The sequence below is a fragment of the Bombina bombina genome, chromosome 6 (assembly GCF_027579735.1).
Source record: "Bombina bombina isolate aBomBom1 chromosome 6, aBomBom1.pri, whole genome shotgun sequence".
NCBI lineage: Eukaryota > Metazoa > Chordata > Amphibia > Anura > Bombinatoridae > Bombina > Bombina bombina.
In genome coordinates this window covers 1,149,734,880-1,149,806,968 of record NC_069504.1, presented here as the reverse complement: position 1 = coordinate 1,149,806,968, position 72,089 = coordinate 1,149,734,880, and positions in this window count along the sequence as shown.

Below are 72,089 nucleotides of genomic sequence, written 5' to 3'. Positions count from 1 at the left end.
CACATCCATTAAGTGTAATTTCCCAGTGTTTCTCATCAGTAAAGTTTTGGGAAATGAAAGCAGTTGAGATGATGTCACTGGGCCTTTTGAGTTTACAAGCTGATGGCTTCATTTGTCACAATGGAACGATCACATTTCTGACATGACAATTGGCAACATTAAGAAAACTATTAAGCAATCACCTTTCAAAGCTATCAGAAGTTACTCCAGCAAAAATATATAAAGGATTTTTTTTATGGGGGAGCTGAACAAAACTAACTCTAACGTGACAACAAACATCCTCATACTTAACCCCTTCACTTCCAGAGAAGCACATCATAGACCTCTGAAACAGTGAATGGGTTTAATGTCATTCGGGGGCCATTCTAGTGTAAAGATGACATACTGAAATTTGTTACAGCAATTCATTTTAGCTCAAGCGATCCTTCAAGCCTATGTGTCTAATCAGTGCAGAGGTTAAGCACATAGTTAAAGTAAATCACAGAGAAATAGAAAACTGCTGGTCCTGAGTCAATCAACAGCAGCAATCGTGGAACTGTGTTCTGTGACTACTGAAGCGCATTGGGTGCAGGACTGACTAAGTGGTATTTCAACTATGCATTTAACCTCTTTGTGGGGGTTAACAACAACTACATGCTCTAACAAATTAGTCATTTTTGCTCTATAATGGCCCTGCAAGATTTGTATTTTAACATCCTCATTCATGCATACTGACCCGGATTACAAGTTTAGCAGTAAACCCGTTGCGTAAACACTGCGCACTATTTCCATAGCGTCGCCATTACAAGTCATCATTAAACGTTCTTTTGTTGTGCGGTATGGTGCGTTAAGCCGCATACCGCACAAAATCCAAGTTCCGACTTGGCGTGCTTGTGCACATATTTCCTCATAGAGATTAATGGAGACAAAATGTAGAAAAAAAAACACCTGGGATTGTGAAATAGCTACCGCATTTTCTCATTCCCCATTGAAGTCTATAGAGAAAAGTAAGTTTTACAAAAACCTAACACCCTAACATAAACCCCTAGTCTAATAACGCCTAAACCACCGTCCCCCCACATCGCCAACACTAAATAAACTGATTAACCCCTAAACCGCCATCCTCCCACATCGCCAACACTAAATAAACTGATTAACCCCTAAACCGCCATCCTCCCACATCGCCAACACTAAATAAACTGATTAACCCCTAAACCGCCATCCTCCCAAATCGCCAACACTAAATAAACTGATTAACCCCTAAACCGCCATCTCCTCACATTACCAACACCAAATAAACTAATTAACCTCTAAACTACCGTCCCCCACATCGCCAACACCAAATAAACTGATGAACCCCTAAACCGCCATCCTCCCACATCGCCAACACTAAATAAACTGATTAACCTCTAAACCGCCATCTCCTCAAATCCCCAACACTAAATAAACTGATTAACCCCTAAACCGCCATCCTCCCACATCGCCAAAACTAAATAAACTGATTAACCCCTAAACCGCCATCCTTCCACATTGCCAACACTAAATAAACTGATTAACCCCTAAACCACCGTCCTCCCACTAAATAAACTGATTAACCCCTAAACTGCCATCCTTCCACTAAATAAACTGATTAACCCCTAAACCGCCATCCTCCCACTAAATAAACTGATTAACCCCTAAACCGCCATCCTCCCACATCGCCAACACTAAATAAACTGATTAACCCCTAAACCGCCATCCTCCCACATCGCCAACACTAAATAAACTGATTAACCCCTAAACCGCCATCCTCCCACATCGCCAACACTCAATAAACTGATTAACCCCTAAACCGCCATCCTCCCACATCGCCAACACTAAATAAACTGATTAACCCGTAAACCACCATCCTCCCACATTGCCAACACTAAATAAACTGATTAACCCCTAAACCCCCGTCCCCCCACATCGCCAACACTAAATAAACTGATTAACCTCTAAACTGCCATCCCCCCACATCTCCAACACAAAATAAACTAATTAACCTCTAAACTACCGTCCCCCCACATCGCCAACACTAAATAAACTGATTAACCCCTAAACCACCATCTCCTCACATTGCCAACACCAAATAAAGTAATTAACCCCTAAACCGCCATCCCCCCACATCGCCAACACTAAATAAACTAATTAATCCCTAAACCGCCATCTCCTCAAATCGCCAACACTAAATAAACTGATTAACCCCTAAACCGCCACCCCCCCCATCGCCAACACTAAATAAACTAATTAACCCCTAAACCGCCATCTCCTCAAATCCCCAACACTAAATAGACTGATTAACCCATAAATCACCATCTCCTCACATCGCCAACACTAAATAAAACTGATTAACCCCTAAACCGCCATCTCCTCAAATTGCCAACACTAAATAAACTGATTAACCCCTAAACTGCCAACCCCCACATCTCCAACACTAAATAAACTAATTAACCTCTAAACCGCCATCTCCTCACATCGCCAACACTAAATAAACTGATTAACCTCTAATTTGCCGTCCCCCCATATCGCCAATACTAAATAAACTAATTAACCCCTAAACCACCATCCTCCCACATCACCAACACTAAATAAACTGATTAACCCCTAAACCGCTGTCCTACCACATCACCAAAACAAAATGAACTGATTAAACTCTAAACCGCCATCCCCCCACATCGCTAACACTAAATAAACTGATTAACCCCTAAACTGTCGTCCTCCCACATCGCCAACACAAAATAAAGCTATTAACTTATAAACTGCCAATCCCCCACATTGTTACTGCTAAAATAAACCTATTAACCCCTAAAATGCCATCCCCCCCATCGTGACTACCTAAATTAAACTATTAACCCCTAAACCTAACATCCCCTAACTTTAAATTAAAGTTACAATATACTAACTACCTTAAAATATATAAAACCTAAGCTTAAACTACAAAAAAACCTAACATTACAGAAAATAATAGAAATCTAAAATTAAACAAAATAAAAAAACCTAACATTACAGAAAATAATAGAAATCTAAAATTAAACAAAATAAAAAAAACTAACATTACAGAAAAAAATCAACCAAACATTACAAAAAAGCTAAGATTACAAAAAATAACAAACAAAATGATCCAAAATAAAAAAAGTTATTCCTAATCTTATACCCCCTTAAAAAAAGCCACCCAAAAATAAAAAAACCTAATCTAACAAACTACAAATAGCCCTTAAAAGGGCCTTTTGTATGGCATTGCCCTAAGTTTAACAACTCTTTTGCCCTGAAAAAAGTCCCCCCTAACATTAAACCCCCCCACTCACCCAAAATAAAAAAAACCCTAATCAACCCCTTGCCCTCTAAAATAAAAAAGCCCTAATCTAAACCACCGCCGCCCCCCCCCAAAAAAAAAACTAACACTAACCCCAAAATATGTACTCCCCATTACTGAGGTCCGGCGATCCATCTTCTTCCAGGCAGAATTTTTTTTTTTAATCAAGGTGGATCCATCTTCATCAATTGCAGGACCATCTTCTTACTTCAATCATCAGTATGCGGCGGATGATCGCATGAAGAGGACCTCCACATCGCTGATGACCGCCGCCGCCGAGGATCACCGCTCCGGATCCGTGCATCAGAAGACCGCTCCGCACCTCCGGCAAGAAGATAGATGGACTCGCAATGGATGAAGATGGATCCGCCTGGATGAAGACTTTTCGCCGCCTGGAAGAAGATGGATAGCCGGACTTCAGTAATGGTGAGTACCTATTTTGGGGTTAGTGATAGTTTAGTTTTCTGGGGTGGTTTTTATTGTTTCTTAGATTAGGGCTTTTTTATTTTTATGGGCAGTAAAAGAACTGATGCAAAAGAGTTGTTAAACTTAGGGCAATGCCCTACAAAAGGCCCTTTTAAGGGCTATTGGTAATTTATTTATAGAATAAGGTTTTCTTATTTTGAGGTGTTTTTTTAAGGGGTATTGGATTAGGAATAATTTATTTTATTTTGGATAATTTCGTTTGTTATTTTGTGTAATTTTAGATTTTCATTATTTTCTGCAATGTGAGTTTTTTTGTAGTTTAAGCTTAGATTTTATTTTTTTCACAGGTAAGTTTTTATTTTAAAGGGACAGTCTACACCAGAATTGTTGTTGTTTAAAAAGATAGATAATCCCTTTATTACCCATTCCCCAGTTTTGCAGAACAATCACAGTTATAATAATAAACTTTTTACCTATATCATTACCTTGTATCTAAGCTATGCAGACTGCCCCTCACGTGTGTGAGCTCAATGTTATCTATATGACACACTAACGCCCTCTAGTGGGGAAAAACTGTCAAAATGCATTCACATAAGAGGCGGCCTTCAAGGTCTAAGAAATTAGTATATGAGCCTACCTAGGTTTAGCTTTCAACTAAGAATACCAAGAGAACAAAGCAAAATTGGTGCTAAAAGTAAATTGGAAAGTTGTTTAAAAACAGAATTTATGCTTACCTGATAAATTACTTTCTCCAACGGTGTGTCCGGTCCACGGCGTCATCCATAACTTGTGGGAATATTCTCTTCCCCAACAGGAAATGGCAAAGAGCACAGCAAAAGCTGTCCATATAGCCCCTCCCAGGCTCCGCCCCCCCAGTCATTCGACCGACGGTTAGGAGAAAAAAAGGAGAAACTATAGGGTGCCGTGGTGACTGTAGTGTATAGAGAAAGAAATTTTTCAAACCTGATTAAAAAACCAGGGCGGGCCGTGGACCGGACACACCGTTGGAGAAAGTAATTTATCAGGTAAGTATAAATTCTGTTTTCTCCAACATTGGTGTGTCCGGTCCACGGCGTCATCCATAACTTGTGGAAACCAATACCAAAGCTTTAGGACACGGATGAAGGGAGGGAGCAAATCAGGTTACCTAAACAGAAGGCACCACGGCTTGCAAAACCTTTCTCCCAAAAATAGCCTCCGAAGAAGCATAAGTATCAAATTTGTAGAATTTGGCAAAAGTGTGCAGAGAAGACCAAGTTGCTGCCTTACATATCTGATCAACAGAAGCCTCGTTCTTGAAGGCCCATGTGGAAGCCACAGCCCTAGTAGAGTGAGCTGTGATTCGTTCAGGAGGCTGCCGTCCGGCAGTCTCATAAGCCAATCGGATGATGCTTTTCAGCCAGAAAGAAAGAGAGGTAGCAGTAGCTTTTTGTCCTCTCCTCTTACCAGAATAAACGACAAACAAAGAAGAAGTTTGTCTGAAATCCTTTGTTGCTTCTAAATAGAACTTTAAAGCACGGACTACATCTAAATTGTGTAACAAACGTTCCTTCTTTGAAACTGGATTCGGACACAAAGAAGGAACAACTATTTCCTGGTTAATATTCTTGTTTGAAACAACTTTTGGAAGAAAACCAGGCTTGGTACGCAAAACAACCTTATCTGAATGGAACACCAGATAGGGTGGATCACACTGCAAAGCAGATAATTCAGAAACTCTTCTAGCAGAAGAAATAGCAACCAAAAACAGAACTTTCCAAGATAGTAACTTGATATCTATGGAATGTAAGGGTTCAAACGGAACCCCTTGAAGAACTGAAAGAACTAAATTTAGACTCCAGGGAGGAGTCAATGGTCTGTAAACAGGCTTGATTCTGACCAAAGCCTGTACAAAAGCTTGTACATCTGGCACAGCTGCCAGTCGTTTGTGTAACAAGACAGATAAAGCAGAAATCTGTCCTTTTAGAGAACTCGCTGACAATCCCTTATCCAAACCTTCTTGGAGAAAGGAGAGGATCTTAGGAATTTTAATCTTACTCCAGGAGAATCCCTTGGATTCACACCAACAGATATATCTTTTCCATATTTTATGGTAAATCTTTCTAGTCACAGGTTTTCTGGCTTGGACCAGAGTATCTATCACTGAATCTGAAAACCCACGCTTGGATAAAATCAAACGTTCAATTTCCAAGCAGTCAGCTGCAGAGAAACTAGATTTGGATGTTCGAATGGACCTTGTACTAGAAGATCCTGTCTCAAAGGTAGCTTCCATGGTGGAGCCGATGACATATTCACCAGGTCTGCATACCAAGTCCTGCGCGGCCACGCAGGAGCTATCAGAATCACCGAGGCCTTCTCCTGTTTGATCCTGGCTACAAGCCTTGGAAGGAGAGGGAACGGTGGAAACGCATAAGCTAGGTTGAACGACCAAGGCGCCACTATTGCATCCACTAGAGTCGCCTTGGGATCCCTGGATCTGGACCCGTAGCAAGGAACCTTGAAGTTCTGACGAGACGCCATCAGATCCATGTCTGGAATGCCCCATAATTGAGTCAACTGGGCAAACACCTCCGGGTGGAGTTCCCACTCCCCCGGATGGAAAGTTTGACGACACAGATAATCCGCCTCCAAGTTGTCTACTCCTGGGATGTGGATTGCAGATAGGTGGCAGGAGTGATCCTCCGCCCATTTGATGATTTTGGATACCTCTCTCATCGCCAAGGAACTCCTTGTTCCCCCCTGATGGTTGATGTAAGCTACAGTCGTCATGTTGTCTGACTGGAATCTTATGAATCCGGCCTTCGCTAGTTGAGGCCAAGCCCGGAGAGCATTGAATATCGCTCTCAGTTCCAGGATGTTGATCGGGAGAAGAGACTCTTCCCGAGACCATAAACCCTGAGCTTTCAGGGAATCCCAGACCGCGCCCCAGCCTAATAGACTGGCGTCGGTCGTGACAATGACCCACTCTGGTCTGCGGAAACTCATTCCCTGAGACGGGTGATCCTGGGACAACCACCAACGGAGTGAGTCTCTGGTCATCTGGTCTACTTGAATCTTTGGAGACAAGTCTGTATAGTCCCCATTCCACTGCTTGAGCATGCACAGTTGTAATGGTCTTAGATGAATTCGAGCAAAAGGAACTATGTCCATTGCTGCAACCATCAACCCTACTACTTCCGTGCACTGAGCTATGGAAGGCTGCAGAATAGAGTGAAGAACTTGACAAGCGTTTAGAAGCTTTGACTTTCTGACTTCTGTCAGGAAGATCTTCATTTCTAAAGAATCTGTTATTGTTCCCAAAAAGGGAACTCTTGTCGACGGAGACAGGGAACTCTTTTCTACGTTCACCTTCCACCCGTGAGATCTGAGAAAGGCTAGAACAATGTCTGTATGAGCCTTTGCTTTGGAAAGAGACAACACTTGGATTAGAATGTCGTCCAGATAAGGTGCCACTGCAATACCCCTTGGTCTTAGAACCGCTAGAAGGGACCCGAGCACCTTTGTGAAAATTCTTGGAGCAGTGGCTAGCCCGAATGGGAGAGCCACGAACTGATAATGTTTGTCCAGAAAGGCGAACCTTAGGAACTGATGATGATCTTTGTGGATAGGAATATGTAGATACGCATCCTTTAAATCCACGGTAGTCATAAATTGACCCTCCTGGATTGTAGGTAAAATTGTTCGAATGGTTTCCATTTTGAACGATGGAACTCTGAGAAATTTGTTTAGAATTTTTAAATCCAGAATTGGTCTGAAAGTTCCCTCTTTTTTGGGAACTACAAACAGATTTGAGTAAAACCCCTGACCTTGTTCCACAGTTGGAACTGGGTGTATCACTCCCATCTTTAACAGGTCTTCTACACAATGTAAGAATGCCTGTCTCTTTATTTGGTTTGAAGATAAGTGAGACATGTGGAACCTTCCCCTTGGGGGTAGTTCCTTGAATTCTAGAAGATAACCCTGAGAGACTATTTCTAGTGCCCAGGGATCCTGAACATCTCTTGCCCAAGCCTGAGCAAAGAGAGAGAGTCTGCCCCCTACTAGATCCGGTCCCGGATCGGGGGCTACCCCTTCATGCTGTTTTGGTAGCAGCAGCAGGCTTCTTGGCCTGTTTACCCTTGTTCCAGCCTTGCATTGGTTTCCAAGCTGGTTTAGTCTGGGAAGCATTACCCTCTTGTCTAGAGGCTGCAGAGTTGGAAGCCGGTCCGTTCCTGAAATTGCGAAAGGAACGAAAATTGGACTTATTCTTAGCCTTGAAAGGTCTATCTTGTGGGAGGGCATGGCCCTTTCCCCCAGTGATGTCTGAAATAATCTCTTTCAATTCTGGCCCAAAAAGGCTCTTACCTTTGAAAGGGATATTAAGCAATTTTGTCTTGGAAGATACATCCGCCGACCAAGACTTTAGCCAGAGCGCTCTGCGCGCCACAATTGCAAACCCTGAATTTTTTGCCGCTAACCTCGCTAACTGTAAAGCGGCGTCTAAAATAAAGGAATTAGCTAACTTAAGTGCGTGAATTCTGTCCATGACTTCCTCATACGGAGTCTCCCTACTGAGCGACTTTTCCAGTTCCTCGAACCAGAACCACGCCGCTGTAGTGACAGGAATAATGCACGAAATAGGTTGAAGGAGGTAACCTTGCTGTACAAAAATCTTTTCAAGCAAACCCTCCAATTTTTTATCCATAGGATCTTTGAAAGCACAATTGTCCTCAATGGGAATGGTCGTGCGCTTGACTAGTGTAGAAACCTCCCCCTCGACCTTAGGGACTGTTTGCCATAAGTCCTTCCTGGGGTCGACCATAGGGAACAATTTCTTAAATATAGGAGGAAGGACAAAAGGTATGCCTGGCTTCTCCCACTCCTTATTCACTATGTCCGCCACCCGTTTAGGTATCGGAAAGGCATCAGGGTGCACCGGGACCTCTAGGAACTTGTCCATCTTGCACAATTTTTCTGGGATGACCAGATTGTCACAATCATCCAGAGTAGATAGCACCTCCTTAAGTAATGCGCGGAGATGCTCTAATTTAAATTTAAATGTCACAACATCAGGTTCTGCCTGCTGAGAAATTCTTCCTGTATCAGAAATTTCTCCATCTGACAAACCCTCCCTCACTGCCACTTCAGACTGGTGTGAGGGTATGACAGAAAAATTATCATCAGCGCCCTCCTGCTCTACAGTGTTTAAAACTCAGCAATCGCGCTTTCTCTGAAATGCTGGCATTTTGGATAAAATATTAGCTATGGAGTTATCCATTACTGCCGTCAATTGTTGCATAGTAACAAGCATTGGCGCGCTAGAAGTACTAGGGGTCGCCTGCGCGGGCATAACTGGTATAGACACAGAAGGAGATGATGTAGAACTATCTCTACTTCCTTCATCTGAGGAATCATCCTGGGCAACCTTACTATTTGTGACAGTACTGTCCTTACTATGGCCTAGATTTAGAGTTCGGCGGTAGCCGTCAAAACCAGCGTTAGAGGCTCCTAACGCTGGTTTTGGCCGCCCGCTGGTATTTGGAGTCAGTGATTAAAGGGTCTAACGCTCACTTTACAGCCGCGACTTTTCCATACCGCAGATCCCCCTACGCCATTTGCGTAGCCTATCTTTTCAATGGGATCTTTCTAACGCTGGTATTTAGAGTCGTTTCTGCAGTGAGCGTTAGAGCTCTAACGACAAGATTCCAGCCGCCTGAAAAAAGCAGGAGTTAAGAGCTTTCTGGCTAACGCCGGTTTATAAAGCTCTTAACTACTGTGCCCTAAAGTACACTAACACCCATAAACTACCTATGTACCCCTAAACCGAGGTCCCCCCACATCGCCGCCACTCGATTAAAATTTTTAACCCCTAATCTGCCGACCGCCACCTACGTTATACTTATGTACCCCTAATCTGCTGCCCCTAACCCCGCCGACCCCTATATTATATTTATTAACCCCTAACTTGCCCCACACAACGTCGCCGCAAGCTACTTAAAATAATTAACCCCTAATCTTCCGACCGCAAATCGCCGCCACCTACGTTATCCCTATGTACCCCTAATCTGCTGCCCTAACATCGCCGACCCCTATGTTATATTTATTAACCCCTAATCTGCCCCCCACAACGTCGCCGACACCTACCTACACTTATTAACCCCTAATCTGCCGACCGGACCTGAGCGCTACTATAATAAAGTTATTAACCCCTAATCCGCCTCACTAACCCTATCATAAATAGTATTAACCCCTAATCTGCCCTCCCTAACATCGCCGACACCTACCTTCAATTATTAACCCCTAATCTGCCGACCGGAGCTCACCGCTATTCTAATAAATGTATTAACCCCTAAAGCTAAGTCTAACCCTAACACTAACACCCCCCTAAGTTAAATATAATATTTATCTAACGAAATAAATTAACTCTTATTAAATAAATGATTCCTATTTAAAGCTAAATACTTACCTGTAAAATAAATCCTAATATAGCTACAATATAAATTACATTTATATTATAGCTATTTTAGGATTAATATTTATTTTACAGGTAACTTTGTATTTATTTTAACCAGGTACAATAGCTATTAAATAGTTAAGAACTATTTAATAGTTACCTAGTTAAAATAATTACAAATTTACCTGTAAAATAAATCCTAACCTAAGTTATAATTAAACCTAACACTACCCTATCAATAAAATAATTAAATAAACTACCTACAATTACCTACAATTAACCTAACACTACACTATCAATAAATTAATTAAACACAATTGCTACAAATAAATACAATTAAATAAACTATCTAAAGTACAAAAAATAAAAAAGAACTAAGTTACAGAAAATAAAAAAATATTTACAAACATAAGAAAAATATCAGCCAATCAGATTGAGCTCGCATTGTATTGGCTGATCGGAACAGCCAATAGAATGCGAGCTCAATCTGATTGGCTGATTGGATCAGCCAATCGGATTGAACTTGATTCTGATTGGCTGATTCCATCAGCCAATCAGAAAATTCCTACCTTAATTCCGATTGGCTGATAGAATCCTATCAGCCAATCGGAATTCGAGGGACGCCATCTTGGATGACGTCCCTTAAAGGAACCGTCATTCGTCGTCTAGTCGTCGGAAGAAGAGGATGGATCCGCGCTGGAGGTCTTCAAGATGGAGCCGGTCGTCATCGGATGGAAGAACATAGAAGATGCCGCTTGGAGAAGATGTTTGCCGGTCCGGATGTCCTCTTCTTGCCGGATAGGAGGAAGACTTTGGAGCACCGGATTATGGATCGCCAACCCCCGCTTGGGTTGGATGAAGATCTTGGAGCCAGGACGGATCGGTGAACCTGGCATGGTGAAGACAAGGTAGGAAGATCATCAGGGGCTTAGTGTTAGGTTTATTTAAGGGGGGTTTGGGTTAGATTAGGGGTATGTGGGTGGTGGGTTGTAATGTTGGGGGGGGGGTATTGTATGTTTTTTTTTACAGGCAAAAGAGCTGAAATTCTTGGGGCATGCCCCGCAAAGGGCCCTGTTCAGGGCTGGTAAGGTAAAAGAGCTTGTAATTTTTGTATTTTAGAATAGGGTAGGGAATTTTTTATTTTGGGGGTCTTTGTTATTTTATTAGGGGGCTTAGAGTAGGTGTAATTAGTTTAAAATTGTTGTAATATTTTTCTTATGTTTGTAAATATTTTTTTATTTTCTGTAACTTAGTTCTTTTTTATTTTTTGTACTTTAGATAGTTTATTTAATTGTATTTATTGATAGGGTAGTGTTAGGTTTAATTATAACTTAGGTTAGGATTTATTTTACAGGTAAATTTGTAATTATTTTAACTAGGTAACTATTAAATAGTTCTTAACTATTTAATAGCTATTGTACCTGGTTAAAATAAATACAAAGTTACCTGTAAAATAAATATTAATCCTAAAATAGCTATAATATAAATGTAATTTATATTGTAGCTATATTAGGATTTATTTTACAGGTAAGTATTTAGCTTTAAATAGGAATCATTTATTTAATAAGAGTTAATTTATTTCGTTAGATAAATATTATATTTAACTTAGGGGGGTGTTAGTGTTAGGGTTAGACTTAGCTTTAGGGGTTAATACATTTATTAGAATAGCGGTGAGCTCCGGTCGGCAGATTAGGGGTTAATAATTGAAGGTAGGTGTCGGCGATGTTAGGGAGGGCAGATTAGGGGTTAATACTATTTATGATAGGGTTAGTGAGGCGGATTAGGGGTTAATAACTTTATTATAGTAGCGCTCAGGTCCGGTCGGCAGATTAGGGGTTAATAAGTGTAGGTAGGTGTCGGCGACGTTGTGGGGGGCAGATTAGGGGTTAATAAATATAACATAGGGGTCGGCGATGTTAGGGCAGCAGATTAGGGGTACATAGGGATAACGTAGGTGGCGGCGGTTTACGGAGCGGCAGATTAGGGGTTAAAAGTGTAATGCAGGGGTCAGCGATAGCGGGGGCGGCAGATTAGGGGTTAATAAGTGTAAGGCTAGGGGTGTTTAGACTCGGGGTACATGTTAGAGTGTTAGGTGCAGACGTAGGAAGTGTTTCCCCATAGGAAACAATGGGGCTGCGTTAGGAGCTGAACGCTGCTTTTTTGCAGGTGTTAGGTTTTTTTTCAGCTCAAACAGCCCCATTGTTTCCTATGGGAGAATCGTGCACGAGCACGTTTTTGAGGCCGGCCGCGTCCGTAAGCAACTCTGGTATCGAGAGTTGTATTTGCGGTAAAAATGCTCTACGCTCCTTTTTTGGAGCCTAACGCAGCATTTGTTTGAACTCTCGATACCAGAGTTAAATTTATGGTGCGGCCAGAAAAAAACCCGCGGAGCGTTAACAGCCCTTTTACCGCCAAACTCCAAATCTAGCCGTATGTTTGGACGCTATGGCACAATTATCACATATATTTGAAGGGGGAACCACATTGGCTTCCATACATACAGAACATGATCTATCTGAAGGTACAGACATGTTAAACAGGCTTAAACTGGTTAATAAAGCACAAAAACCGTTTTAAAACAAAACCGTTACTGTCTCTTTAAATGTTAAACAGGGCACACTTTATTACTGAATATGTGAAAAACTATGAAGGAATTATCCAATCTTTACCAAATTTTCACCACAGTGTCTTAATGCATTCAAAGTATTGCACCCTCAAGCTGTTAACCCTTAAAATGTGGAAACCGGAGCCGTTTGCAATTTTAACCCCACTACAGTCCCAGCCACAGCCTTTGTTGCGACTTCACCAATCCCAGGGGGGTATACGATACCAATTCAAGCCTTCTAGGAACGTTTTCAGTGGATACCAGACCCTCACACATGCAGCTGCATGCACTGTACTCAAAAGTAACTGCGCAATAATGGCGCGAAAATGAGGCTCTGCCTACTATAGTGAAAGGCCCTTCCTGACTGGGTGTCTAAACTAGTGCCTGGCGATAAAAACGTTCCCCAAACAATAAAAGTGTGAAAATTACTTCAGACTTTCAAAAATAACCTAAATAAACAATTGATTTAGCCCTTAAGAGTGTCCACCAGTTAATAGCCCATAATAAGCCCTTTATTCTTTCTAAGTCTAAGAAAATGGCTTACCGATCCCCATGAGGGAAAAATGACAGCATTCCAGCATTACACAGTCTTGTTAGAAAAATGGCTAGTCATACCTTGAGCAGAAAAGTCTGCAAACTGTTCCCCCCAACTGAAGTTCTCTCAACTCAACAGTCCTGCGTGGGAACAGCAATTGATTTTAGTTACTGCTGCTAAAATCATACTCCTCTTTTAAACAGAACTCTTCATCTCTTTCTGTTTCAGAGTAAATAGTACATACCAGCACTATTTTAAAATAACAAACTCTTGATAGAAGAATAAAAAACTACAACTAAACACCACATACTCTTCACCATCTCCGTGGAGATGCTACTTGTTCAGAGTGGCAAAGAGAATGACTGGGGGGGCGGAGCCTGGGAGGGGCTATATGGACAGCTTTTGCTGTGCTCTTTGCCATTTCCTGTTGGGGAAGAGTATATTCCCACAAGTTATGGATGACGCTGTGGACCGGACACACCAATGTTGGAGAAATGACATACTCTATCTGAATCATGAAAGGACTTGACTGTCCCTTTAAGGTAGTTAGTATATTGTAACTTTAATTTAAAGTTAGAGGGTGTTAGATTTAGGGGTTAATAGTTTAATTTATGTAGTTGCGATGTGGGTGGACGGCGGTTTAGGGGTTAATAGGTTTATTTGAGTAGTCGCAATATGGGGGGATGGCAGTTTAGGAGTTAATAGGTTTATTTTAGTAGTCACAGTGTGGGGGGATGGTGGTTTAGGGGTTAACAGCCTTATTTATTAGTTGTGATGATGGGGGATGGCAATTTCAGGGTTATTATAGTAGTTTTTGGGTGTTAGTGCACTTTGTAACATATTTTTATGGGTTTTGTAAAACTGTTTTGTTTCGCAAAATCCATAATTACAGGTCTTTGAATGTGTAATGGATTATTGCGGTATAGGCCATAACGATTGCAGTAAAGCCATACCGCGCGACTTGTAATACCAAATAGCTGACCATTCCGCACTTAAAGGTAATTTTTTAAGTGGTAAAGCCATACCGCACAACTTGTAATCCGGGCCATTATGAGCACAAGTACATTTTACACCAAAATATTTACAAAATGTGCCATTTCATGACACAGCGTACATATTAATAATCCACCTTATAACGAAATCCCACCATGACTACTGCAACACGTTGGCCTTCCCAACTACTGTCAATCCAATTTATTACCCACCATGAATGTCTCTGTCTAATTCATTTTTGTTTCACATCACTTCGCATCTGCTGTATCCGTCTCATATCTACCAACTTTTACCGGAGACCATCTGAGACGGGTAGGCTGATGGCTTAGCCAGGAGATCCAGGGCGGATTTGCGTTAAATTTGGATTATGCAAAGAGGGGAGGGCCAGTTTCGGGTGTGGGGATAAGCAATCCGTGACAAATGTGTCTTTTTTGGGGGGACAGTGGGTTGAGCTCCCAAACCCTGATAATCCAGTAAAAGTTAGGATGGCTCTGCTGTCCCTACACTGGGACCCCATAGGGTCAAGGTTTTAAATTTTATACTTAAGGATAACATACAAGGTCTTCAATAACAGTGCACCACCCTATATCTCGGTCTAAAAATCTGCTCCCAAATGTCCCTTTGTTCTGCCCAAGCCTGCATGTCGCCACCTCTCTCATTACTTTCCTCTCACTCCCTTTGTTCTGCCCAAGCCTGCATGTCGCCACCTCTCTCATTACTTTGCTCTCACTCCCTTTGTTCTGCCCAAGCCTGCATGTCGCCACCTCTCTCATTACTTTGCTCTCACTCCCTTTGTTCTGCCCAAGCCTGCATGTCGCCACCTCTCTCATTACTTTGCTCTCACTCCCTTTGTTCTGCCCAAGCCTGCATGTCGCCACCTCTCTCATTACTTTCCTCTCGCTGCATTGAGGAATTCTTTGTCTCTGCAATGCCATAGACTGTCAGAGTTTCAAGTGTTCCATAAAACCCATCTGTTCACAGATGCTACAACCTGCACATAATTCAGATGCTTACATTAAGCTCCCTCACTGTTTGCTTGAAACAGGGCATAAAGGGACAGTTAACATGGAATAAATGACAATATGTGCTGTGTTTATTCTAGTGACTATAAATTCTTTTAGATGCAAGATTTAAAGATAGAGCCTGTGTTTTTTCTTATATTTCTCAAAACATAAGAGCAGGCGGTACAGGACATGATAAGGCTGTCACATTCAGTTTGTCTGACCGGCATGAATGTCATGGCAGCTTGAGGAAACCAGGCAGACGCCTATAACAGGAAGGTAATGGCACAAGCCGTCTAAATGGCTCTACCTCCAGCCTCTGAAAAAGTGCGAGATAGGGGGTGACTTGTAGCATTTGTCTTTAAACCTCACAGCTACAATTTATAAGAATCTTTAATGCTCACACAATGCATATAATGTTTCATTTATCCCACGTCTTCTGTGACTTTATGAATACACATTATGGTTTGAAGTTCAGCACCACCAATCAGAAGATGCACGATTTATGGGGTATATTCACATTTTATCAATGAACTTCACTTAATGTGATACAAGAAGCAGCTTTCAAATTTGGAGCCACCTCAATCTATTTAACAAAAAATATTGTGGCTGTTTCTCTATTGACTTCATCCAGGGAACCGGAGTCAGGAACAGATCATAATGACAAACAACTTCAGCTACAAAGACAGGATTCTTGGACACAGCCTAATCCCTCCTTGTTTAACGATGATGAAGATCTGTTCAAAAATCTTAAAAAGCCAGTGAAACGCCCAATACAAGTGCAGCTATGCAGATGCAACAAGCTGCAATACGTTGTTGTCACAGAGGTGCCCCAGAGAAATGTGGGTATATGCCAGGGCTCCAGGTGTCATATATACGTTATTAACAGTTCAATACTAAAGCTACAATACGTTGTTGTCACAGAGGTGCCCCAGAGAAATGAGGGTATATGCCAGGGCTCCAGGTGTCATATATACGTTATTAACAGTTCAATACTAAAGCTGCAATACGTTGTTGTCACAGAGGTGCCCCAGAGAAATGAGGGTATATGCCAGGGCTCCAGGTGTCATATATACGTTATTAACAGTTCAATACTAAAGCTGCAATACGTTGTTGTCACAGAGGTGCCCCAGAGAAATGAGGGTATATGCCAGGGCTCCAGGTGTCATATATACGTTATTACCAGTTCAATACTAAAGCTACAATACGTTGTTGTCACAGAGGTGCCCAAGAGAAATGAGGGTATATGCCAGGGCTCCAGGTGTCATATATACGTTATTACCAGTTCAATACTAAAGCTGCAATACGTTGTTGTCACAGAGGTGCCCCAGAGAAATGAGGGTATATGCCAGGGCTCCAGGTGTCATATATACGTTATTAACAGTTCAATACTAAAGCTGCAATACGTTGTTGTCACAGAGGTGCCCCAGAGAAATGAGGGTATATGCCAGGGCTCCAGGTGTCATATATACGTTATTACCAGTTCAATACTAAAGCTACAATACGTTGTTGTCACAGAGGTGCCCCAGAGAAATGAGGGTATATGCCAGGGCTCCAGGTGTCATATATACGTTATTACCAGTTCAATACTAAAGCTACAATATGTTGTTGTCACAGAGGTGCCCCAGAGAAATGAGGGTATATGCCAGGGCTCCAGGTGTCATATATACGTTATTAACAGTTCAATACTAAAGCTACAATACGTTGTTGTCACAGAGGTGCCCCAGAGAAATGAGGGTATATGCCAGGGCTCCAGGTGTCATATATACGTTATTACCAGTTCAATACTAAAGCTACAATACGTTGTTGTCACAGAGGTGCCCCAGAGAAATGAGGGTATATGCCAGGGCTCCAGGTGTCATATATACGTTATTAACAGTTCAATACTAAAGCTACAATACGTTGTTGTCACAGAGGTGCCCCAGAGAAATGAGGGTATATGCCAGGGCTCCAGGTGTCATATATACGTTATTACCAGTTCAATACTAAAGCTACAATACGTTGTTGTCACAGAGGTGCCCCAGAGAAATGAGGGTATATGCCAGGGCTCCAGGTGTCATATATACGTTATTAACAGTTCAATACTAAAGCTGCAATACGTTGTTGTCACAGAGGTGCCCCAGAGAAATGAGGGTATATGCCAGGGCTCCAGGTGTCATATATACGTTATTACCAGTTCAATACTAAAGCTACAATACGTTGTTGTCACAGAGGTGCCCCAGAGAAATGAGGGTATATGCCAGGGCTCCAGGTGTCATATATACGTTATTAACAGTTCAATACTAAAGCTACAATACGTTGTTGTCACAGAGGTGCCCCAGAGAAATGAGGGTATATGCCAGGGCTCCAGGTGTCATATATACGTTATTAACAGTTCAATACTAAAGCTACAATACGTTGTTGTCACAGAGGTGCCCCAGAGAAATGAGGGTATATGCCAGGGCTCCAGGTGTCATATATACGTTATTACCAGGTTCAATACTAAAGCTACAATACGTTGTTGTCACAGAGGTGCCCCAGAGAAATGAGGGTATATGCCAGGGCTCCAGGTGTCATATATACGTTATTACCAGTTCAATACTAAAGCTACAATACGTTGTTGTCACAGAGGTGCCCCAGAGAAATGAGGGTATATGCCAGGGCTCCAGGTGTCATTTATACGTTATTACCAGTTCAATACTAAAGCTACAATACGTTGTTGTCAAAGAGGTGCCCCAGAGAAATGAGGGTATATGCCAGGGCTCCAGGTGTCATATATACGTTATTACCAGTTCAATACTAAAGCTACAATACGTTGTTGTCACAGAGGTGCCCCAGAGAAATGAGGGTATATGCCAGGGCTCCAGGTGTCATATATACGTTATTACCAGTTCAATACTAAAGCTACAATACGTTGTTGTCACAGAGGTGCCCAAGAGAAATGAGGGTATATGCCAGGGCTCCAGGTGTCATATATACGTTATTACCAGTTCAATACTAAAGCTACAATACGTTGTTGTCACAGAGGTGCCCCAGAGAAATGAGGGTATATGCCAGGGCTCCAGGTGTCATATATACGTTATTACCAGGTTCAATACTAAAGCTACAATACGTTGTTGTCACAGAGGTGCCCCAGAGAAATGAGGGTATATGCCAGGGCTCCAGGTGTCATATATACGTTATTACCAGTTCAATACTAAAGCTACAATACGTTGTTGTCACAGAGGTGCCCCAGAGAAATGAGGGTATATGCCAGGGCTCCAGGTGTCATATATACGTTATTAACAGTTCAATACTAAAGCTACAATACGTTGTTGTCACAGAGGTGCCCCAGAGAAATGAGGGTATATGCCAGGGCTCCAGGTGTCATATATACGTTATTACCAGTTCAATACTAAAGCTACAATACGTTGTTGTCACAGAGGTGCCCCAGAGAAATGAGGGTATATGCCAGGGCTCCAGGTGTCATATATACGTTATTACCAGTTCAATACTAAAGCTACAATACGTTGTTGTCACAGAGGTGCCCCAGAGAAATGAGGGTATATGCCAGGGCTCCAGGTGTCATATATATGTTATTACCAGTTCAATACTAAAGCTACAATACGTTGTTGTCACAGAGGTGCCCCAGAGAAATGAGGGTATATGCCAGGGCTCCAGGTGTCATATATACGTTATTACCAGGTTCAATACTAAAGCTACAATACGTTGTTGTCACAGAGGTGCCCCAGAGAAATGAGGGTATATGCCAGGGCTCCAGGTGTCATATATACGTTATTACCAGTTCAATACTAAAGCTACAATACGTTGTTGTCACAGAGGTGCCCCAGAGAAATGAGGGTATATGCCCGGGCTCCAGGTGTCATATATACGTTATTACCAGTTCAATACTAAAGCTGCAATATGTTGTTGTCACAGAGGTGCCCCAGAGAAATGAGGGTATATGCCAGGGCTCCAGGTGTCATATATACGTTATTACCAGTTCAATACTAAAGCTACAATACGTTGTTGTCACAGAGGTGCCCCAGAGAAATGAGGGTATATGCCAGGGCTCCAGGTGTCATATATACGTTATTACCAGTTCAATACTAAAGCTACAATACGTTGTTGTCACAGAGGTGCCCCAGAGAAATGAGGGTATATGCCAGGGCTCCAGGTGTCATATATACGTTATTAACAGTTCAATACTAAAGCTGCAATACGTTGTTGTCACAGAGGTGCCCCAGAGAAATGAGGGTATATGCCAGGGCTCCAGGTGTCATATATACGTTATTAACAGTTCAATACTAAAGCTACAATACGTTGTTGTCACAGAGGTGCCCCAGAGAAATGAGGGTATATGCCAGGGCTCCAGGTGTCATATATACGTTATTAACAGTTCAATACTAAAGCTACAATACGTTGTTGTCACAGAGGTGCCCCAGAGAAATGAGGGTATATGCCAGGGCTCCAGGTGTCATATATACGTTATTAACAGTTCAATACTAAAGCTACAATATGTTGTTGTCACAGAGGTGCCCCAGAGAAATGAGGGTATATGCCAGGGCTCCAGGTGTCATATATACGTTATTAACAGTTCAATACTAAAGCTACAATACGTTGTTGTCACAGAGGTGCCCCAGAGAAATGAGGGTATATGCCAGGGCTCCAGGTGTCATATATACGTTATTAACAGTTCAATACTAAAGCTGCAATATGTGGAAAGTAAAATTGGATAACAAAACATTGTGAACACTGCAGCAGTGCTATGAACAATGTCATAAAGTGCTGAGCACTAGATAGCAGGAGTATTTGCACAATGTATAACATTGGAGCACTATGTGGCAGCAGCTTTGCAACAATGTTTTTAACAAATATGTGCATGGTCCTGAGCCTACCTAGATATGCTCTTAACAAAGAAAACAAACTAAATTTGAGAACAGAAGTACATTTTATGCTGTCTAAATCATGAAAGAAAAAGATTTGAGTTTCATGAACGTTAAGGATGATACTAAAAAGGTGAAATGCATGGAAGCTTCAGCTATCTCCAACCCACATGAAAAGTACAAGAAAAAACACAAAAAACATGTAGTGTTCTCCCCAGGACCTTTTTAGCTGGGGCACCACCCGGCTGATTTTACTGACCACCTGGCTAAAAATGTAGCCAATATTAAGATAAAATGAGCTAATATTAAAAATGCTCAATTTGTATTGCAGAAATGATCATTAAATACGTTTATGTTAAATTATGCAATTCATTTGTGCTTTGGATAGCATAAAATTATATAAAATTAGAAAATTTATAATGCCCCCACCCCTAGCTACTTCATAATGCCACCCGGCTGTTTAATAATGCCGCCGGCTGCTTCATAATGCCACCCGGCTGTTTCATAATGCCCCCGGCTGTTTAATAATGCCGCCCGGCTGTTTCATAATGCCCCCGGCTGTTTAATAATGCCGCCCGGCTGTTTCATAATGCCGCCCGGCTGTTTCATAATGCCACCCGGCTGCTTCATAATGCCGCCCGGCTGTTTCATAATGCCGCCCGGCTGCTTCATAATGCCGCCCGGCTGTTTCATAATGCCCCCGGCTGTTTCATAATGCCACCCGGCTGCTTCATAATGCTGCCCGGCTGTTTCATAATGCCCCCGGCTGTTTAATAATGCCACCCGGCTGTTTCATAATGCCCCCGGCTGTTTAATAATGCCCCCGGCTGTTTAATAATGCCGCCCGGCTGCTTCATAATGCCGCCCGGCTGTTTCATAATGCCCCCGGCTGTTTCATAATGCCACCCGGCTGCTTCATAATGCTGCCCGGCTGTTTCATAATGCCCCCGGCTGTTTAATAATGCCACCCAGCTGTTTCATAATGCCCCCGGCTGTTTAATAATGCCCCCGGCTGTTTAATAATGCCGCCCGGCTGCTTCATAATGCCGCCCGGCTGTTTCATAATGCCACCCGGCTGCTTCATAATGCCACCCGGCTGCTTCATAATGCCGCCCGGCTGCTTCATAATGCCACCCGGCTGCTTCATAATGCCACCCGGCTGCTTCATAATGCCGCCCGGCTGCTTCATAATGCCGCCCGGCTGCTTCATAATGCCGCCCGGCTATTTCATAATGCCCCCGGCTGTTTAATAATGCCGCCCGGCTGTTTAATAATGCCGCCCGACTGTTTCATAATGCCGCCCGGCTGTTTCATAATGCCACCCGGCTGTTTCATAATGCCCCCGGCTGTTTCATAATGCCCCCGGCTGTTTAATAATGCCGCCCGACTGTTTCATAATGCCACCCGGCTGTTTCATAATGCCCCCGGCTGTTTAATAATGCCGCCCGGCTGTTTAATAATGCCGCCCGACTGTTTCATAATGCCACCCGGCTGCTTCATAATGCCGCCGGCAGCTTCATAATGCCGCCGGCAGCTTCATAATGCCACCCGGCTATTTCATAATGCCGCCCGGCTGCTTCATAATGCCACCCGGCTATTTCATAATGCCGCCGGCTATTTCATAATGCCACCCGGCTGCTTCATAATGCCACCCGGCTATTTCATAATGCTGCCCGGCTGCTTCATAATGCCACCCGGTTGCTTCATAATGCCACCTGGCTATTTCATAATGCTGCCCGGCTGCTTCATAATGCCACCCGGCTATTTCATAATGCCACCCGGCTGCTTCATAATGCCACCCGGCTGCTTCATAATGCCATCCGGCTATTTCATAATGCCGCCGGCTGCTTCATAATGCCACCCGGCTATTTCATAATGCCGCCCGGCTGCTTCATAATACCGCCGGCTGCTTCATAATGCCACCCGGCTATTTCATAATGCCGCCCGGCTGCTTCATAATGCCACCCGGCTGCTTCATAATGCCGCCCGGCTGCTTCATAATACCGCCCGGCTGCTTCATAATGCCGCCGGCTGCTTCATAATGCCACCCGGCTGCTTCATAATACCGCCGGCTGCTTCATAATGCCACCCGGCTATTTCATAATGCCGCCCGGCTGCTTCATAATGCCGCCCGGCTGCTTCATAATGCCGCCCGGCTGCTTCATAATGCCTCCCGGCTGCTTCATAATGCCACCCGGCTGCTTCATAATGCCACCCGGCTGCTTCATAATGCCACCCGGCTGCTTCATAATGCCACCCGGCAAGAAAAACTTGCAAACAGTATGCAACAGTCTATACTGAACATGCAGAGAAGCCACAGAAATAGTGTATGTATTTCTGTACCTTGGATAATTCAGGTGACATAGTCCTGCTTGACTAATGGGACGTGACACTGAAGTGCTAGAATAATGAGGAAGCAAATAGCTCAGTCAGACAAGCCTTACAAGAATAAGTGGTGAGACTAATGAGCAAGGGAATCACATCTCCATTAAAGACAAAAAACCTACCTTATCAATGAGATATTATAAACGCAGGTGTAACATACCAAGATATTTTTAGTGGTCTTTCTGTCACACTTTGTGGGATGCATGGAGTTAATTACCAAAACTGTGAATATCCCAGTAGAAAATACCATATAGCATTCAATAAGTTCGCTCATAGAAGAGAATCACCCAGTCGTGATTGTGAGTATTAGAAAAGATAACATTCTAAATTTAACCAAATATTTATCCAAATAGGCTCTGTAGGCATGTATAATTGCACAAGCAGTTCTAGTGAAATGTTTGTGCAATGCCGCCCCCTTCAGATTCACGGACAATCAGGGTGTCAATCATTCGGATCGTATCTGATCGGGATGATTGCTATCCGCCGCCTCAGAGGTGGCGGACGAGTTAAGGAGCAGTGGTCTTAAGACCGCTGCTTCTTAACAGGCGGAAACAGCTGCATTCAGTTACATAAATCGGCCTCTTTGTAGGCATTGACTGTGTTGCAAAACACTTCTACAACCTTCTGGTCAAACTTGTAACAACTCACACAGATTCTTAATGTAATCCTTTTCCATACTGTGGGCGGTCGCACATATTATAGCACACTTGAAAAAAAGCAGCAGCCAACGTATACGTTTCACACCTTCACAGTTGGTACTGTGGCTTCATCAGGGCTAATGAAAATGTCAAACGTTCCACCATTGAAATAATTTAGCTTTCCCTCAATCAATTATAGAGCCAACATTTAAAGACATAGTGGCATAATTTATTGATTAATATATAAATTAATGCAAAACATGGCTAATACCTTTTTCATCCTAAAACATCAGCTTCCCAAACTCAATTTACACTTTTGGAGGCCAATTTATCAAAGGTCTTGCGGACATGATCCGACAGTGCAGATCAGGTCCGCAAGACCTCGCTGAATGCGGAGAGCAATACGCTCTCCATATTCAGCATTGCACCGGCAGCTCACAAGAGCTGCTGTGCAACGCCGCCCCCTGCAGACTCGCGGCCAATCAGCCGCCAGCAGGAGGGTGTCAATCAACCCGATCATATTCGATCGGGTTGAATTGCAGCGATTCCTGTCCGCCTCATCAGAGAAGGCGGACAGGGTTATGGAACAGCGGTCTTTGTGACCGCTGCTTCATAACTGCTGTTTCTGGCGAGTCTGAAGACTCGCCAGAAACACGGCCCTTCAAGCTCCATACAGAGCTTGATAAATGGGCCTCTTAGTCTCATGACACACACAAAAAAATATATTGATATTCCCTATCTTACAAAAAGCATTTAAACCTAGTGGGAGTCTAGTTTTTAAAGTATAAATTACACTAACATCTTTCTGAGGGAGGCATTTATCAATACCCTCCCCCCCACTCTTTTAGTGAAGTCACCTTTATCTATGGCATGCTACAAATTTTCTCTTGCATAGGTAATATCATCCCTATGTTCCTGAATTCTATCTTTCAGAATACATTTTGTTTTGCCCACGTAAAAAAGAGGGCATGAAAAGTGTAACAAGTACTCGACACCCACTGAATTGCAGTTAAAAAATATCTAATATCAAAAATGTTTCCACTGTTAGCTGACATTTTTTAGCTTCTTTCCATAAATGGACTAAAGACACAGTGGCCACAGGGAAAATACCCTTTAATTCCTCTATCTTTTCTTAGCCAATCAGTTGGGAATGGATTTCTGGTTTATAACCAACCTTTTCTCCAATTTTTCTTTTTTAAGACACGATGAGTCCACGGATCATCTTAATTACTAATGGAATATTCACCTCCTGGTCAGCAAGAGGAGGCAAAGAGCACCACAGCAGAGCTGTTAAATAGCTCCTCCCTTCCCTCCCTCTCCAGTCATTCTCTTTGCCTAAGTTAGTGATAGGAAGAGGCGGACTTTCTGAACAGGCAGACCTTTCATCTGGGGGAGTGGGAACTCCATCCGGAAGTGTTCTCCAGCCCGATTCTCCAATGGGGTCAGCCAGAGTTAGATCTCATGGCGTCTCGACAGAATTCCAAGCTCACAAGATACGGGTCAAGGTCCAGGGACTCCCGGGCGGAACTGATAGATGCTCTGGCGGTTCCTTAGACCTTTTAGTCTAGCATACCTTTTTTCCTCCGTTTGCGCTTCTTCCTCGGGTCATTGCTCGAATCAAACAGGAGAGGGTGTCTGTGATTTTATTTGCTCAGGCTTGGCCTCGCAGGATTTGGTATGTAGATTTGGTGGACATGTCATCGCTGCCACCTTGGAGACTTCCGTTGAAGAAAGGCCTTTCTAATCAAGGGTCCTTCCTTCACTCAAATCTAGTTTTTTCTGAAGCTGACTGCTTGGAGATTGAATGCTTATTTTTGTCCAAGCGGGGGTTTTCTGACTCGGTCATAGAGACCATGATTCAGGCTCGTAAGCCTGTAACTAGAAAAATTTACCATAAGATATGGCGTAAATATCTCTATTGGTGCGAATCCAAGGGCTACTCATGGAGTAGAGTTAGGATTCCTACAATTTTGTCTTTCTCCAAGAGGGTTTGGAGAAGGGTTTATTGACGAATTCCCTAAAGGGTCAAATCTCGGTTTTATCTATTTTGTTACACAAACATCTGGCGGATGTTCCAGATGTACAATCCTTTTGTCAGGCCTTGGTCAGGATCAGGCCTGTGTTCAAAACAGTTACTCCTCCATGGAGTCTTAATTTAGTTCTTAAGGTTCTTAAAGGGGCTCTGTTTGAGCCTATGCATTCCTTAGATATTAAGTTATTATCTTGGAAAGTTTTGTTTTCTTGTTGAGATTTCTTCCGTTCGGAGAGTATCAGAGCTCTCGGCATTACAGTCCGGGTCTCCTTACCTTATTTTGCATTCAGATGAGGTCGTTTTACGTATTAAATTAGGATTTCTTCCTAAAGTAGTTTCTGATCGGAACATTAATCAGGAGATTATTGTTCCTTCTTTGTGTCCTTATCCTTCTTCTCAGAAAGAACGACTTTTGCACAATTTAGACGTGGTCCGTGCTTTAAAGTTATACTTACAGGCGACTAAGTACTTTCGTCAGTCTTCTTCTTTGTTTGTGATTTTCTCAGGAAAACGTAAGGGACAGAAAGCTACGGCTACTTCTTTCTTTTTGGCTGAAGAGTATCATACATTTTTGTTTATGAGACTGCTGGACAGCAGCCTCAAGAGAGGGTTACGGCTCATTCTACAAGGGCTGTTGCTTCCTCATGGACATTCAAAAATGAAGCTTCTGTGGAACAGTTTTGCAAGGCTGCAACTTGGTCCTCTCTTCACACTTTTTCAAAGTTTTACAAATTTGATTTTTTTTGCCTCGGCTGCAGCCACTTTTGGGAGAAAGGTTCTTCAAGCAGTGGTGTCTTCCGTTTAGTTTCCTGTCTTGTCCCTCCCATATCATCTGTGTACTCTAGCTTGGGTATTGATTCCCATTAGTAATTAAGATGATCCATGGACTCATTGTGTCTTAAAAAAAATAAAATAAAATGTATGCTTACCTGATAAATTTATTTCTTTTTTGACACAATGAGTCCACGGCCCGCCCTGTTTCTTTAGACAGGTTTTGGGTTATGTACACTTCAGACACCTCTGCACCTTGGCTTTTCCTTTCTCTTCCTAACTTCAGTCGAATGACTGGAGTGGGAGGGAGGAGCTATTTAACAGCTCTGCTTAGGTACTCTTTGCCTCCTCCTGCTGACTAGGAGGTGAATATCCCATTAGTAATTAAGATGATCTGTGGACTCATCGTGTCAAAAAATAAATACATTTATCAGGTAAGCATAAATTTTCTTTTTCATCCAAATGTAGGAGATGCCAATTCGTTGTGACGATCTGTTTTAAGCTTTCCCATTGGCAATTAAATGTAGTGATATATACCGTATTCTCTCCCATCCTTTCTGTATACAATATTTGATTCCTATCTGTATACCTAGCCCTTGCTATTGATCTTCTTACACACCTGTTAGAATAACTTCTGCCTAGGAACCTCTGATTCATTGAGGGCACAAGTATCTTGAATTTCCTTTTTGACGAACAGTTCCTCCTCAGTCTCCGGAAATGTCCAGTAGGAATACACCTAATCAAAGAGGTTGGGTAAGCTCTTGGGGCCTCAAGGATGCTATTTGTAGCTGTACTTTTTATGTAATTCTTCATCACAATACAAAATCCTTCTTTTGTAACTTTGACATCTAAAAATGCCAATTTATCATAAATAATGGGGTTTATTTAATATTTTTTTTTACAAATCTCACTACTTAATATTTACCATTCTAAACTGTCATCAAACCACTGCAAACCTGGTGAGTGTATAAAAGTAGCAAACATCATGTTGATCCACAAAATATGGAGCAATAACTACTTTTGTGTAGTGCTTTTAGTTTAGTAGCTGTCACTTTCTTCCTGCACATTTTCAGCAACCACAAGCTACTTGCAGTTATTTAAAATGGGACAAAAACTTCCCCAAAAGACCAGAGAATTTTTAGCATTTTTGCCATTACTACATTTAAACAGAAATAGAGCCTTTTTATATGTACCTATCCAAACTATATATATATATTTTAGTAGACAAACCAAAGTATTGCTCTATGCCCATTTTATATATTTCATGCCATCATTTCACCGCCAAATGCGATCAAATAGAAAAAAACGTTAACTTTTTCACAATTTTAGGTTTCTCACTAAAATGATTTACAAACAGCTTGTGCAATTATGGCACAAATGGTTGTAAATGCTTCTCTTGGATCCCATTGTTCAGAAATAGCAGACATATATGACTTTGGCATTGCTCTTTAGAAATTAGAAGGCCGCTAAATGCCGGTGCGCACCACACTTGTATTATGCCCAGCAGTGAAGGGGTTAATTAGGTAGCTTGTAGGGTTAATGTTAGCTTTAGGGTATAGATTACCCTCCCACCTGACACATCACACCCCCTGATCCCTCCAAAATCCCTCTCAAACAGCACTCTTCCCTCCCCCACCCCACAATGGTCACCCCTATCTTAAGTACTGGCAGAAAGTCTGCCAGTACTAAAATAAAAGGCTTTATTTTGTTATATTTTCTGCAGTGTAGGATCCCCCCTTACCCCCCAACCTCCCTGATCCTCCCCCAATCAGCTCTCTAACCCTCCCCCCTCTACCTATTTGCCGCCAGTACCCAGTTTGCTGTAAATTATGCTAATTTAAAAAAAAAAAAAAAAAATACCCATTTTTTTCTGTAGTGTAGCTACACCCCCCTCAATACCCTACCTCCTCTCCCTCCCAGATTGACTTCCCACCCTCTTATCCCATCCCTCTGTATCATGCATGCCCCACTCATGGGGCATGCAGAAATAGCACAATCTCGCTAGTTATAGCGAGATCGTGGCAGAGAGGCGCCCAGTACAGGGTACAATGCTGGTCCTTAAGGGCATAACGACCATCGTCGTACAGGATACGGTGCTGGTCGTTAAGGGGTTAAAAATGTTATAACACTGTATATTGTATGCTATGTATGCCAGTGCTAAAGGCCTGTATACCAAACTGGAATCCGGCTTCAAATTTAATAGAATCTCACTGCAACTGACCCAGCACCCAGACCATTAATAACCTCAAATACCTGCTGATGCTCACCATATAAACCTTAAATGTGATTGGATCTAAACTGCAACAAACCCTAACAACTATTGCCCCTAGCTAGACCCAGACCTCATAAGCTATCCTCCACAATAAAACTCCATTTGCACACTTGGAAACCCACTTATGCACAATTTATTTTTCCCCACACTGCAAACAATCCACTACATGATCACCACATTTCAAATGCCAAACATGACCCCCACTGGCAAATCCCTAACATGATGTCACAACCCAGCCCGGACTTCACCTAGGACCTGGTTCTCTGCTTGCTGCTGCTGTTTCCCAGCCTGTTGTTCTAACCTTTTTCCACTTTCATCTTTCTTTTTTTTTATATTTATTTAACCAATTCAGTACACAATTCCAATAAAGAATAAACATAAACAGGTAATACCCTGTAAGTATTTTACATACATTACATACATCATCATTACTAACAGTGCCTCAATATCCTATATAATAAAAGGCCAAGTATGTTTGTCTGAAGCTGTCATGCGCAGTAGAAACAGCACGAGGACAAACACACCTGGCCTTTGAGTCCCTAGCTGATCTGTGCTCTGCGGCAGAAGTGGGGTGGCCGGGCGTGAGCAGGGGGCGTGGCCGACATGAAGAGGGCATGGCCAGACGGGAAAGGCCGCAAGGGGGCGTGGCCGGGCATGGTCGCGCAATAGAAGGGAGAGAGATAGAGAGGGGAGGGGGATAGAAAGGGGGGAGAGGGGGAAGAGAGAGGGGGAAGAGAGAGATGGGGAGAGAGAGAGAGGGGGTAGAGAGAGAGGGGGGAGAGGGGTAGAGAGGGGGGGAGAGGGGTAGAGAGGGGGGGAGAGAGAGAGCAAAAGAGAGGGGGGAGAGAGAGCTCAAAAGAGAGGGGGGAGAGAGCGCAAAAGAGAGGGGGGGAGAGAGCGCAAAAGAGAGGGGGGAGAGAGAGAGCAAAAGAGAGGGGGGAGAGAGAGAGCAAAAGAGAGGGGGGAAGAGAGAACGCAAAAGAGGGGGGGAAGAGAGAACGCAAAAGAGAGGGGGGAGAGAGCGCAAAAGAGAGGGGGAGAGAGCGCAAAAGAGAGGGGGGGAGAGAGAGAGCAAAAGAGAGGGGGGAAGAGAGAGTGCAAAAAAGAGAGGGGGGAAGAGAGAGCACAAAAGAGAGGGGGGAAGAGAGAGCGCAAAAGAGGGGGGAGAGAGAGAACGCAAAAGAGAGGGGGGAGAGAGAGCGCAAAAGAGAAAGGGGAGAGAGCGCAAAAGAGAGGGGTGGTGATAGAGCGCAAAAGAGAGGGGTGGAGAGAGAGTGCAAAAGAGAGGGGGGAGAGAGAGCGCAAAAGAGAGGGGGAGAGGGAGAGCGCAAAAGAGAGGGGGAGAGAGAGCGCAAAAGAGAGGGGGAGAGAGAGAGCAAAAGAGAGGGGGGAAAAGAGAGTGCAAAAGAGGGGGGAGAGAGAGCGCAAAAGAGAGGGTGAAGAGAGCGCAAAAGAGAGGGGGAGAGAGCGCAAAAGAGATGGGGGAGAGCGCAAAAGAGATGGGGAGAGAGCACAAAAGAGGGGGGAGAGAGCACAAAAGAGGGGGGAGAGAGCGCAAAAGAGGGGGGAGAGAGCACAAAAGAGAGGGGTGGAGAGAGAGCGCAAACGAGAGGGGGAGAGAGAGCGCAAAAGGGAGGGGGGAGAGAGAGCGCAATAGAGAGGGGGAGAGAGAGCGCAAAAGAGAGGGGGGAGAGAGTGCAAAAGAGAGGGGGGAGAGAGAGAGCAAAAGAGAGGGGGAAGAGAGAGTGCAAAAGAGAGGGGGAGAGAGAGAGCGCAAAAGAGATAGGGAAAGAGAGAGTGCAAAAGAGGGGGGAGAGAGAGCGCAAAAGAGAGGGTGAAGAGAGCGCAAAAGAGAGGGGGGAGAGAGCGCAAAAGAGAAAGGGGAGAGAGCGCAAAAGAGAGGGGTGGAGAGAGAGCGCAAAAGAGAGGGGGAGAGAGAGAGCGCAAAAGAGAGGGGGAGAGAGAGCGCAAAAGAGAGGGGGGAGAGAGAGAGCAAAAGAGAGGGGGAAGAGAGAGTGCAAAAGAGGGGGGAGAGAGAGCAAAAAGAGGGGGGAGAGCGCAAAAGAGAGGGGTGGTGAGAGAGCGCAATAGAGAGGGGGGAGAGGGAGCGCAAAAGAGAGGGGGGAGAGAGCGCAAAAGAAAAGAGGGGAGAGAGAGAGCAAAAGAGAGGGGGAAGAGAGAGTGCAAAAGAGAGGGGGGAAGAGAGAGCGCAAAAGAGAGGGGGGAAGAGAGAGCGCAAAAGAGGGGGGAGAGAGAGCGCAAAAGAGAGGGGGGAGAGAGAGTGCAAAAGAGAAAGGGGAGAGAGCGCAAAAGAGAGGGGTGGAGAGAGATTGCAAAAGAGAGGGGTGGAGAGAGAGCGCAAAAGAGAGGGGGGAGAGAGAGCGCAAAAGAGAGGGAGAGAGGGGGAGAGGGAGAGCGCAAAAGAGAGGGGGAAGAGAGAGTGCAAAAGAGGGGGGAGAGAGAGCGCAAAAGAGAGGGTGAAGAGAGCGCAAAAGAGAGGGGGGAGAGAGCGCAAAAGAGAAAGGGGAGAGAGCGCAAAAGAGAGGGGTGGAGAGAGAGCGCAAAAGAGAGGGGGAGAGAGAGAGCGCAAAAGAGAGGGGGAGAGAGAGCGCAAAAGAGAGGGGGGAAGAGAGAGCTCAAAAGAGGGGGGAGAGAGAGCGCAAAAGAGAGGGGGAGAGAGAGCGCAAAAGAGAAAGGGGAGAGAGCGCAAAAGAGAGGGGTGGAGAGAGAGTGCAAAAGAGAGGGGTGGAGAGAGAGCGCAAAAGAGAGGGGGAGAGAGAGCGCAAAAGAGAGGGGGAGAAGGAGAGCGCAAAAGAGAGGGGGAGAGAGAGAGCGCAAAAGAGAGGGGGGAAGAGAGAGTGCAAAAGAGGGGGGAGAGAGAGCGCAAAAGAGAGGGTGAAGAGAGCGCAAAAGAGAGGGGGGAGAGAGCGCAAAAGAGAAAGGGGAGAGAGCGCAAAAGAGAGGGGTGGAGAGAGAGCGCAAAAGAGAGGGGGAGAGAGAGAGCGCAAAAGAGAGGGGGAGAGAGAGCGCAAAAGAGAGGGGGAGAGAGAGAGCGCAAAAGAGAGGGGGGAGAGAGAGAGCAAAAGAGAGGGGGGAAGAGAGAGTGCAAAAGAGGGGGGAGAGAGAGAGCAAAAGAGAGGGGGGAGAGCGCAAAAGAGAGGGTGAAGAGAGCGCAAAAGAGGGGGGAGAGAGAGCGCAAAAGAGAGGGGGAGAGAGCGCAAAAGAGAGGGGGAGAGAGAGAGCAAAATAAAGGGGGGAAGAGAGAGTGCAAAAGAGGGGGGAGAGAGAGTGCAAAAGAGGGGGGAGAGAGAGAGCAAAAGAGAGGGGGGAGAGCACAAAAGAGAGGGGGAGGGGGGGCGGAGCTGGCCATCAAGAGGAGAAGACGTGCTGCGGCAGAGCTCCTGCTTCCTAAAACATAAAAAGCTTTTTTTTGGCATCCTTTGCCCCAGAAAAGGAGTGTAAAAGTGTGCTATATAACTCTAAATAAGTATTCCTGTTTTCCTGAGGCACTTTAGTGAGAACTTTCATTCCATTTTTTTTCTTTTCTCCCTGCCTCTCTCTCACTGAGGATCCCAACGCAAGTAAGCCCAGACTGCTGCCTAATTATAAGAGACACTCTGCAACTAGGCTCCGGAGGGTCGGGCCCCGCTCCGGAGCTATAGCCAACCCTGGGTGCATTGACTGAGAGGATTCGGAGCGGCTTAGATGCACACCCGGGAGTCTAGCTGCTAACTTTCTCCCTGCCTGAACCAGACTGCCCTACGTTTGGCAACCACCTAGCTTTGCTACCGCTATCCAGGGGTGCCGGTCCTGAAGGTTCCCTACCTGTGACTGTCGCGGCCAGACCACTGCACGCTATCTTGCCCCAGGTTAAGACTGTCTCCCTACCTTGGCGCGCAGCTCCGCCATCTTGAAGGAGGACACGCTTTCAAGGAGTACCGCAAAGGCTTTCTGGGGTGAGCTCTGGACTTACCGATCGTCCTACTGCTGGTCGCGACCCGAGAGGAGCTGGATCTGTCTCCCTGGCGCTGCCGCTGCAGAGTCCGCCCAGTGGACATTCTGTGGAGATCGTGGATGGGAACTCTCGCCAGGCCCCTTGTTGCTCTCTAGGCTGGCGCGAGTGGCGGCCATCTTGGGCGGCCTCCGGATCAAACGCAGCCCAGACGTGACCCACGAGGTGCACAGCATAGTGCCGCAGCCTTTGGAAGATACTGCCTGAACTTCCATCACGCTTTGACAGGCAGCAGAGGAGGACAGCTGAATCATGCTGGGGTGAGATTGCGGCTTTTAAGCTGCTGTATATACATTTGCACACACTCAGGGCTGGTTATCCTGTTGCTTGCAGCCTGCAGGCCATAGCTACACATTTTCACTACCGAACTGCCCAGAGGTGGCCCTGGCCTTCATAGTACCTACTAAGCCTTCACAGTGCTCAAGCCTATAGCCACATTTCCCACCCTTCTCACAAGTTAAGCCCTGATCGGCACTACTACCTGCTATATGACTGTCAACCAATTTGAGCTTCACAGGGGTGCGATGCTCTGCAGGAGCAGAGTATAAATATTCTTTACCCCTTATCTGTCACTGGAGAGACTTACTCACAGCCAAAACCCGAGGGTGTAAGGTTCAAGTTTCTACCCCCTGGGAAATAGATATTGCTGGTGTGAGAAAAGAGACTACCGCAGAGGACTTGCACTGCTCTCTATCTGAGGGACTTTAGGAGACCTACAGACTGCACTAATGTAATACCCGGTGTGGAGTCCCTTAGGGTATTTGTTGTTGGCCCCCTTGACCTTGCAAGCAGGTCTGTGAACATTGGCAAATAAGTTTAACACAGTACTGTACTTATCAGGTTGAAGGGAACATATACAGTACTTGAGGCAATACACTAACTCAGGATAGCCCTACAGCTCTTGAATAGAGCATACTCCTTGATTGCATGTATTACTCTGTTGCCCCATGTGTGTGTATGTGAAGCTGCTGCGCCAGCATAATTATCTTTGAGCCCTGAGCTCAAAGTGGAGTGTCATTTTATTGTTTGCTGGATAACATTTATTTCTCCTTACTTAACTGGTTTTAAAGATTTAACCATTTGCTGTGTTTAAGCTGCTGCGGCACCGGGACAAGTGCAGGACTTAAAGGGATCATTGTCAAGTCTTGTGATTCCACTTTGCCTGAACCCCAGTTGCTCCTGCCTGTTTATTGCACTTACCCGAATTATTAACTATCTGAGGAAGCAAACTTAGCTTCTCGCTCTGTGCACTAGCTGACAGGGGGCACTGCTCCGGGTAATCTAGGTTTATAAGCCCGTCTGTGTATTACTCTCACTCTCTCACCTCATATTTTGACACAGTCAGGTTCGCCCCTATTGAATTAACAAAACACCTGTGGTATATTGACTGATTTCTATATCCTACTGCCTAACCCCTCACCTCCCCGCTCCCGCACGGCTTGTCCGGGTGGGTCACCTCCAACTCCCTTCCCCCTTCCTTCGGGTCGTATCCCCCTACTCCCCGAGGTGAGGGACTAGCGTGGTGGTAACAAAACTGTACACTCATGTAATTTCTCCTTTCAAGGTGTGAATCAGCCCCGCTCCAACTATGCGATAGGTACTATGTAAACTACGTGCTTGATTTTAGTATGTATAACCCTTGAATTTCTTTCAAAACAGCAGGATATTGCTCTTGAGCCTCCAGAGATTTACTACCTTGCCTTCCAGAGATCTAATCATTAACCTATAAGATGCCTCACATGATAAAGAAACATTCAAAGTCTAACCCCAAACCTAGGAAGACAGTCTTTGACCATTTTGCCCACGTTTCTAAGGAACCCCCACCCCACCCAGGAGGTGAAATGAGTGAACCGGATTCCCAAGATGAAGAATCTCAATCTAGCCAACACTCAGCATCTTCCTCCCAACATTACATTGAAGAAGCATCGCTCAAGAAACTCCTGGCCATCCAGACTAAGTCCATCACCCAAGAAATCCAACGCAGCTCTGCTGAACTCAAAAAGGAAATTTCAGAAATTGGTGACAGGGTTGATGCGCTGGAGCGCAAGCAAGATGATCAAGCTGTGGACCAATCCAACATCCTGGCCTATGCTGAAAATCTGGCTGAGCAGATCTCACAATTAGAATCTAAACTGGCTGACATGGAGGACAGATCGAGGCAAAGTAATATCAGATTCAGAGGAGTCCCAGAAACGGTGGCTCCAGCAGATATCCAAGGCTACCTCCAAGACCTCTTCAAAGAGCTGATAGGCACCCCTGAAGGCCTATCTGGCACAATGGAGAGAGCACATAGGGCTTTGCGCCCCAGGTCGGTGAGTTCTGACAAGCCGAGGGATATTGTGGTGTGCTTTCATAGCTACTTATATAAAGATCGCCTCCTTCAAGCTGCTTATCGTAAACCAAACCTAGGTGGAAGGTTCGAGGGGGTACAAATATTACCTGACCTTTCAGCACACACCCTCCAACAGCGTCGACACTTCCAGTCAGTGACCACTGCTCTGCGCAAGGCTAACTACCGATATCGATGGGGGTTCCCAACCAGACTCATAGTTACCAAAGACAACCAGTCCATAACCATCACTACACCCTCGCAGGGTATGACTCTGCTGGCCTCATGGGGTTTATTAGTCGACCCCCTAAATGTACGGGCTCAATCTCAATCTGCCTTGAGAGCTTCAGCTCCTGAATGGTCAACAAAAGAACAGAGAATAAAAAGACCCAAGACACAACATCTGCAAGTTTCTCAAGGACATCCTGAGCCTGCTGAATAGGCTCCTTCCGAAGTTACTTGACCTAGTTTAGAAATACGTCGGCTATTGGGTCTCTCCTGATGGTTCCTTTTGACTAGCCTGCATCCTGAGGCAGGCAGGGTTCCTGTGAGACTCTCTAAGCCGCCACAATGTTCACTTATGGAATAAGTTATATATTATAAGTTATGATAAGTTATGTTATCTGCTGTTTTGTAATTGTTTTGATTCAAGCACTTTATACTATGACAAATACGTCCCTGGAGCGGGGCTGACGTTTCTGCTTCGCTGTGCTAGCTCCGGAGCTGTTCATTCAGCCCCCCAATTGAAGCCCACACTAGGGCTCTCTTGAGGTGGACTACTTCCACCACACCAGAGGCACTACTAAGTGCCCTCCTCTCCTACCTATCCTCCCCCCCTCTTCATTTCCCCCATTTTGTCTTCCAGACCTAGGTACTACGACTTCCCGGCCCCAACTCTCAATCACTACTCGACATGACCTCCTCTCCTTTGAGGTTTCTTACCCAAAATGTTAGAGGACTTAATACTCCCTTTAAGAGAAGTCTCCTATTGCGCTCGTTGAAGCACCACAATCCTGACATAGTGTTCCTCCAAGAGACGCATTGGTTAAACGATGAACCGATCAGACTCTCCTCTAGGGATTACACGCACATCGAACATGCTCCCTTTACCAAAAAAGCCAGGGGCACTGCAATCCTCTTACATAAGAGACTAGCTATTGAACCAGTCATGACCATCAGAGACCCACGGGCCAGATATATTATCCTAATCTGTAACATTAACCACGTGCTCTATACACTCGTATCAGTCTACCTACCCAACACTCACCAATCTAAGTGCCTCAAACACATTCTCCATGTCATCTCCCAGCACAAACAAGGCAGGGTCATTATCTCGGGCGACTTCAACATGACTTGGGAACCGAAACTAGATAGAAAATCCTCTGACTTAGCTAGGGCTCCTCCCCCTACGGAACGGCTTGCAGCGAAATTCCGTACACTTATGACAGGCTCAGGGTTCTTTGACATTTGGAGGGCTATTCACACTCAGGACAGAGACTACACACACTACTCACAGCCACATCGACAATACGCCAGACTCGACTACATATTCTCTACGGCAGACTCCCTAGATCTAGTCACTAACACGGCCATCCATATTTGCCCTTGGTCCGATCACGACTGCGTTACCGCCGACCTCATATCCTCAAATACCACTCGCTCTAGACCCTCCTGGCGCATGCCCCACAACCTTTTGCAAGATATCCCCCTCAGAGAAAAATTACGTACAGAAATCAGACACTTTCTAGAAATCAATGACCGGGCACATGTGGGTGATGACACCCTCTGGGGAGCTACTAAAGCAACCATAAGAGGCTTAATGATCTCTGAACAGGCTAAACTACGAAAGCAAGCGGGACTCTCGCTGTCTCAGTCTCACATTAAACTTAGAGAATTAGAGGCCCTAAATAGAGTAAAGCCTACTAACTCCTTAACGACCCAAATCACCAACATTAAAAATCACATATCCCAGCTAGAGCTTCGGAGAACCCAGGACAACTTAACTAAACTTAAGCAACTATACTTCTATAAGGGCAATAAGGCGGATACTCTCTTAGCCAATAAACTCAGAAACAGAACTAGTATCTCACGTATTCATGGCATTGTCAAAGGAGGTTCCCTTCTTAAAATTCCCTCACAAATAGGGGAGGCTTTTGCTGAGTTTTACTCCAACCTCTATAACATAGAAAAATCTGAGAACCCCTCAGTGACCTCAGAAGACTCCATTCGTGAGTACTTAAAAGCATTGAACCTACCGTCCCTCTCACCTGATCAAAAAGACACCTTAAATTCGCCATTCACCCTTAGAGAAGTGCAACTGGTTATCAAGAACTCTAAATCATTTAAATCACCTGGTCCAGATGGCTTCCCAGTGCATTTCTATAAAACCTATATCCAAGAACTCTCCCCCCTGCTTCTTAGACTCTTCAACTTAGCCAGAAATGAAGGCAAATTTAGGAGTGAATTCCTTGAAGCCACTATTGTGACTATACTGAAATCTAATAAAGACCCATCTCTCTGTGCCAGCTATAGGCCAATCTCGCTAATCAACACTGATATTAAGTTCTTCTCCAAAATTCTAGCTAACCGTATTGCCAACCTCCTCCCCTATTTAATCAATCCAGACCAAGTTGGATTTATCCCCAAAAGAGAGGGTCCAGATAATACTAGAAGACTCTTGAATGTGATGTCCCTGTCGTCCAGCCTTAATAAACCTATGGCGATTATATCATTAGACGCAGAAAAGGCCTTTGATCGGGTGAGATGGCGGTTTCTGTGGGAAGTACTTGATGCCTTTCAATTCCCGAGTTCCCTCATGGGAGCAATTAAAGCCTTATACTCTACTCCCTCCGCTTCGGTAAAGGGACTTGGTTTCCAAACCCCCCCTTTCCAAATCTCCAATGGGACTAGGCAGGGTTGCCCCCTGTCACCCCTACTTTTCACGCTGGCCATCGAGCCGTTGGCAGAACAAATTAGACTTGACCCACACATGAGTGGGATTACCCTATGTGGCACCAAGCACAATATAGCTTTATTTGCGGACGATATCACCCTTTTTTCCTCAGATCTCGCGTCCACCCTCCCTAGACTCTTACTGATAGTTAAGGAATTTAGTGCCCACTCTCATTACAAACTAAACATTCCCAAAACTGAGATTTACACCCAAGGCTTCCAGAGCTCGCCTATGGCCCCTCTAAAAACCAAATATCCTTTTAGATGGTCGGACACTTCAGTGACCCACTTAGGAGTCAAATTATCCAACGACTTCCCCCGGATTATCAGGGACAATTACCTCCCTTTGCTATCGGAGCTTCGCTCCCTCAGCAAGAGCTGGAACCTCTCGCAAGTTTCGTGGTTAGGGCGGATAGCAGCATTAAAGATGTCTTTTTTACCTCGTCTCACATACTTATTCCGCTGTCTGCCAATCAGAGTTCCCAGGCACATCCTATTACAGTTTCAGAGCGAAATTACTAAACATATATGGCAGGACAAGCCCCCAAGGGTGGCGCAGAGAGTGCTACAGCTACCTAGGTCAAGGGGCGGTCTGGGCTCTCCCTCCATAGTAAGATACTACGAGGGAGCCATGCTCACCCATGTCTCCCAATGGGGAGTCATGCAGCCTTCCTGCAAATGGCACTCCATTGAACAGGCCTCACTTTCCTATAACCTAACTTTGCGTGACCTGATTTGGACGCCGACCCATTGCCGTAGGGAACTATCCCTGATAAACCCCATCATCCAGGAATGCCTGCAATTCTGGGACAAAATCCGCCACTCTAGACAAATTGCCCCTCACCCCTCTCCCATAACCTCATTGTCCGGCCTATTAGTAGGCCTACAGGATGCCCATCCTCTGAGATGGACCCAAATCGGAATAAAGGTGGTCTCGGACCTCTGGCTACCGCCATCGGAGTCTGGATTTAAATCTGCGTCCCAATTGGGGGCTGATGTGGCCTTACCCCATATCCTGAAATTTGAATACTACAGAATTAAAAGCTTTCTGACTGCCTGGGGCTTCAAGCCTCAGTCAAACCGCCCACTGACCCCGTGGGAGTCCACTTGGAACCAAGGAAAGAGGCTATATAGACCCCTCTCCAGACATTACACCCTGTTGGACTCTGAACCAAACCCAGACCCGGCCCCCCACCTTGCTAAGTGGTGCTCCCTGCTAGACAAACCGCTCACAGTAGATGATTGGGAACAAGCGCTTGAACGAACCAAAAAAGCCGTACATTGCACCACCCTATTTGAAACTTATTATAAGTTGGTGGCCCATTGGTACTATGTGCCCACCAGGCTAGCTAAAATATTCCCTAGCGCATCTCCGTACTGTTGGAGAGGTTGTGGTCAGAGAGGGGACTCTTTACACATTTGGTGGGAATGCCCTAAAATACGCCCTTTATGGACAAAATGCTTTGGAGCCCTTTCCAAACTGGGAATCTCCTTACGTAGCTCTCCTGCAGTTGCCCTATTACACATAGGTATTCATTCTATCCCTAAACACCATGCTTACATAAGTATATACCTCTTCATGTCCATCAAACACCTGATTGCCTGTGACTGGAAATCAGAGCCCTCACCTAGCTGGACGGGAGTTTGCTCCTATATGGCCTACTTATATAATATGGAAAAAAGCATATTTTATAACCTAGGTAACTCCGACCTATTTGAGCTTACATGGGCCGACTGGAAAGACATTTATGATACATTTATGATACAACCTGGAGACCTAATGTTCTCACTCCCTCTTAGCTTTTTCCGGGGGGGAATGAGAGATCTGACCTAGGGATAGTTCTGACTAGACCCAGATGGTTTTCTTTTGAAACACCCACTTACGACCGATGATATATCATTCAACCCTCCTCCCTTCCCCCTCATCTCACCCTTAGACCTTTATCCCTTCCCCCCTTTACCTGGCCAAGAGTCCTCTGGGTCTCCCCCAACTGTTCTATAGAGTACCACTATATATATTTGTTAATGATTGTGTTATCAGTACTTCCTTGAACAGTATATCATTCATTTCACAATATATGTCTACAGACAGTTTAGAGGACGGACTGTGTCCTCACATTGCTATATTTGCATCTGTATTGTTCTTTTGTCTTTTTTATTTCATTATTCGCATATTTTTACTTGTAAACGTGATAAGTTTAATAAAGCTCTTTTGAAAACTTAAAAAAAAAAAAAAAGAGAGGGGGAGACAGAGAGAGAGCACAAAAGAGAGGGGGAAAAGAGAGAGAGCGCAAAGAGAGGGGGGAGAGAGAGAGCTCAAAAGAGAGGGGGAGAGAGAGAGCAGAAGAGGGGGGATAAAGAGAGGGAGAGAGACAGCAAAAGAGAGGGGGAGAGTGCACAAAATAGAAGGGGAGAGCACAAAAGAGAGGGGGAGAGAGAGCGCAAAAGAGAGGGGGACAGAGAGCGCAAAAGAGAGGGGGAGAGCGCAAAAGAGAGGGGGAAAGAGCGCAAAAGAGAGGGGGGAGAGGGAGCGCAAAAGAGAGGGGAGAGAGGGGGAGAGAGAGTAAAATAGAGGGGGAGAGAGAGTGCGCAAAAGAGAGGGGGAGAGAGTGCAAAAGAGAGGGGGGAGAGAGAGCGCAAAAGAGAGGGGGGAGAGAGAGTGCAAAAGAGAGGGGGGGAGAGAGAGCGCAAAAGAGAGGGGGGAGAGAGAGCGCAAAAAAGAGAGGGTGAGAAAAAGAGCGCAAAAAAGAGAGGGGGGAGAGAGAGATCACAAAAGAGAGGGGGAGAGAGCGCAAAAGAGAAGGGGGGAGAGAGAGCGCAAAAGAGAGGGGGGGGAGAGAGAGCACAAAAGATAGGGGGAAAGAGCGCAAAAGAGAGGGGGAGAGAGCGCAAAAGAGAGGGGGGAGAGAGTGCAAAAGAGATGGGGGGAGAGAGCGCAAAAGAAAGGGGGGGAGAGAGCGCAAAAGAGAGGGGGGAGAGAGGGGGAAAGAGCGCAAAAGAGAGGGGGGAGAGAGCGCAAAAGAGATGGGGGAGAGAGCGCAAAAGAGGGGGGAGAGAGCGCAAAAGAGGGGGGAGAGAGGGCAAAAGAGGGGGGAGAGAGCGCAAAAGAGGGGGGGAGAGAGAGCGCAAAAAAATGGGGGGAGAGAGAGAGCACAAAAGAGAAGTGAGAGAGAGAGCACAAAAGAGAGGAGGGAGAGAGCGCAAAAGAGGGGGGAGAGAGAGCTCAAAAGAGAGGGGGAGAGAGGGGGATAAAGAGAGGGAGAGAGACAGCAAAAGAGAGGGGGAGAGTGCACAAAAGAGAGGGGGAGAGAGAGCACAAAAGAGAGGGGGAGAGAGAGCACAAAAGAGAGGGGGGAGAGAGAGCGCAAAAGAGAGGGGGGAGAGCGCAAAAGAGAGGGGGAAAGATCGCAAAAGAGAGGGGGGAGAGAGCGCAAAAGAGAGGGGGGAGAGCACAAAAGAGAGGGGAGAGAGAGCACAAAAGAGAAGGGGAGAGAGAGAGCGCAAAAGAGAGTGGGGAGAGAGAGCGCAAAAGAGAGGGGAGAGAGAGAGGGGGAGAGAGCGTAAAATAGAGGGGGAGAGAGAGTCAGAGAGTGCAAAAGAGAGGGGGAGAGAAAGCGCAAAAGAGAGGGGGGAGAGAGAGTGCAAAAGAGAGGGGGGAGAGAGAGCGCAAAAGAGAGGGGGAGAGAGAGTGCAAAAAAGAGGGGGGAGAAAGAGAGCACAAAAAAGAGAGGGGGGAGAGAGCACAAAAGAGAGGGGGAGAGAGAGAGCACAAAAGAGAGGGGGAGAGAGCTCAAAAGAGAGGGGGAGAGAGCGCAAAAGAGATGAGGGAGAGAGCGCAAAAGAGAGGGGGGAGAGAGCGCAAAAGAGAGGGGGGAGAGAGAGTGCAAAAGAGAGGGGGAGAGCGCAAAAGAGAGGGGAGAGAGCACAAAAGAGAGGGGAAAGAAGAGAGAGCGCAAAAGAGAGGGGGGAGAGCACAAAAGAGAGGGGAAGAGAGAGCGCAAAAGAGAGGGGGGAGAGAGCAAAAGAGAGGGGAGAGAGCACAAAAGAGAGGGGAAGAGAGAGAGAGCGCAAAAGAGAGGGGGGAGAGAGAGTGCAAAAGAGAGGGGAGAGAGCGTAAAATAGAGGGGGAGAGAGAGTGCGCAAAAGAGAGGGGGAGAGAGTGCAAAAGAGAGGGGGGAGAGAGAGAGTGCAAAAGAGAGGGGGAGAGAGAGCAAAAGAGAGGGGGGAGAGAGCTCAAAAGAGAGGGGGAGAGGGGGGGCGGAGCCAACTGCCTGAGCAACAAGACGTGCCAAAACAGAGCTCCTCAAATCTAATCCATAAAATACTATTCTGTGGCACCCTGTGAACTTATAAATCTATATAATCGGCTTCTATTGTATGCCAAAACATAGCTCATGCAGTTAGAGACTAGGATTATGTGACATCGACAAAATATCAGCACTGAGGCCTGGGAGAGATCTGAAGCCATTACAAGTGTACTCCATTACACTGGAAGAAGCCCGCGTGACATCCCGGTAGATAGAGATATACCCTCTGCACTTCAGCGACCCAATGGAGCAGCAAATTATTGGGGCACTACATACTCTGTTGCGCTCTCTGGATTTACACCACCAAGATCTCATTACTGAACTGAGAGCTGCGGTGGATACATCACAGAATGGAGTAAGAGAGGAGACAGGCTGGCCAGAACTGGATCAGCCGCAGACTAAAACAGCCTTGCACCAGGATTCTGAAGATGGGTACTCTGTAAATATAGAGGTCCCCTGTCAGGGGAGAACGGACCTGCCAACAACAGCCCTAGATAAAGGCATCAGATTGCCTCACCTGGCTCCCATGGGGTCGGGAGTATGGAGCGCATCAGACAGAACGCTGACACAGTTACAGCTATTAGAGAAGGCCGGAGCACGCAGTAGTGAGATAGCGATATGTGATCCCTTTGATCCTGAGGTGACTGACTTACTTACGGACCCTCCTGTGGACACTAGAACCAATACGGGTGAGGCTACTAAACCGGGAACTGGGCGCAGCATACCGTTCCCCAGAAACATAACTCCGCAGAAGCCAAGACAAAGTGAAGCCCCTTATAGCGGAGCTGAGGCATTGCTTAACCCTCACATCGGATCCTTAAAATTATCTTGGCAAGGGCCTGACTCCCGTACTCTCCCCAATATGTTCAGCCTTAACCTGTGTGTACAAATACCGGGTCTAACGAACAAACTAATCAGACGTGGCGTGGGCTAGCTGAGGCCTCTTCTACTACACGCTTGAAGGACAGTCTGAACCTTTTTAGATCTTTTGTCACAAGAACTGTAACTGATTAAGATATGCCATGTGTTTTTCGTCAAATTAACCATTTGATAATTCAATACCGTTGATTGAATGTTAGCTTCCATGCATTTTTGAATATTGAATGTTAGCTTCCATACATTTTCCTCCTATACTATAAAGCACAGTTTATGCATATCATCCTTAACTGCTCTTTTCACAGGTCGCTCTGGTTGCAGCAAACAGAGACTGGTAAAATCCTCCGTAACTGAGACACTATTGAGTTGTAAGCTAAGTTGTCAGTTTTTAACATGTTGTTCATTTTGTTCAATGTATAGTCTCTTTTTGGTGAAAGTACAGGATATGTCTTGATGTGATAATGCCTGTATTCCTGTTTACTGCCATACTCTGATTAATAGCTGATTAAGAGGTCCTAGATAACCTATAAAGGTACTACATTATATTCTACCTCCCATATGGCCCACCAACAATCGCTTATGCTACTAAGCCATTCTGGTACAGGTACTGGGATTAGGGCTTCTTAGAGAGTAGCAGTTAACTTTGGACAACATTAATGTCTATCTGTGTGCACTAAAGTTTATATATAAGCTTCTTTTTATACTAATACACACATGTTGATCCCCGGTTGGGAGTTACCCTGTACTCATATGAAGTACTATGAACTGTGCTAGGGTGTTTATGTCTAGTAGTATCTCTCACCCCACATCAACATATATATTATTTTCTAGCATTACTCCCTAAATGCTAAAACAACTGAAGAGTTACTTAACTACCTCATCTGCCTCACAGACTCTGAAAAGGGCTCTTTATATAACATATGTCTAGCCTTCCCCTACACCAAGCACTTAATTCTATGATATATCTTACTATTTGGCCGTATTGCCAAAACAACAAGTTGACCATTAGATAATATCCAAGTTGGGAGATTTTACTCTCTAGGGCTAATCCATTCAGTTCTAGTTTATAACAAGGTTTTTTGGACTCCTGGGCAATTTAGTTTAAGTGTCCAATTTTTATGGCCCAGACTATCTTTGCTGAGGAGCGAATAAGTTGTGTTGTAACCGTGATTTGTTCATTTATATGACTTTAGTCTTCAAATGACCGCATATTTTACAATTTAGTTAGTCTATAAACGGGTTCAAACTTACTCTGTGCTGAGGTAAAAAATAACATGCCTCTATATGTGCTCTTAACTGTGGCATATGTTCTATATGACTCTTACAATGGTTATGACAGCTTTCTCAGATTCAGAGTTTTAACCATCCTGCCTGAGATTTGACAGACACCTACATGTATCCACAGCTCCTTCTAGTATGTTGCCTAAGTTTCATTATCTAAAGGTAACTCTATATTTATGGTCTGAACACTACAACATTCCTATTCAGGTTATTATACACACAGTGGACCCTCCTTTCCTTGCTAGCCTAATTGGAAGTTCAGTCTTTGCATACTATTGATACCCAATCCTAACACAAGTTCTCATAACCCTATTGCCTACTACCCACTTTATCCCCCTATAATTATAAAACTCCCATATTACTAGAACCTTCCATCTCATCCAAGTTCAGGAATTAATAAGACATGTATTATATGTCTACTTACAGAATATTTAGCCTATATTTTTACCCCTACTATGCATACGCATAACTAACAAAAAATAGATAGTTGACCCTATTTCATGGCCCATTTAACTTCCCTCATTGGTAAGACTAAACCCCCACTCCCAAGTTTCCTAAAATACTAACATATATGGCTCCGCCCTCCACCCTTTCCCTTCAATCTATAGCGGTGCTTACCCGCTGAATATCCCCTTCCCCCTTGTTCACGCTCTTTTTGAAGCTCCTAAGGAGCTAGACCTCTGACCATCAGATAACTTTTATTTTCTATACTCCTGGTCCTTGGGACCTAAAACAATGGTTCTAACTGGTCAGTCATACAGGTTATATTATTGAAAAAAATTAGGTCTTGTTAGCCTTTAGTCAATGTATCATATAGACGCCGAAATGTTTTGGTTACTAATGTTTGTATCCTATTCTGTTGACAAAAAGGTGTATTGTGTATTATTTATGTTCAATGCAAATACCTCAATAAAAAAATTATTTAAAAAAAAAAAAAGAGAGGGGGAGAGAGCGCAAAAGAGAAGGGGAGAGAGAGTGCAAAAGAGAGGGGGAGAGAGAGCGCAAAAGAGAGGGGGAGGGAGAGAGCGAAAAAGAGAGGGGGAGGGAGAGAGCGCAAGGGGTGGGACCGCTGTACTGCAAAAAATGGCCAGTGTGAACGGGCTTTAGGACTAGTACATATATAAAATATATTTCCTTGTCACAGCAAGTATTAGCATCTTTCATATCTGCAGCTCTTGCGTTCTGGCTCCACCTGCCTGCCAGCTGTAGGTAATCATGTAATCAGCAGTATGCTATTTAAGGCAGGTTTGCTTTGAGTCCTGTGCCCTGACATTAGGAGTTCTACTTTGTCTGAGCCTCTGTTCCATTTACCTTGTCTGCTGATCTTTTGGATTTCCTGGTGCCTGACTTCTGCTACATTTGTGGCGTCTGTGCTGGATTATCCCCTTGGCACTGTGGCTTTGATTTGGACTGATTTCCTGGCATCTGACCCTTGCTGGTTTCCTGATATTCTCAAAGGGCTGTCCTATGGACAGTGCTTCAAATTGCTGTTCAGATAAAGGGTCCTTTACCTTCTATTTTCCAGTCCCACGTCTTATAGGGACACTAAACCCAATTTTTTTCTTTTGTGATTCAGATAGAGCATGCAATTTTAAGCAACTTTGTAATTTACTCCTATTATCAAATTCTTTTCATTCTCTTGGTATCTTTATTTGAAATGCAAGAATGTAAGTTTAGATGCCGGCCCATTTATGGTGAACACACTGTGCTGTTCTTGCTGATAGGTGGGTAAATTCACCTACCAATAAACAATTGCTTTCCATGGTTCTGAACCAAAAAATAGCTTAGATGACTTCTTTTTCAAATAAAGAAAGCAAGAGAACGAAGAAAAATTGATAATAGGAGTAAATTAGAAAGTTGTTTAAAATTGCATGCTCTATCTTAATAACAAAAGAAAAAAATTGGTTTCAGTGTTCTTTAAGACCTTACAAGTCTAGGACTGCAGAGAAAGCAAAGATCTGTCCCATTGGTACCCTCTATACCGATTCCTGTTCCCAGGATCCTCTTCTAGAGAGCCCTTCAAAAAGGATAATATCCACGATTGTACCTATACCTCTAATGGAACTCTGGTATGCATCAAAGATTTGGAGGTTTACGAGAATACTAAGTCTACCCAGAGGTTGTCCTTGAAAAGGGCGCACTGTCATGACCTAGACCAGATTTGAACCTGGGACCTAGTTCTCTCAATGCAACAACAGCTCCCAACACCTGAACCCGCTCCGAAAAGAAGCATTACACACAATCCCCCACTGGCAAATCCCTAACATGATCATCCACTGGCAAATCCCTAACGTGATACTCCACTGGCAAATCCTAAGTGTGATCCCCCACTGGGAAATCCCTAGCGTGACCACCATTGGCAAATGCCTAACATGATCTGCCATTAGCAAATCCCTTACATAATCCCTCTAAAATGTATCCCAACCTTCATGATACCCCTATCACAATAGGAGCTACTTACACACTGATTTCTGAGCTAAAGCAAGGATTTGTTTATTGATACAGGTAGAATAATTAGTCAAAGTCATATCATAAACAACCAGTCATACGGTTCTGTTTATTTTGCTCCAGTGAGTACTAAACAGTGCCATTATAAACATGCTAGGGAAAAATACTTTGTGATTGTAGCATTTCCTCTAAGAATAAATTAATTTAGAATTTTACATGTGAATATATAATTGGTTTGTGTTAATTTGTAATAAAACTCTAGACTTCCTTAAGTAGAGAGAATTGCACTACTCTCATCTAATGGCTCAAAATCAGCAGCATACAAAGAGTGACTCATGACCGCTGCTCACACAGCCTCCAGCGCACAAATATCATGACAGGGTGGTAGGAAATCAGTTTAGCAAGTGTTTAATTACCTATCTGTTAACCTCATTTGTAATCTAAAGTGTCACTTGAGATTATATTTCCCGTTATGTTTATAGAAAGAGAGAAACTTAGAAATCAACTAATTAAAGGGAATGTCTTGGTATGTGACATATTTAATGATATAGGGGGATGGGATCAATAGGTGTTAATCACATTGCAATAGGAATGACACAGTAATGGTTTGTAGTAAACTGGAAATAGGCTGGAATTATGAGATGCATGTGACTTACATGTTCACCGTTATGATTGTATTATTATCCAGCAGATTCTGCAGTGTTACTTTACTGCAAAAAGCATTTGTGTATGAGATCTTATACTAAACAAACACATCAGGAAAATCAATACGTTTAGAGATTGTTTTAGTATTTTGAAAAAAATATTTAAATCATTTAAAAAATCAATTTAACGTTTTTCATTAATTTAATGAGGATTGCATTTCATACCTTCGGTCCTTTCAAGCAAAGGAAAATGTATCTAAAATGGGCTAGATCACACACAACCAGTGTTATGGTAAATTTGCACTGGGAAAATATCACATTATGTGCTAGATTACAAGTGGAGCGATAATTAACCAGCCATTACAAGTAGCTGGTTATTGTAACCGCAAGCTCGGGGTAGCAATAAGACCACGCCTCACACTTACCTCATATGTTTGGGGGAGTGTCTAGTAAGTACAGTATACAAGCTCCTTTTGGATATCTAATTTTCGTGATCTCCAAGATCTCAACTCTGGGAATCACCTATTGATTCTATTTTTTGGGACAATTACAATCATTATTATTTCTATGTCTCTTTTACCAATAATATTTACTAATATTTAATATCATCATTATTTAGTATTCACTTTCCTATCAATTGTATTTCATTCTATTCTATGCATATGGACTCATAATCAGTTCAAAGATACAATAACACATTTTTTTCTAGGGGATCACACTTTTTGGCGCAGAATTTCTTTCAGTAACCTTCTTTCTAATATTTTATTTAAGGGATTACCAAGAAAGGGTTTTCCCGCTCACTGTAAGATAAATTCACAGCAGCCACTGTACTGTTCCCTTAAATACAAATATGTGTTTATGTGTAGGCGTTCACAAAAATATTTAAGTTTGTTTATTTATATATGCCCTCACATTATTCACAATCAGAGTTCATCTCCTATTCATTTATAATTTTAGATATATTGTGCAACACACATTCCATTATAGATTGAACTGTAGTCTTGCGCACCCTATACCATAAAGCCTAAAGCTACACTAGTTGCAGTTGTATATACACACACACACACATATATATATATATATATATATATATATATATATATATATATATATGTGTGTATAATAGTTAGGGTATAAATGGTGCCAGAAGAAAAAAAAAAATAATAGGGGACCACCAATAGACAAGAAAAAAACATGTGGGGCCGTGGACTCTTCCTATCGGGAAGGAAAGGAAAGAATAAATTATGTTTTCCTTCCTAAGATAGGGGGAGTCCATGGCTTCATTCCTTACTGTTGAGAAAACTATAGCCAAGCTCCAGAGGAAACTGAATGAATAACGGGAGGGAACAAAAAGGAAGAGGCAGACCCTATTCTGAGGGCACCACAGCCTGCAAAACTTTTCTTCCGAAAAGTAGCCGCCTTACAAATCTGATCCATAGAGGCTTCATTCCTAAAGGCCCAAGTGGAAGACACTGCTCTAGTGGAATGAGCCGCTTCCCAGAATAGACAACAAACAAAGAGGAAGTTTGTCTTAACTCCCTCTCAGGAGGACAACGTCCTGCTGTCTCGTAAGCTAAGCGGATGACACTACTTAACCAAAAAGATAGGGAAGTCAAAGTAGCCTTCTGCCCCTTACGCTTCCCCGAATAGACAACAAACAAAGAGGAAGATTGTCTTAACTCCTTAGTAGCCGGAAGATAGAACTTCAAGTTGCAAACCACATCCAAATTGTGAAGCGTTCCTTCGATGAAGAAGGATTAGGACATAAGGAAGGAACCACAATCTCCTGATTGATGTTGCGATCTGACACAACCTTAGGAAGAAAACCTAATTTAGTACGTAAAACTGCCTTATCTGCATGAAAAATCAGATAAGGAAGCTCACATTGCAAAGCAGAGATCTCAGAAACTCTGCACGCAGAGGCTATAGCCAATAAAAAGAGAACCTTCCAAGATAACAATTTAATGTCAACAGAATGCAGAGGCTTAAACGTAACTTGATGCAAAACACGAAGAACAAGATTTAGGTTTCAAGGAGGAGCCCCAGATCTAAACACAGGTCTGATCCTAATCAGAGCCCTAACAAAGGACTGCACGTCTGGAAGCTCAGCCAGTCTCTTGTGCAATAAAACCGACAGAGCAGAAATCTGTACCCTCAGGAAACTAGCAGAAAGGCCCTCCTCCAGCCCATCCTGGAGAAAAGATAAGATCCTGGCAACCATAACTATGTGCCAGGAAAAACCACGCTCTTCACACCAGAATAAGTAGGTCCTCCACATCTTGTGGTAGATACGCCGAGTAACTGGATTACGAGCTTGACACTCAATGACACTCTCATAGAAACCTCTCTTGGCTAAGACTAAGCGTTCAATCTACACGCATTCAGCCTCAGAGAATCTAGATTTTGATGAACAAATGGACCTTGTATCAGCAGGTCTCTGCGACAAGGTAACTTCCACGGAGGAGATGAGGACATCCCCACTAGATCCGCAAACCACGTCCTTCGTGACCACGATGGAGCAATCAGGATTACTGATAACCGCTCCTGCTTCATGTGGGCCACCACTCGAGAAAGAAGCGGTAATGGAGGAAGAAGATATATGAGTTTGAACCTACAGGACACTGCTAGTGCATCTATTAGATCCACCTGGGGATCCCTCCACCTCGACCCGTACCTGGGTAGCTTGGTATTGAGACGGGACGCCATGTGATCTATCTCTGGCGTCCCACACTTGCTGCATATCTCTGCAAACACCTCGGGATAGAGAGACCATTCCCCTTGATGGAAAGATTGCCTGCTGAGAAAATACGCCTCCCATTTGTCCACACCCGGAATGTGGAAAACTGACAGCGAACAGCTGTGGGCCTCTGCCCACTCCAGAATCTGAGATACTTCCTTCATCGCCAAGGAACTTCTCATTCCCCCCGATGGTTGATGTAAGCCACCGAGGTTATATTGTCTGATTGGAATCTGATAAACTGGGATGAACCCAGAAGTGGCCAAGCCTTCAAGGCCTTGAAGACTGTCCGTAGTTCCAAAACATTGATCAGGAGGGAGGACTCCTCAAGAGTCCACAACCCCTGTGCCTTCCTGGCACCCCAAACAGTTTCCCATCCAGATAGGCTTGCATCTGAAGTCACAATCTCCCAGAATGGTCTTAAGAGGCATATCCCTTGGGACAGATGATCTGGACAGAGCCACTAAGAGTGCAAATATCTTGACCGGCTGTCTAATACAATCTGTTGAGGCAGATCTGAATGATCGCCGTTCCACTGCCTCACCATGCACAGTTGTAAAGGTCTGAGATGGAACCTGGCAAAAGGAATGATGTCCATGCAGGACACCATGAGACCAATCACCTCAATACACTGAGCCACAGAGGGACTCAAGGAGGTCTGGAGGGCAAGACATGCCGAAGTTAACTTGCAACGTCTCTGGTCTGTTAGAAATATCCTCATTGATATGGAGTCTATTATAGTACCCAGGAATTCCACCCTGGTACTTGGGATAAGAAAATTATTTTCCAAGTTTATCTTCCATCCATGTGATCGAAGAAGACTGATAAGGGACTCAGAGAATTCTTCTGCAAGACAAAAGCATGGTGCTTGCACCAGAATATCGTCTAAGTATGGGACCACTGCAATACCCTGAGTTCTGGCAACCGCTAGAAACTTTGTAAAGATTCTTGGAGCAGTAGCTAGGCCAAACGCAAGGGCAATGAACTGGAAGTGCTGGTCCAGGAATGCAAACCTCAGGAACTGAAAGTGTTCCATGATTGGAACATGAAGGTAAGCGTCCTTCAGATCTATAGTGGTCATAAACTGGCCTTCCTGAATTAAAGGAAGGATGGACCTTATCTCCATCTTGAAGGAAGGGACACTGAGAAATTTGTTTAAGCACTTTAGGTCCAGAATTGGGCGAAAAGTTCCCTCTTTCTTTGCGACCACAAAAAGGTTTGAATAAAACCCCAAACCGCTTTTTTCGATAGGCACCGGGACAACAACTCCTAAGGAGGATAGATCCTGAACGCACCCTAGAAAGGCATCCTTCTTTTCTGGTCTGGTAGACAGATTCAAGAGAAGGAATGAGATTTAAAGCCTATCTTGTATCCTTGAGATACCACCTCCAGGACCAACGGATCCTGTACGTCCTTGAACCAGGCGTCTGCAAAAAGAGACAGTCTGACCCCTACATGATCCGATCCCGGATCAGGGGCCGCCCCTTCATGTAGATTTGTTTTCGGCGGGCTTCTTATTCTGCTTGGATTTATTCCAGGACTGAGCCGGCTTCCAAGTACTCTTGGGTTGTTCGGGCTTGGAGGTGGATTGTTGTCGTTGGGATTTTTGAGAACGAAAGGAATGAAAATTAGAAGATTGTCATCCCTTAGACATGTTCTTCTTATGTTGCGGTAGGAAGGCACCCTTGCCCCCGGTAACCGTAAAAATAATGGAGTGCAGGCCTGGACCCAATAAAATCTTTCCCTTGAAGGGAAGAGAAAGGAGTCTGGACTTAGAAGTCATATCCGCAGACCAAGCCTTCAACCAGAGCACCCGGCGGGCTAGGACCGCAAAGCCAGAGTCCGGGACCAGGAACAACTTTTTAAAAGTAGATGAGGGGGAAAAGGAAGAACCAATTATTTCCCATTCGTTCTTAATAATGTTCGCCTTCTTAAAGGGATAGTAAAGTTAAAATTAAACTTTCATGATTCAGATAGAGCAGGCAATTTTAGGCAACTTTCTAATTTACTCCTATTATCTTTTTTTCTTCGTTCTCTTGGTATCTTTATTTGAAAAAACCTTGGATCCGGCCCATTTTTGGTTCAGCAACTGGGTAGCGCTTGCTGATTGGTGGCTACATTTAGACACCAATCAGAAAGTGCTACCCAGAAGCTGAACCAAAATTGGGTCGGCTCCTATGCTTCCATTTTTGCTTTTTCAAATAAATATACCAAGAGAACAAAGCAAAATTGATAATAGGAATAAATTAGAAAGTTGCTTAAAAGTACCTGCTCTATCTGAATCCTGAAAGTTTAATTTTGACTAGACTATTCCTTTAAACGGCACAGGAAAAGTCAAAGGAACTTTCCTGTCTTCGTAAACTGTCTAATTAAGGTATCATAGGTTCTTCTGTGTAACCTCTAACGTAGATAGAACCTCCATTAATAAAAAATGTAAGTGCTCAATTTTAAATGTAAAGGGCGGTTCCTCCACAGCAGGAGGCTTAGATGCTAAGCACTCCGACCCAGAAAGTTCACCCTCTGAAGCTACAAAGGTTAACTCATCATCGGATAACTGGGACATAATAGCTAAATCCGATAAATATTTAGATGACTCCGGGTCAAGAGAGCTATGTTTAACATTTCTCTTGCGTCACCGTTGTTTGTAACTGCACGGCAAAGTCTGCAGGAAGAAGGCCCCCTCCGGATGGAGGATTAGATCTGCTACGGGGAACTGCATGTGGAGTGGATAATTTAACAAGGGTAGTAATCTCAAGGGACGCCGAGTCCTGAGAGGCAGACGGCTCAGAGGAACGAAGAGCCTTAGCAGGTTTGTCTCCCTTCTTAGACTTTATAACGGTGTTAAGGCATGTGGAACATAATTGAGTGGGCGGAAAAACCACAGCCTTCTAACAATATAAACAGGTATGATTTAGTACAGAAGGAGTACCTTCTAACATGCCCTCCATAGCTCAGGTTATACCCACTGAAGGACACAAATAAAAACGTACCTTTATACTCCCGATGGCTGGGGCACTCACCACCTCCTAGACCCAGACAGTTAACAGAGGAAACGCTCTCCTCAGGTTCAAGTCTCAGCCGGAATGGAGGAAATGAACTTAGACCACACCCGGTTACATGGAGTACAAGACAGTACTTCCCTTGTTATTACAAGTACAACAAGTAATTTGAGCTGTGCAACACTTTCAAAAATGAAAGTGAAATGTAAAACCTTTTTTTTCCAGCCAAAAACACAGTCTATCAGCCCAGAAAAAAAAAGTCACACAAAGCAGCATGTAAATAATGATTACACTGATTAACCCCAACTGTTCAATTAACCTCCTTCAGAGGATATTAACCCTGGATCCTATCAAGGTATAAAGGAGCCACACTGTGAACCTGTTATAGCATTTTATGTGTAAAAATTGAAACAATCTTACCTCCAGGATCCATGCAGTGGAACAGAACACAGCCTCTCAAGTGTGACAGTCTTATAGCAGCGCTCCTGACATGGACTTGAGTGAGAGAAAGCAGGCAGTGAAACTCGTCAACACTGACTGCTTAGGAGCTGTTAGCAGTAGTCTGGATGGTTTTGCAGAAAAATTTTCCCTGCATCTCCAAATTTCATCAATACTGAGAGGCTGACAGGACTACTTAAAACTTCAGTCCTATCTCGTAGGGCAGATACCATTTTTCAGGACTCTTCTGACACTTCTCTGCCACCTCCTAACGTGACGAAAGGCAAAGAATGACCGGGGTAATGAGGAAGTGGGAGGGATATTTAAGCCTTTGGCTGGGGTGTCTTTGCCTCCTCCAGGTAGGCAGGTGTTATATTTCCCAACAGCCCAGAGGCAGAACTTTACTTCACTTTCTGCGATGAGATTTTTTAAAATTTTTCTGCAGGTCATTTTTAAATAAATTAAAATTTTAAATTAGACGGTTACACTAAGGCACCAATTCAACTGCAATGTGTTGGTTAACTGAAGAATAAAGCAATTTTTAATGCTTTATAATATAATTGCATGGCAAATTAGCTGCATACAAAAAAGACATTTTAAAATATCTATTGAATAAATCTGTTTCGTTTTCTCTTGGTCTAACATAGAAATGTAGTAGTAAAAAAGATGCAATGCTCATACTAACGTCTTACATTTAGAATAAACAGCTTTGCAGACTGGAAAAGGCTAGGGGACGGGTTTGAAAAAATCTCCGAGAGCCAGTCAACAAGCAATGTGCTGCTGCTTGGCAGTGCTACTGAATATTTGACTGCTCACTTCAAACAGCACTTTGCTCTGGATGCACTGTGTTAAGCAAAACTTACAGTGCAGCCAGAGCACAGCTCTGTTTGAAGAGAACTGTCTAATGTGGAGCAGCACTACAAAGTTCAAGCACTAACAGTTCCTGCATGTGTCCTGTTCTTTCTGCAGACATGCTGCATTTTCTGCAATGACATCTCAGATCACTGTATGTTCTGCCTTGGGGCCCAACAGTAAGGAATGAAGCTGTGGACTCTCCCTATCTTAGGAAGGAAAACAACAACCTACCATTACCAATAAAAATTTTTTTTAAAAAAGTATGCTTACCTGATAAATGTCTTTCTTTCCAGATATGGTGAGTCCACAATGTCATCAACTACTAGTGGGAATATCACTCCTGGCCAGCAGGAGGAGGCAAAGAGCACCACAGCAAAGCTATTAAGTATCACTCCCCTTCCCACAAACCCCAGTCATTTAAACCAAAGGGAAATGGAAAAAGGAATAACACAAAGGTGTAGAGGTGCCTGAGGTTTAGTCAAAAACAACTGTCTTAAATAAAAGGGTGGGATTGTGGACTCGCCATATCCGGAAATAAATACATTTATCAGGTAAGCATGAATTTTGTTTTCTTTCCTAAGATATGGTGAGTCCACAATGTCAACAATTACTAGTGGGAACCAATACCCAAGCTAGAGGACACAGATGACTAGGGAGGGAAAAAGACAGGCGGACCTAAACAGAAGGCACCATCACTTAAAGAACCTTTCTCCCAAAAGAAGCCTCAGCCGAGGCAAAAGTATCAAATTTGTAAAATTTTGAAAAAGTATGTAGAGAGGACCAAGTTGCCGCCTTGCAAATCTGTTCCACAGAAGCTTCATTTTTGAAAGCCCAGGAAGAGGAAACAGCCCTTGTGAAATGAGCTGTAATTCACTCCTGAGGCTGTTGACCAGCAGTCTCATAAACAAAAAGAATAAAACTTCTCAACCAGAGGGATCAGCGTGAAAGATAAGATATGATATATCACACTGCAAGGCCGAGAGTTCTGAAGCTCTCCGAGCAGAAGAGATAGCAAAAAGAAACAAAACCTTCAAAGATAATGACTTAATATCTATGGATTGCAATGGCTCAAACAGAGCCTGCTGCAAAACCTTAAGAACAAGTTTAAGGATCCAAATGGAAGCAACAGACTAAAACACAGGCCTGATTCTGACCAGGGCCTGACAAAAAGATTGAACATCTGGCACATCAGCCAGCTGTTTGTGTAACAAAATAGATAATGCAGAAATATGACCCTTTAGAGTACAAACTGACAATCCCTTCTCCAGACCTTCCTGGGGAAAAGACAAAATCCTAGGAATCCTGACCCTACTCCACGAGTAGCCCTTGGATTCACACCAATAAAGATATTTATGCCATACCTTATGGTAAATCTTTCTAGTAACAGGCTTGCAAGTCTGAATCATGGTCTCAATGACCGACTCAGAAAAACCACGCTTACACAGAGCTAAGCGTTCAATCTCCAAGCAGTCAGCTTCAGAGAAACAAGATTTGGATTAAGAAATGGACCCTGAAGTAGAAGGTCATTCCTCAGAGACAGCCTCCAAGGTGGAAGAGATGAAATCTTCACTAGGTCTGCATACCAGATGCTGTGAGGTCATGCAGGAGCTACTAGAATTACCGAAGTTCTCTCCTGATTGGTACGAGCCAAAACTCGAGAAAGAAGAGCAAACGGAGGAAACCGATATGCTAGACAGAAATCCCAACGAACCGCTCGAGCATCTATCAGGACGGTCTGCAGATCTCTTGACCTTGAACCGAACCTTAGAAGCTTGGCATTCTGTGAAGACGCTATTAGATCCAACTCTGGCACTCCCCATGTGAGGGTTAACATGGAGAACACCTCCGGATGGAGAGCCCACTCTGCGGGATGAAATGTCTAGCTGCTCAGGAATCCACTTCCCAGTTGTCCACTCCTGGAATATGGATGGTAGACAGACAACAATAAATAAATCTCGCTGTTTCATCAGGTATATAGCCTGATGAAACAGCAAGATTATATGCTGAGAAACACGTTGCTAATGTTTGTACAAATAAAAGATTGTACTTTATACACTACTCGTGTTCCTGTCCGATTTTCACGGACCCACTTCCGGTTTATTTGGGATCTCCTGATTGGCCTGCCCGTGACCTGCCTCCCTGTCACGTGTCCGGACGTTGCCATTGTGTCTTACGGGCGACTGAGAAGGTCCCGTACTGCCCTGCACGGCACTCTGGATGTGCCGCAACATCTGGTGAGAAGCTTATAATAGAGGCTCTGTGTTTTTTCCTATTCTATGTCCTTCAGACAATACTTTTCTATGCAGCGCCTCTGTTTCTCCTTTTAGGAATCCTGACTTAAATTTGAACCACACGTCCTGTGACTAGGACAGAGAAACCATATATCTTGGCTCCCAGTCTAATGACCAACTGTTAGGAATTATTGTTAGCATGGCTAGCACCATCTTGTTCTTAACTGCCATTTTGTCTTTGGCATCCATCTTGTCTGAATAATATTTATTATAGCAATCATTCTGTAGAAATACATATTTGTTATTAGTTTGTTAGAGCTAGTTGGCCTTGCAGATGTTCTGGGCAAAACGCCTAGAAAGTGCTCTCTCTATAACATGCTCAAATAACCTTGCTTTGGTCCTGGATGCATTTCTTATTATGACTATAGAAATATTGTTTCTAGCTAGTATTTTTCCTGACAAACACTGTTTAAAATGAACCGGTCATAACGTGTCATCAAGTTAACCCTGTATGCTATAATTGTCGTCTATAAGACATGCCTTGTATCTTTCAATAAAGGAGAATAGTTTTAGACTCATTGCTGCATGGTCTGAAGTGCTGTTCTCAGGATATCCTTATCAAATGATATATTCATTTCCAGTTGTTACGGTGTGCCCGAGGCCTAGTCCTGACTGACACTCCCCCCTGAAAACAACACCTAACAGTTTCTGGTGTCAGATCGTGGGATTCGCACTGAATAAGTAGATGAGTGTTTTTTTACTCTACTTTCTCTCTGTGAATCTGAACCTAAATTTATTTTTGTAATAGGTGTTGGTTATATATGATAAAGGATTAAGGGGATCCTGCAGTAAAGAAAGTGCAGGGTTGTGCGGAGGTTGTTGACCTGCCGGCACTTGTGATAATCCCTCTAGACAGGTTTTACAGTCCTGTGCTAGTTTAGACAGGTTTACAGTCCTATCTGGTGAAGCGTGCAAGAGATAAAAAGTTAGCATGCATTTGACGGGAGGTTCTTAGTCCCCACGGGCAAGTTGGCATCGCTTTGTTATGGTAAGTTTGAGTCTCATCTGTGTTGAAGTTGTCCCTATCCATTCCTATAAGTAGATTTTTTGTTACCTATCACTGGACTTGAATTACTATTTGGTGCTTGCTTGCTTTTATTGCTATATGATTGTGCTGTGCAGTGCTGTGCTTAGAAAATATGTAGGTTATTGCATTTTTAATGTCTACAAAGGGGTTAACAGAAGCATTTCAGGCAGAGGGATATCCACTCCAGAAAGGGAGGGGGATTATAAAACTGTCAGTGAGCACAGCTGTGTAGATTCAGCGAACAAAAAAAAAAAAACTGTTACAGAAGCTCCGTTTGTAAAACTCTTTCTTTTGTTGTAGGCGTGTTTACAGTAATGTAAAGGAGATTTTGTGTATTTTATGTGTAATGAGTGTTGGTCTGTCGTTTCTCACTGTGTCTTGTATTATGACGTGTAAAAGATTTACTGTAAACCAAAAAAAAAAAAAGAGAGGGTGTCTTATCCTGTTTGAAATTTGTCTCAGTCTGCTGGGAAAATGGCCATATCTTTCATGTAATTGGCAAGAGTCCATGAGCTAGTGACGTATGGGATATACAATCCTACCAGGAAGGGCAAAGTTTCCCAAACCTCAAAATGCCTATAAATACACCCCCCGCCACACCCACAATTCAGTTTTACAAACTTTGCCTCCTATGGAGGTGGTGAAGTAAGTTAGTGCTAGATTTCTACGTTGATATGCGCTTCTCAGCTTTTTTTGAAGCCCGGTTCCTCTCAGAGTGCAGTGAATTTTAGAGGGATGTGAAGGGAGTATTACCTATTGAATACAATGGTCATCCTAACAGGGATCTATTTCATAGGTTCTCTGTTATCGGTCGTAGAGATTCATCTCCTACCTCCCTTTTCAGATCGACGATATACTCTTATATACCATTACCTCTGCTGATTCTCGTTTCAGTACTGGTTTGACTATCAGCTTTATGTAGATGAGTGTCTTTTGGTATGTTTCTTTTATTTAAGACACTCTTAGCTATGGTTTGGCACTTTATATTTAAAGTTCTAAATATATGTTTATTCTTATATTTGCCATGATTCAGGTTCATTAGTATATTTCCTTTTTGCAGACTGTCAGTTTCATATCTGGGAAATGCATAAAAAAAAAATGTTATTACTTGAAGTTTTCAATTATAGCGCAAAATGCTATAATTTATTGCGTCATTCTTGGCGCGAGACTTTTTTGGCGCGAGAATTACGTTAGTCAACGTAATTTCCGGCATCTTTGTTGCGTCATCTATGACGCTCGTGTTTTTGGCGCCAAAAAATATTTTGTCAGTTGTGGGCGTCATACTTGGCGCCAAACTTTTTTGACATTATTTAAGACTTCTGTTCTTTTTGCTTCTGGTTTCCAGAGGCCTATTTTGTTTGCATTTTTTCCCATTCTTGAAACTGTCATATAAGGAAATTGACAATTTTGCTTTATATGTTATTTTTTCTCTTACATATTGCAAGATGTCTCAATCTGACCCTGTCTCAGAATCTACTACTGGAATCCTGCTGCCTGATGTCGGTTCTACCAAAGCTAAGTGCATTTGTTGTAAACTTGTGGTAACTGTTCCTCCGGCTGTAGTTTGTGATAGTTGTCATGACAAACTTTTACATGCAGACACTATTTCCATTAGTAGTAGTTCATTACCTGTTGCTGGTCCATCAACATCTAATGCTCAGGATATTCCTGTTAATTTGAGATAATTTGTTTCTAATTCCATTCAGAAGGCTTTGTCTGCCATACCGCCTTCTAATAAACGTAAAAGGTCTTTTAAAACTTCTCATAAAGTTGATGAATTTTCAAATGACCGACAACATTCTGATTTATCTATCTCTGATGAGGATCTATCTGGTTCAGAAGATTCTGTCTCAGATATTGGCACTGACAAATCTTCATACTTAAAATGGAGTATATTCGTTTCTTATTAAAAGAGGTGTTGATTGCATTAGATATGGAGGAGACTAGTCCTCTTGATATTAAAACTAGTATACATTTAAATTCGGTTTTTAAACCTCATGTAGTTATTCCTGAGGTTTTTTCAGTTCCTAATGCTATTTCAGATGAGATTTCTAGGGAATGGAATAGATTGGGTACTTCTTTTACTCCTTCTTCAAGGTTTAAAAAACTGTATCCTTTGCCGACTGATAGATTGGAGTTTTGGGAAAAGATCCCCAAAGTTGATGGGGCCATCTCTACTCTTGTTAAGCGTACTACTATTCCTACGGCAGACAGTACTTCTTTTAAAGATCCTTTAGATAGGAAACTTGAATCTTATCTAAGGAAGGCTTATTTATGTTCAGGTCATCTTCTTAGGCCTGCTATTTCTTTGGCTGATGTTGCAGCTGCTTCAACATTTTGGTTGGAAACTTTAGCGCAACAAGTACCAGATCATAATGTGTATAGCATTGTTAAGTTAATTCAACATGCTAATAATTTAATTTGTGATGCCATTTTTGATATCATCAGAATTGATGTTAGATATATGTCTTTAGCTATCTTAGCTAGAAGAGCTTTATGGCTTAAATCTTGGAATGCTGATATGACTTCTAAATCAACGTTGTTATCTCTCTCTTTCCAAGGTAATAAATTATTTGGTTCTCAGTTGGATTCGATTATTTCAACTGTCACTGGGGGGAAGGGAGTTTTTTGCCTCAGGATAAAAAATCTAAGGGTAAATTTAAAGCTGCTAACCGTTTTTGTTCCTTTCGACAAAATAAGGAACAGAAACCTAATCCTTCCCCTAAGGGAACGGTTTCCAATTGGAAGCCTTCTTCTGTCTGGAATAAATCCAAGCCATTTAAAAGATCTAAATCAGCCCCCAAGTCTGCATAAAGGTGCAGCCCTCATTCCAGCTCAGCTGGTAGGGGGCAGACTAAGATTTTTAAGGATGTTTGGCTCAATTCAGTCCAAAATCATTGGATTCAGAACATGGTCTCTCAGGGGTACAGAATAGGTTTCAAAGTAAGACCGCCTGTGAGAAATTTCTTTCTCTCACGCATTCCAGTGAGCTCAGAGAAAGCTCAGGCTTTCCTGAAGTGTGTTTCAGACCTGGAGTTATCTGGGGTAATTGTGCCGGTTCCTTTTCAGGAACGGGTCTGGGGTTTTATTCAAATCTGTTCATTGTTCCAAAGAAGGAGAATTCTTTCAGACCAGTTCTGGATCTAAAAATTTTAAATCGTTATGTAAGAATACCAACATTCAAAATGGTGACTATAAGGACTATTCTGCCTTTTGTTCAGCAAGGGCATTATATGTCCACAATAGACTTACAGGATGCATATCTTCATATTCCGATTCATCCAGATCACTATCATTTCCTGAGATTCTCTTTTCTAGACAAGCATTACCAATTTGTGCTCTTCCTTTTGGCCTAGCAACAGCTCCAAGGATCTTTTCAAAGTTTCTCGGTGCCCTACTCTCTGTAATCAGAGAGCGGGGTATTGCGGTGTTTCCTTATTTGGACAATATATTGGTACTTGCTCAGTCTTTACGTTCTGCAGAATCTCACACGAATCTACTAGTGTTGTTTCTTCAAAGACATGGTTGGATGATCAATTTACCAAAAAGTTCTTTGATTCCTCAGACAAGGGTAACCTTTTTAGGTTTCCAAATAGATTCAGTATCCATGACTTTGTCTCTTAACAGACAAGAGACGTCTGAAATTAGTTGAAGCCTGTCGGAATCTTCAGTCTCAATCATTCCCTTCAGTAGCTATGTGCATGGAGGTTTTAGGTCTCATGACTGCAGCATAGGACGCGATCCCCTTTGCTCGTTTTCACATGAGACCTCTTTAGCTTTGTATGCTGAACCAATGGTGCAGGGATTATACAAGGATATCACAATTAATATCCTTAAATCCCAAAGTTCGACTATCTCTGACTTGGTGGTTAGAACAACATCGTATAATTCTAGGGGCCTCTTTCGTTCGTCCAACCTGGACTGTGATCACAACAGATGGGAGTCTTTCAGGTTGGGGAGCTGTCTAGGGAGGTTGAGTCTCATCTGTGTTGAAGTTGTCCCTATCCATTCCTATAAGTAGATTTTTTGTGACCTATCACTGGACTTGAATTACTATTTGGTGCTTGCTTGCTTTTATTGCTATATGATTGTGCTGTGCTGTGCTTAGAAAATATGTAGGTTATTGCATTTTTAATGTCTACAAAGGGGTTAACAGAAGCATTTCAGGCAGAGGGATATCAACTCCAGAAAGGGAGGGGGATTATAAAACTGTCAGTGAGCACAGCTGTGTAGATTCAGCGAACAAAAAAAAAAAACTGTTACAGAAGCTCCGTTTGTAAAACTCTTTCTTTTGTTGTAATGTAAAGGAGATTTTGTGTATTTTATGTGTAATGAGTGTTGGTCTGTCATTTCTCACTGTGTCTTGTATTATGACGTGTAAAAGATTTACTGTAAACCAAAAAAAAGAGGGGGTGTCTTATAATGTATGAAATTTGTCTCAGTCTGCTGGGAAAAAGGCCATTTCTTTCATGTAATTGGCAAGAGTCCATGAGCTAGTGACGTATGGGATATACAATCCTACCAGGAGGGGCAAAGTTTCCCAAACCTCAAAATGCCTATAAATACCTTCAGTAGCTATGTGCATGGAGGTTTTAGGTCTCATGACTGCAGCATAGGACGCGATCCCCTTTGCTCGTTTTCACATGAGACCTCTTCAGCTTTGTTTGCTGAACCAATGGTGCAGGGATTATACAAGGATATCACAATTAATATCCTTAAATCCCAAAGTTCGACTATCTCTGACTTGGTGGTTAGATCACCATCGTATAATTCTAGGGGCCTCTTTCGTTCGTCCAACCTGGACTGTGATCACAACAGATGGGAGTCTTTCAGGTTGGGGAGCTGTCTAGGGATCTCTGACAGCGCAGGGGGTTTGGAGATCTCAAGAGGCGAGATTACCAATCAATATTTTGGAACTCTGTGCGATTATCAGAGCTCTTCAGTTTTGGCCTCTACTGAAGATAGTCATTTATTTGTTTTTAGACAGATAATGTCACAACCGTGGCGTATGTCAATCATCAGGGTGGGACTCACAGTCCTCAAGCTATGAAAGAAGTATCTCGGATACTTGCTTGGGCGGAATCCAGCTCCTGTCTAATTTCTGTGGTCCATATCCCAGGTATAGACAAATGGGAAGCGGATTATCTCAGTCGCCAGACTTTACATCCGGGAGAGTGGTCTCTTCACCCAGATGTGTTTTTTCAGATTGTTCAGACGTGGGGGCTTCAAGAAATAGATCTGATGGCTTCTCATCTAAACAGGAAACTTCCCAGGTATCTGTCCAGGTCCAGGGATCCTAAGGCGGAAGCAGTGGATGCCTTGACACTTCCTTGGAGTTATCAACCTGCCTATATTTTTCCGCCTCTAGTTCTTCTTCCAAGAGTGATTTCCAAAATCATAATGGAGCGTTTGTTTGTACTGCTGGTGGCTCCAGAATGGCCACACAGGTTTTGGTATGCAGATCTTATTCGGATGTCCAGTTGCCAACCTTGGCCACTTCCGTTAAGGCCAGACCTTCTATCTCAAGGTCCGTTTTTCCATCAGGATCTCAAATCATTAAATTTGAAGATATGGAAATTGAACGCTCAGTGCTTAGTCATAGAGGTTTCTCTGACTCCGTGAATAATACTATGTTTCAGGCTCGTAAAGCTGTTTCTAGAAAGATTTATTATCGAGTTTGGAAGACTTACATTTCATGGTGCTCTTCTCATAAATTCTCTTGGCATTCTTTTAGAATTCCTAGAATTTTACAGTTTCTTCAGGATGGTTTAGATAAGGGTTTGTCAAGTGTTTGTGCAAGTTCTTTGAGAGGACAAATTTCTGCTCTTTCTGTTCTATTCCACAGAAAAATTGCTAACTCCCTGATATTCATTGTTTTGTACAGGTTTTGGTTCGTCATTAAATCAATTTCTCCTCCCTGGAGTCTTAATTTGGTTTTGAAGGCTTTACAGGCTCCTCTGTTTGAGCCTATGCATTCTCTGGACATTAAATTACTTTCTTGGAAAGTGTTGTTCCTTTTGGCCATCTTTTCTGCTAGAAGAGTTTCTAAATTATCTGCTCTTTCTTGTGAGTCTCCTTTTCTGATTTTTCATCAGGATAAGGCGGTTTTGCGGACTTCATTTAAATTTTTACCTAAAGTTGTGAACTCCAACAACATTAGTAGAGAAATTGTTGTCCCTTCTTTGTGTCCTAATCCTAAGAATTCTCTGGAGAGATCTTTACATTCTTTGGATGTGGTAAGAGCTTTGAAATATTATGTTGAAGCTACTAAAGATTTCAGGAAGACTTCTAGTCTGTTATCTTTTCTGGTTCTAGGATAGGTCAGAATGCTTCTGCCATTTCTTTGGCATCTTGGTTAAAGCTTTTGATTCATCATGCTTATTTGGAGTCGGGTAAATCCCCGCCTCAGAGAATTACGGCTCATTCTACTAGGTCAGTTTCCACTTCCTGGGCTTTTAAGAATGAAGCTTCTGTTGATCAGATTTGCAAAGCAGCAACTTGGTCTTCTTTGCATACTTTTACTAAATTCTACCATTTTTATGTTTTTTCCTCTTCAGTAGCAGTTTTTGGTAGAAAAGTACTTCAGGCAGCTGTTTCAGTTTGATTCTTCTGCTTATAATTTCAGTTTTTTTTCATTATAAGTTTAAAACTTTTGATTTGGGTTGTGGATTAATTTTTCAGCGGAATTGGCTGTCTTTATTTTTATCCCTCCCTCTCTAGTGACTCTTGCGTGGAGTTCCACATCTTGGGTATTTGCTATCCCATACATCACTAGCTCATGGACTCTTGCCAATTACATGAAAGAAAACATAATTTATGTAAGAATTTACCTGATAAATTCATTTCTTTCATATTGGCAAGAGTCCATGAGACCCACCCTTTTTATGGTGGTTATGATTTTTTTGTATAAAGCACAATTATTCCAATTCCTTGTTGATGCTTTTTGCTCCTTTCTTATCACCCCACTTCTTGGCTATTTGTTAAACTGAATTGTGGGTGTGGTGGGGGTGTATTTATAGGCATTTTGAGGTTTGGGAAACTTTGCCCCTCCTGGTAGGATTGTATATCCCATACGTCACTAGCTCATGGACTCTTGCCAATATGAAAGAAATGAATTAATCAGGTAAATTCTTACATAAATTATGTTTCTTTGCAAATTCGGACACTTTCAAATACATTTTAAATTTGGTGGAAAGTTAATCTTATTGTATTCTTAAATGTCTTTGGTATGTTATGAAATATATATTTTCCTGAGAAGGAAAGAGACTGTTAATGTGTTTTCGGTGTCAATAAGATCTTCATGTATGTTGAAATTGCGTAAGAATAAATGTTGGGAGTGAATTTCTGGTATGCGAGATAATATGAGCTTGTGTGTGTATCGCTGTAAAAATGACCTTGGTGCATTTTTCTTTCTGTATGGTAATTATTTAGGCTAGTTTCTTAGCTAAGAAAGCAGACGTTGTAATGAGGTATTTTGTAGTTTTATTGTTATAACTTTATTTTAAAGTCATCAGCATGTTCTTAATTATGTGTGTTATTTAATAGCAGTTTTTAGTTTTAAGTGATAATTGTCGTATGCAAATAAAAAACTGTCCACCTGTTGCGTCATATCAATATATTGTTTTTGCAAGTGAACTAATTAAGGGATTTCTGAATGTGCGGATGATTGAGTGACTTTCGGTCATGTCCTGGTAAATGAAAAAAAAAAAGATTAACAGGTTGATTCAAGTATGTTGGATTTGCAAGACTTGTGCAAGGAGTTAGTGGAAAAGATAAAATAAGGTTATAAGCTGTATATCATTAAAATTTATCTAAAAGTATTTGGGTCAGTTTCTGTGGCAAGTAGATTAATTCAGTAGAAGTTTTAATATAAATTGCTAACATATTACTGTGTAATATTATTTATGCTGTGATGGCTCTCATTTAAATATGCAGGTCATGATACAGTAAAGCAGTACAGTAAAGCAGTAGAATTTTTGTGGTAAATAATACAAGTTTCCTAATCATGGCTAGGGTATACATATGTAATTTACATGATAAATGGTTAGTCCTTAAAGGGACAGTACACTGTAACATAGCTTTTATATTAATGTATTTTCGATGACTTGATTATATAAGCTGCATAGTATAAAATATAGGAGAAATTGCATTTGCGAGTTTATTTGTATATATGAAGTAGCTGGTTTTGTGCTTTCAAGACACAGTTATTGCAATGGGTTGAATTTCAGATAATAAGCATATTTTATTGTGTTCCTTATCTTATAATTGTCTGTGAAACCGGAGCTCAGGGCTTAGACAGAGCAATGGAAAATTGTCATTTTATTACTGAAAGGACCAGTTCACTCATGTGAAAGGAGTTCATAAGCAGCCATAACACTGTATTAACAAGTTACGGAGATAAGGCATAAATGTAGCAGTTTGCAAAATATATTTTTTGCGACCTTTCCTTGTATATATTTTTAAATCTGCCGTTTAGATAGCAGACATTTATGCAGTGTAACTCAATTCTCTCTGTAACGCAAACTGAACTGAGGCAATCTTGGTGTTGCGATCTGTGAGACTAGCGAAAAAGGGAAAAGAAGAAGAGAATATATTTAAAGGGATACAGGCAAACTGATATAAAATCTGAGATTTTAAAGAAATATTTACAGAGAGAGAAAATGAGGTTTACTGTAAGCCATGATTCAGGTTCATTAGTATATTTCCTTTTTGCAGACTGTCAGTTTCATATCTGGGAAATGCATAAAAAAAAATGTTATTACTTGAAGTTTTCAATTATAGCGCAAAATGCTATAATTTATTGCGTCATTCTTGGCGCGAGACTTTTTTGGCGCGAGAATTACGTTAGTCAACGTAATTTCCGGCATCTTTGTTGCGTCATCTATGACGCTCGTGTTTTTGGCGCCAAAAAATATTTTGTCAGTTGTGGGCGTCATACTTGGCGCCAAACTTTTTTGACATTATTTAAGACTTCTGTTCTTTTTGCTTCTGGTTTCCAGAGGCCTATTTTGTTTGCATTTTTTCCCATTCTTGAAACTGTCATATAAGGAAATTGACAATTTTGCTTTATATGTTATTTTTTCTCTTACATATTGCAAGATGTCTCAATCTGACCCTGTCTCAGAATCTACTACTGGAATCCTGCTGCCTGATGTCGGTTCTACCAAAGCTAAGTGCATTTGTTGTAAACTTGTGGTAACTGTTCCTCCGGCTGTAGTTTGTGATAGTTGTCATGACAAACTTTTACATGCAGACACTATTTCCATTAGTAGTAGTTCATTACCTGTTGCTGGTCCATCAACATCTAATGCTCAGGATATTCCTGTTAATTTGAGATAATTTGTTTCTAATTCCATTCAGAAGGCTTTGTCTGCCATACCGCCTTCTAATAAACGTAAAAGGTCTTTTAAAACTTCTCATAAAGTTGATGAATTTTCAAATGACCGACAACATTCTGATTTATCTATCTCTGATGAGGATCTATCTGGTTCAGAAGATTCTGTCTCAGATATTGGCACTGACAAATCTTCATACTTAAAATGGAGTATATTCGTTTCTTATTAAAAGAGGTGTTGATTGCATTAGATATGGAGGAGACTAGTCCTCTTGATATTAAAACTAGTATACATTTAAATTCGGTTTTTAAACCTCATGTAGTTATTCCTGAGGTTTTTTCAGTTCCTAATGCTATTTCAGATGAGATTTCTAGGGAATGGAATAGATTGGGTACTTCTTTTACTCCTTCTTCAAGGTTTAAAAAACTGTATCCTTTGCCGACTGATAGATTGGAGTTTTGGGAAAAGATCCCCAAAGTTGATGGGGCCATCTCTACTCTTGTTAAGCGTACTACTATTCCTACGGCAGACAGTACTTCTTTTAAAGATCCTTTAGATAGGAAACTTGAATCTTATCTAAGGAAGGCTTATTTATGTTCAGGTCATCTTCTTAGGCCTGCTATTTCTTTGGCTGATGTTGCAGCTGCTTCAACATTTTGGTTGGAAACTTTAGCGCAACAAGTACCAGATCATAATGTGTATAGCATTGTTAAGTTAATTCAACATGCTAATAATTTAATTTGTGATGCCATTTTTGATATCATCAGAATTGATGTTAGATATATGTCTTTAGCTATCTTAGCTAGAAGAGCTTTATGGCTTAAATCTTGGAATGCTGATATGACTTCTAAATCAACGTTGTTATCTCTCTCTTTCCAAGGTAATAAATTATTTGGTTCTCAGTTGGATTCGATTATTTCAACTGTCACTGGGGGGAAGGGAGTTTTTTGCCTCAGGATAAAAAATCTAAGGGTAAATTTAAAGCTGCTAACCGTTTTTGTTCCTTTCGACAAAATAAGGAACAGAAACCTAATCCTTCCCCTAAGGGAACGGTTTCCAATTGGAAGCCTTCTTCTGTCTGGAATAAATCCAAGCCATTTAAAAGATCTAAATCAGCCCCCAAGTCTGCATAAAGGTGCAGCCCTCATTCCAGCTCAGCTGGTAGGGGGCAGACTAAGATTTTTAAGGATGTTTGGCTCAATTCAGTCCAAAATCATTGGATTCAGAACATGGTCTCTCAGGGGTACAGAATAGGTTTCAAAGTAAGACCGCCTGTGAGAAATTTCTTTCTCTCACGCATTCCAGTGAGCTCAGAGAAAGCTCAGGCTTTCCTGAAGTGTGTTTCAGACCTGGAGTTATCTGGGGTAATTGTGCCGGTTCCTTTTCAGGAACGGGTCTGGGGTTTTATTCAAATCTGTTCATTGTTCCAAAGAAGGAGAATTCTTTCAGACCAGTTCTGGATCTAAAAATTTTAAATCGTTATGTAAGAATACCAACATTCAAAATGGTGACTATAAGGACTATTCTGCCTTTTGTTCAGCAAGGGCATTATATGTCCACAATAGACTTACAGGATGCATATCTTCATATTCCGATTCATCCAGATCACTATCATTTCCTGAGATTCTCTTTTCTAGACAAGCATTACCAATTTGTGCTCTTCCTTTTGGCCTAGCAACAGCTCCAAGGATCTTTTCAAAGTTTCTCGGTGCCCTACTCTCTGTAATCAGAGAGCGGGGTATTGCGGTGTTTCCTTATTTGGACAATATATTGGTACTTGCTCAGTCTTTACGTTCTGCAGAATCTCACACGAATCTACTAGTGTTGTTTCTTCAAAGACATGGTTGGATGATCAATTTACCAAAAAGTTCTTTGATTCCTCAGACAAGGGTAACCTTTTTAGGTTTCCAAATAGATTCAGTATCCATGACTTTGTCTCTTAACAGACAAGAGACGTCTGAAATTAGTTGAAGCCTGTCGGAATCTTCAGTCTCAATCATTCCCTTCAGTAGCTATGTGCATGGAGGTTTTAGGTCTCATGACTGCAGCATAGGACGCGATCCCCTTTGCTCGTTTTCACATGAGACCTCTTTAGCTTTGTATGCTGAACCAATGGTGCAGGGATTATACAAGGATATCACAATTAATATCCTTAAATCCCAAAGTTCGACTATCTCTGACTTGGTGGTTAGAACAACATCGTATAATTCTAGGGGCCTCTTTCGTTCGTCCAACCTGGACTGTGATCACAACAGATGGGAGTCTTTCAGGTTGGGGAGCTGTCTAGGGAGGTTGAGTCTCATCTGTGTTGAAGTTGTCCCTATCCATTCCTATAAGTAGATTTTTTGTGACCTATCACTGGACTTGAATTACTATTTGGTGCTTGCTTGCTTTTATTGCTATATGATTGTGCTGTGCTGTGCTTAGAAAATATGTAGGTTATTGCATTTTTAATGTCTACAAAGGGGTTAACAGAAGCATTTCAGGCAGAGGGATATCAACTCCAGAAAGGGAGGGGGATTATAAAACTGTCAGTGAGCACAGCTGTGTAGATTCAGCGAACAAAAAAAAAAAACTGTTACAGAAGCTCCGTTTGTAAAACTCTTTCTTTTGTTGTAATGTAAAGGAGATTTTGTGTATTTTATGTGTAATGAGTGTTGGTCTGTCATTTCTCACTGTGTCTTGTATTATGACGTGTAAAAGATTTACTGTAAACCAAAAAAAAGAGGGGGTGTCTTATAATGTATGAAATTTGTCTCAGTCTGCTGGGAAAAAGGCCATTTCTTTCATGTAATTGGCAAGAGTCCATGAGCTAGTGACGTATGGGATATACAATCCTACCAGGAGGGGCAAAGTTTCCCAAACCTCAAAATGCCTATAAATACCTTCAGTAGCTATGTGCATGGAGGTTTTAGGTCTCATGACTGCAGCATAGGACGCGATCCCCTTTGCTCGTTTTCACATGAGACCTCTTCAGCTTTGTTTGCTGAACCAATGGTGCAGGGATTATACAAGGATATCACAATTAATATCCTTAAATCCCAAAGTTCGACTATCTCTGACTTGGTGGTTAGATCACCATCGTATAATTCTAGGGGCCTCTTTCGTTCGTCCAACCTGGACTGTGATCACAACAGATGGGAGTCTTTCAGGTTGGGGAGCTGTCTAGGGATCTCTGACAGCGCAGGGGGTTTGGAGATCTCAAGAGGCGAGATTACCAATCAATATTTTGGAACTCTGTGCGATTATCAGAGCTCTTCAGTTTTGGCCTCTACTGAAGATAGTCATTTATTTGTTTTTAGACAGATAATGTCACAACCGTGGCGTATGTCAATCATCAGGGTGGGACTCACAGTCCTCAAGCTATGAAAGAAGTATCTCGGATACTTGCTTGGGCGGAATCCAGCTCCTGTCTAATTTCTGTGGTCCATATCCCAGGTATAGACAAATGGGAAGCGGATTATCTCAGTCGCCAGACTTTACATCCGGGAGAGTGGTCTCTTCACCCAGATGTGTTTTTTCAGATTGTTCAGACGTGGGGGCTTCAAGAAATAGATCTGATGGCTTCTCATCTAAACAGGAAACTTCCCAGGTATCTGTCCAGGTCCAGGGATCCTAAGGCGGAAGCAGTGGATGCCTTGACACTTCCTTGGAGTTATCAACCTGCCTATATTTTTCCGCCTCTAGTTCTTCTTCCAAGAGTGATTTCCAAAATCATAATGGAGCGTTTGTTTGTACTGCTGGTGGCTCCAGAATGGCCACACAGGTTTTGGTATGCAGATCTTATTCGGATGTCCAGTTGCCAACCTTGGCCACTTCCGTTAAGGCCAGACCTTCTATCTCAAGGTCCGTTTTTCCATCAGGATCTCAAATCATTAAATTTGAAGATATGGAAATTGAACGCTCAGTGCTTAGTCATAGAGGTTTCTCTGACTCCGTGAATAATACTATGTTTCAGGCTCGTAAAGCTGTTTCTAGAAAGATTTATTATCGAGTTTGGAAGACTTACATTTCATGGTGCTCTTCTCATAAATTCTCTTGGCATTCTTTTAGAATTCCTAGAATTTTACAGTTTCTTCAGGATGGTTTAGATAAGGGTTTGTCAAGTGTTTGTGCAAGTTCTTTGAGAGGACAAATTTCTGCTCTTTCTGTTCTATTCCACAGAAAAATTGCTAACTCCCTGATATTCATTGTTTTGTACAGGTTTTGGTTCGTCATTAAATCAATTTCTCCTCCCTGGAGTCTTAATTTGGTTTTGAAGGCTTTACAGGCTCCTCTGTTTGAGCCTATGCATTCTCTGGACATTAAATTACTTTCTTGGAAAGTGTTGTTCCTTTTGGCCATCTTTTCTGCTAGAAGAGTTTCTAAATTATCTGCTCTTTCTTGTGAGTCTCCTTTTCTGATTTTTCATCAGGATAAGGCGGTTTTGCGGACTTCATTTAAATTTTTACCTAAAGTTGTGAACTCCAACAACATTAGTAGAGAAATTGTTGTCCCTTCTTTGTGTCCTAATCCTAAGAATTCTCTGGAGAGATCTTTACATTCTTTGGATGTGGTAAGAGCTTTGAAATATTATGTTGAAGCTACTAAAGATTTCAGGAAGACTTCTAGTCTGTTATCTTTTCTGGTTCTAGGATAGGTCAGAATGCTTCTGCCATTTCTTTGGCATCTTGGTTAAAGCTTTTGATTCATCATGCTTATTTGGAGTCGGGTAAATCCCCGCCTCAGAGAATTACGGCTCATTCTACTAGGTCAGTTTCCACTTCCTGGGCTTTTAAGAATGAAGCTTCTGTTGATCAGATTTGCAAAGCAGCAACTTGGTCTTCTTTGCATACTTTTACTAAATTCTACCATTTTTATGTTTTTTCCTCTTCAGTAGCAGTTTTTGGTAGAAAAGTACTTCAGGCAGCTGTTTCAGTTTGATTCTTCTGCTTATAATTTCAGTTTTTTTTCATTATAAGTTTAAAACTTTTGATTTGGGTTGTGGATTAATTTTTCAGCGGAATTGGCTGTCTTTATTTTTATCCCTCCCTCTCTAGTGACTCTTGCGTGGAGTTCCACATCTTGGGTATTTGCTATCCCATACATCACTAGCTCATGGACTCTTGCCAATTACATGAAAGAAAACATAATTTATGTAAGAATTTACCTGATAAATTCATTTCTTTCATATTGGCAAGAGTCCATGAGACCCACCCTTTTTATGGTGGTTATGATTTTTTTGTATAAAGCACAATTATTCCAATTCCTTGTTGATGCTTTTTGCTCCTTTCTTATCACCCCACTTCTTGGCTATTTGTTAAACTGAAT